General features: G+C 38.8%; 4 protein-coding genes across 4 annotated transcripts; all 4 read right to left on the bottom strand.

Moving 5' to 3' along the window:
- Nucleotides 1-25,652: 25,652 nt before the first annotated feature.
- Nucleotides 25,653-46,498, bottom strand: prozb (protein Z, vitamin K-dependent plasma glycoprotein b). Its single transcript, XM_052598789.1, has 8 exons — nucleotides 46,201-46,498; nucleotides 45,855-46,018; nucleotides 34,482-34,506; nucleotides 34,045-34,158; nucleotides 33,774-33,905; nucleotides 33,191-33,255; nucleotides 32,880-32,997; nucleotides 25,653-26,614 (listed from the first exon to the last, which is right to left on the bottom strand). The coding sequence occupies exons 1-8, from the start codon at nucleotides 46,274-46,276 to the stop codon at nucleotides 26,094-26,096; spliced, it is 1,215 nt and encodes a 404-aa protein (XP_052454749.1). The 5' UTR covers nucleotides 46,277-46,498; the 3' UTR covers nucleotides 25,653-26,093.
- A 567-nt stretch (nucleotides 46,499-47,065) lies between these two features.
- On the bottom strand, nucleotides 47,066-53,882 carry f10 (coagulation factor X). Its single transcript, XM_052598762.1, has 8 exons — nucleotides 53,715-53,882; nucleotides 53,337-53,497; nucleotides 49,858-49,882; nucleotides 49,662-49,775; nucleotides 49,441-49,572; nucleotides 49,080-49,366; nucleotides 48,836-48,953; nucleotides 47,066-48,325 (listed from the first exon to the last, which is right to left on the bottom strand). The coding sequence occupies exons 1-8, from the start codon at nucleotides 53,773-53,775 to the stop codon at nucleotides 47,706-47,708; spliced, it is 1,518 nt and encodes a 505-aa protein (XP_052454722.1). The 5' UTR covers nucleotides 53,776-53,882; the 3' UTR covers nucleotides 47,066-47,705.
- A 1,029-nt stretch (nucleotides 53,883-54,911) lies between these two features.
- Nucleotides 54,912-59,188, bottom strand: f7i (coagulation factor VIIi). Its single transcript, XM_052598779.1, has 8 exons — nucleotides 59,019-59,188; nucleotides 58,710-58,873; nucleotides 58,608-58,632; nucleotides 56,669-56,782; nucleotides 56,469-56,606; nucleotides 56,153-56,256; nucleotides 55,951-56,071; nucleotides 54,912-55,581 (listed from the first exon to the last, which is right to left on the bottom strand). Exons 1-8 carry the CDS (start codon nucleotides 59,077-59,079, stop codon nucleotides 54,965-54,967), a joined length of 1,344 nt encoding a protein of 447 aa, XP_052454739.1. The 5' UTR covers nucleotides 59,080-59,188; the 3' UTR covers nucleotides 54,912-54,964.
- A 975-nt stretch (nucleotides 59,189-60,163) lies between these two features.
- On the bottom strand, nucleotides 60,164-68,434 carry f7 (coagulation factor VII). Its single transcript, XM_052603826.1, is given in 15 exon segments — nucleotides 60,164-63,106; nucleotides 63,109-63,240; nucleotides 63,243-63,371; nucleotides 63,374-63,528; nucleotides 64,295-64,319; nucleotides 64,838-64,946; nucleotides 65,049-65,173; nucleotides 65,304-65,446; nucleotides 65,663-65,696; nucleotides 65,699-65,786; nucleotides 65,879-65,893; nucleotides 66,356-66,478; nucleotides 66,481-66,521; nucleotides 67,968-68,157; nucleotides 68,357-68,434. Coding segments are annotated over 15 exon segments (1,455 nt in total). The 3' UTR covers nucleotides 60,164-63,038.
- Nucleotides 68,435-68,661: the final 227 nt, after the last annotated feature.

The following is a 68,661-nucleotide window of genomic DNA, read 5'->3' as shown; positions in this document are numbered from 1 at the left end:
TGCAGTTATCCCTACAAAGGATACATTGTCATAGATGTTACCTTCCCTGTAACTCTCACTGGTGCTGAAGAGACCATATCCATCCTTGCATTGGTCTGCCCAGACCCCCAAGGACCGACACAATTCCCAGTAATCATTGGAACCAATGCCAGCTTCTTTCAACGACTCAATCAATCAATCACCTTTATTTATATAGTGCTTTAAACAAAATACATTGCGTCAAAGCACTGAACAACATTCATTTGGAAAACAGTGTCTCAATAATGCAAAATGATAGTTAAAGGCAGTTCATCATTGAATTCAGCTATGTCATCTCTGTTCAGTTTAAATAGTGTCTGTGCATTTATTTGCAATCAAATCAACGATATCGCTGTAGATGAAGTGACCCCAACTAAGCAAGCCAGAGGCGACAGCGGCAAGGAACCGAAACTCCATCGGTGACAGAATGGAGAAAAAAACCTTGGGAGAAACCAGGCTCAGTTGGGGGGCCAGTTCTCCTCTGACCAGACGAAACCAGTAGTTCAATTCCAGGCTGCAGCAAAGTCAGATTGTGCAGAAGAATCATCTGTTTCCTGTGGTCTTGTCCAGGTGCTCCTCTGAGACAAGGTCTTTACAGGGGATCTGTATCTGGGGCTCTAGTTGTCCTGGTCTCCGCTGTCTTTCAGGGCTGTAGAGGTCCTTTCTAGGTGCTGATCCACCATCTGGTCTGGATACGTACTGGATCCGGGTGACTGCAGTGACCCTCTGATCTGGATACAGACTGGATCTGGTGGCCACGGTGACCTCGGAACAAGAGAGAATCAGACAAATATTAGCGTAGATGCCATTCTTCTAATGATGTAGAAAGTACGGTGTTATGTGAAGTGTTTCCGGTTCCAGTTTACCTAATTAATGCAGCCTAAAAATCCTTTAACGGATTTGGATATTAAAAGCATATTAGTATGTTATGTGTATGCCAGGTTAAAGAGATGGGTCTTTAATCTAGATTTAAACTGCAAGAGTGTGTCTGCCTCCCGAACAATGTTAGGTAGGTTATTCCAGAGTTTAGGCGCCAAATAGGAAAAGGATCTGCCGCCCGCAGTTGATTTTGATATTCTAGGTATTATCAAATTGCCTGAGTTTTGAGAACGTAGCGGACGTAGAGGAGTATAATGTAAAAGGAGCTCATTCAAATACTGAGGTGCTAAACCATTCAGGGCTTTATAAGTAATAAGCAATATTTTAAAATCTATACGATGTTTGATAGGGAGCCAGTGCAGTGTTGACATGACCGGGCTAATATGGTCATACTTCCTGGTTCTAGTAAGAACTCTTGCTGCTGCATTTTGGACTAGCTGTAGTTTGTTTACCAAGCGTGCAGAACAACCACCCAATAAAGCATTACAATAGTCTAACCTTGAAGTCATAAATGCATGGATTAACGACTGACAGCATATAATGCGACTACTAGTGGAAAAAAACAGTGCCCATTCACTGAGAATTCAGACACCCCCAGTCCGTATTTTACCACAAAGTGGACAAACTTCTGCGGCAGATCGACCCGAAGGCAAAGTGATATGGGAGGGCCCTGGAACTTTCAAAGTCCCATCACGAGGGGAGCGGTATGCCTTATGCAAAGTTGAGTCTGACAAACCCTTGAGGAAAGATATCTTCCTCATTGAAGCCTCCCCTGTAGATCCACTTCCTTCAGGACTGTTTGTTTCCCCTGTAGTAATGCCTTCATCAGCTGTGGATGTGAATAACTTCAGAGTCCTGATTCACAATGAGACAAGCAAAGATCTCTCAATTCCAATGGGTACTGTAGTTGCCCATGTATTTCCTACAGACACTGTTACAGTGGCTCATGACATTGCAGAATCCAAAGGACCCCTTAATCCGGAGTTATTCAACTTTGGGTAGGCCCCAATACCTGCTGGCTGGGAGAAGAGATTATGTTTGAAGTTGGCGGAGCAGAGTAATGTGTTCTCCACTGAAGAATGGGATGTAGGCTCAGCCAAAGATGTCACTCACCAGATCAGATTGAGTGATCCTCGCCCCTTCCGAGATCGTTCACAGCGCATTGCCCCAGCCGACATTGATGACGTAAGACGTCACCTTAAAGATCTTCTAGCGGCAGGCATCATCCAAGAGTCCCGAAGTCCGTATGCATCACCGATTGTGATAGCTCGAAAAAAAATGGTGCTGTACGGATGTGCATCGATTATCGGACCTTAAACAGCCGCACTATACCCGACCAATACGTCACTCCAGGGTTGATGATGCCTTAGACTGTTTGACTGGTAGCCGATGGTTTTCAGTCCTAGACCTGCGAAGCGGCTATTATCAAATAGCTATGTCCACTGAGGACCGAGAAAAGACGGCCTTTATATGTCCACTGGGGTTCTACCAATTTCAATGAATGCCACAAGGTATCACTGGGGCCCCAGCGACATTTCAGAGGCTCATTGAGAGGGTGGTAGGTGACATGCACCTCCTACAGGTAATTGTCTACCTTGATGACCTTATAGTCTTCAGCAGAACACTCGAAGAACACGAGGAGCAACTAATGAAGGTTCTGGATCGCCTGGAGGAATGAGGGTTAAAAGTCTCTATCGACAAGTGTCAGTTTTGTCAGCAACAGGTCAAATATGTGGGGCATATTGTTTCAGCTGCAGGAATAGCTCCAGATCCAGAGAAAGTGTCAGCCGTAACTCAGTGAAAAGAACCTATAGACCTGAAATCCCTACGGTCTTTCCTAGGATTTTGCAGTTTCTATCGCCGTTTCATTAAGGGGTACTCAGTAGTAAGACCTTTGACGGAGCTCATGAAAGGCTACCCACCTGTAAAAGGATCAGGAAAGAGGAATGGAAAGAACTACTACAAGGAGACTGACCCCTTTGGAGCACGATGGGACAAGTCCTGTGGAGAAGCCTTCAAAGCCATTATACACTGCCTAACCAATGCACCAGTACTGGCCTTCGCTGATAACTCCCTGCCTTATGTACTCCACGTTGATGCTAGTCTGAGTGGCCTTGGTTCTGTTTTGAACCAGGAGCATCCTGAGGGACTTTAACTAGTCGCCTTTGCTAGCAGAAAGTTGAGTACTTCGGAGCAACGTTACCACATTCACCAGTTAGAATTCCTAGCATTGAAGTGGGCTGTCGTCGATAAGTTTCACGACTACCTATATGGAGCTCAATTTGTTGTGAGAACCGATAACAATCCACTTACCTACGTACTGACTAGTGCGAAGCTGAATGCAACAGGACATCGCTGGTTAGCCGCCCTAGCTGCCTACAACTTCAGCCTGCAATACAAGCCTGGAAAACATAACACTGACACGGATGTGCTATCCCGATATCCTACCAACCCTGCTGTGTCTGCCTCTTGGACTGAAATTCCACAGTCTGGGGTCAAAGCAATCTGCCAGTTGGCCAGTTCTTCTGGGAATGACGAATCCATCAGGATGGTGGACCATTTAGGAGTTTCACCTGATAGCATACCTACTGCTTACTCTTGCCCGATTTCACTTGAAATGTGTCATATGGAGCAGTTGTCCCATGAAGACCTGAAGATGTCACAAGAAAAGGACCCTGTTATCGGAGTGGTGAAACATGACATTGAAGTTGGCAAAGTGCTTACCCCTCAGTAGAGCTCTGATCCAGTGCTTAATCTCCTACAACGTCAAGGCCCAAAACTGGTCATTCGAAATCAGTTGCTATACAGAGTTTCCCAAAGCCCCTGTGGAAAAGAGAGATTTCAGTTGGTTCTGCCGGCCAAATATCACCAGGCCGTCCTGCACTCTCTACATGATGATTTTGGTCACCTTGGGGTGGATCGTCAAAAGTCTGCTCCCCTGAGCCACATTACCAGTACTGGTCCACTAGACTTGGTATGCATCGATTTCTTGTCTCTGGAGCCAGACACCAAGGGTATTGCCAATATACTAGTAATAACTGATCATTTTACTTGATACGCACAGGCGTTCCCTACCAAAGACCAGCGAGCAGTCACTGTGGCAAAAGTCCTGGTGGAAAGATTCTTTGTACACTATGGACTGCCGTCACACATTCACTCGGATCAGGGACGTGATTTTGAATGCTGACTGATAAGAGAACTTTTGGGAATGCTGGGAATCCGAAAATCGAGGACAACACCCTATCACCCCAAGGTGATCCTCAACCAGAACGCTTTAACCGTACCTTACTCTCCATGCTCGGTACTCTGGATCCGACTAATAAGAGTAAGTGGAGTCAATACATCTCTCAGCTTGTACATGCTTATAATTGTACAAAAAATGAGGCAACAGGCTATTCTCCTTATCATCTTCTCTTCGGGCGAGAGGCTCGACTGCCCGTCGATGTGTGTTTCGGTACCTCCCCTAGTAATCAGAAAGGAGTCAATCATTTGCAGTACGTAGAGAGAATGAAGAAAGCTCTTCAGCAGGCATATCAGTTAGCGGCTGAGACTTCCCTGAAGGTTCATCAGCGAAACAAGAGGCTTTATGATCAAAGAGTGAAACCACAAACCTTGGAAAGGGGAGACCGAGTCCTCATCAGAAACCTTGCCTGCACAGGAAAACATAAACTTCAAAACCGCTGGAACTCGTTACCCTATGTGGCCATTGAGAAGTTTAAAGACTTACCAGTCTATAAACTGGAGCCAGAGAGAGGAATGGGTGGAATAAGGACCCTTCACAGAGACCACCTGTTACCCATTGGAGACAAGGTGAGGTTCTCGAAGCCTGGGGACTTGAACCAACTGGTACAGCCACCTGTAACAAGAGCACAAATTGTTAAAAGAAGACAAAGAAAACAGAACGAAGATAATGTTAATCAGATCGACTGTGAAAGCCAAGAATCTTAGGAGAGTGAGGATGATGATCGCTGCTATTACAGCCCAGCAAGGATCAGCTACCATAGGCCGATATCACCTCAACGTGACTTGGAACCTGTAACTGAATCTCCTATAGTTGTACCAGAGCTTAATCAGGAGTGTGCGGGGAGAGAGGATCCCCCAGAAAATGAACCCCAGGAGATCCTAAATCTGTTTCCTGAAGTTGAGAATGCTCAGAGTTTAGAAGGGGGAGAAGAGGACACAATGAATGTACCCCCTGATGAACCAGTACCACCGGTGTGTCGTAAATCCCAGAGATAAGTAAGACCAGTGATTAAGCTGTGTTATGATGAACTAGGACATCCAGCGGATAGGCCATTAACTTTGGTCCATCGAGGGATGGTCGTTCACATTGAAGAGCTGTCCAAGACAAAGAAGGTCTGTCACACTGTATGGTGCCACCCAATGGCCCAATGCCCCCAGTGTGTTCCTACAAACCCCTGCCCTACTGTCCGAACAGTAATTCAGTCCTAAAATGTCTCATGAGGGCATGAGAAATTAGAAGGGGGAGGGTGTAACCTCCTTATCAGGGAGGGTTATATAAATATAAAACAGTTTTAATGTAAAGTGTGCATGTATAATGTCCAATTTATAATAGCCATATAGGTTATTAGTGAACGAAGTCAACATAACCATATTCTGTTAAGATTAGTCCTTTTAAATGTTTTACTATGCATCTTCTACAAAGAGCTTGTATAAGTGCGTTTCCCCTTTAAGGGAACGAGTACAACGTTAAGGGTTGGTTGATATGTACTTGAACAAAAACGTGGATTTCGCTATCAGGTTAGATCATTCCTGTTTGATTGGATTTTTATTAGTTAATACCCACCTCCAATATACGTGAGTCTCATGTGATTGGTTTATCCGGAGATCGGAGGAAAAAAAGACGAGAGGAGAGGCGATATTAGAATAGGTGTGCAAAAAGGTTGGTTCTAATCGAAATCTACCAGTTTAATTACCCAAAAAAACTTGAGTTAAGCCTTCATATTTCTTCAGATATGTCTTTTGTTTAGTTAAGTGTCTGATTGAACACAGGAAATGTGTTTGCCTGTTTTATTTTGATTCGTTTTCGAGTGAAAGACGTTGAGGCCTGTGTGAATATACAGCGATTTCAGTTAGAGAGATTGTAACGTTAGACTTATTTATACTATTCATCGTGCTGTTGTGAGTAAAACAGTCGACGTGGGAAGAGTAAAAGGAGATCAAATAGCCCTGTTGAGCCACCGGAAGCGCTCACAGGTCCTCTGATAACGCGGGACTGTACAGCCGCAACCGGATAGCACGCCCGGCCACCGGGAGTGTTGGGTGTTCCTCCGGCATCGAGGGAGCGACGGCTGTTAGTGGAGGTGGTGCGAGCCACGTTTGACGAAAATTGGGGCCGCGTATGGACTTACAGGTACTGCTTATTGGTCTTATTTTAGCTCACTGAAGAGTGAAGAGGCCATTTTGCATTTTAAAGGCCACTACGTACCCATGCAACGAATCAGGCCTGCATCGGGGTTGGGTTTGAGTGTGTTTATGGTGTGAGTGGGCCCACTTTTATCTATTGTTTTTTTTTGTATATTAAGTTTACGGTTACAGTTCATAAAACGCTGAAACGTGTTACTTGGATTACTAGTGTTATATAAGTGCCCTAAGTAGTAAGTGAATTAAGTGGATTTATTATTCACTGATAATTCTCAGTTTGTTCTGCAAAGAGTGTACATATAGTGCTAAATAAGAAACGAAAAGGTATTGAGACTTGTAAACTTGGGTATATTTCCCTAAGGGATTTTCTGAGTATTATAATCCATGTATTACTGATTTATCAGTATTGAATATTAATACCTGTACTTATTCATATTGAAATTACCTATTGGTTATTGCTAATATATATCATCTGAACATTTATATCTGATATTTATACCATCCTATTAATATATATCTATAAATATAATTATATATTGTATTTTCCTTATTATTATTATTATTTATTATTATTATATATATATATATATATATATATATATATATATATATATATATATATATATATATATATATTCTTTTTGTTTGTTTATTAAATAAGTTATTTATTTTGGATACGTGTTTCAGATTAGTTATTTAGAAAACTAATAACTCTCTTCAAAACGTGGTATCAGAGATGGGGGCTTAAATTATAGTGGAGAGACACCAATAAAAGGAACCCAGTGCTCCACCCATTAGAACTTAGGTCAGGACACACCTAGGAGGGCAGGGGGCGCTACATATATATTTTTATATATGTGTGTGTGTGTGTATGTGTAACTAGCTTGCTCTATTCTTTTTTTATTCTATCTGTTTTCTTTTTATTTATTATATTAAAATCCCATGCTACGTGTACTGTGTTAACCTAACTGAGACTTGTTATAGCAGCGAATAGAGCGTCTGGCACGAATGATTTCAATGTTAAGTCAATGCAAAGGCGCGTTTACGCGCGTCTGGAGGTCTCGCGGCGCGAATGGGGCGTTAAGCGCGGCGCGGAAGACGCGAATTCGCCTCATTCGCGCGTCTAGTTCGCGCGAATGACGCGCGAATAGAGCGCTTCGCGCGTTAGGCGCGAATGGTGCTTTTTGTGCATTTAGCGTTTGACGCGAATTCGTGTCTGCCGCTCGAGTTGAAAAATTTGAACTTTGGCGTCAATTCACGCCGCGTTAACCAATCAGGAGCCTGCTAGGAGTCACTCATTCAACAGTATGTTGAGCCTCCGGTTGTGCAGGAATACCCTTCTCCACTCATTCAACAAGGAGGAACGACTGATGTTGTCCGTGAGCAGTCAACCGGAGCTACATGACAAAAGTTCATATTTCTATAGAGACAGGAATAAAAATGACCTATTAATAGATAAATTGAATAAAGGCCAAAGATAAGAAACGTTTCATTTTACCCCAAACTAATTATATTTTATCTTGAACCACTAAAGACACATCAGAGCCAGCGGCAAATGTCAGAAGATCTAGCCGAGGTAAGGCTACTCTAGGCGGATACATGATGACGGAGCACCCGCTGATAGCATGGAGCTCATCTCCGAGATCGGCGAAACACATTTTTTTAAATAGACGCTGTCATTATAAATAAACCGCATATTTGAGTTTAAAACAACTACATTCTCGCCTGAAATACTTTTAAAACTACATTTCATGACACAAAAACAGTAATATTTTGAAAATGATCCGAATAAAAATGGCGGTTGAAAATGCTGCGTGAACTCAGCTGGCAGAAGCCCCCCCATGACGCGAATTCGCGTCTGTTGTGAAGTTAATTTCACGCGCGAATGAAGCGAATGATCTCAAAATGGTCAAGCGGCAAACTAGGCGCGGTAGACGCGAATTTGACGCTCTATTCGCGTTTGGTGTGAACACAGCATTAGACAGTATGCAAGAGACTGATTTGTTTGGAAAACTTTCTCAGTGCGCGCGAAGCGAGGGAACAATGAGACACAGGAGGAAAGAGGTAAAAATGGATTATCTATCTCAAGAAATGAAGCTTTAATGAAAGCACAGACTTTGAGATGATAAATAACTAATGTTACAGTGGTGTAGTCTACTACATGATACCTTAACAAAAAGCGTGAGGATAAGTAACAACTTCGTTATGTGTCAGAACTTTCACACTTTCATTCATAAATTCATCCCGTCTGTGTTTGCAGAGAGGATTAAATCGCGGAATTCAGTCACAAATGGAACTTGCTGTATAAAGCAGAACGTCACGGAATTCGGCCATTTTTGAATGAATAAATCAAAAGTAGAGCTGTACATTTAATCAAATCTCGATATGGACTAGTGTCTGTGAATATTAAATAAATATAGTCTGCGTAGGGCACCAACCCAGCTAACAAATTTATGTTGTGAGAACGTTTTCCTAACGTTCCCTTTTGGTTGTGGAAACGTTATTTTGAATGTTGCAAATAACGTTGAAATGTCCAGTTTGTTTAATGTTCCCAGAACGTTTTTTTATGGTTAGTATAACGTTCCTACAACGTTCTTGAAACTTACATTTCATAAAAAATATAACGTTCTATGAACGTTTATTTAGAATGTTCCAAAAACGTTGAAATGTCCAGTTTGCTTAATGTTCCCAGAACGTTTTTTTATGGTTAGTATAACGTTCCTACAACGTTCTTGAAACTTACATTTCATAAAAAATATAACGTTCTATGAACGTTTATTTAGAATGTTCCAAAAACGTTGAAATGTCCAGTTTGCTTAATGTTCCCAGAACGTTTTTTATGGTTAGTATAACGTTCCTACAACGTTCTTGAAACTTACATTTCATAAAAAATATAACGTTCTATGAACGTTTATTTAGAATGTTCCAAAAACGTTGAAATGTCCAGTTTGCTTAATGTTCCCAGAATGTTTTTTTATGGTTAGTATAACGTTCCTACAACGTTCTTGAAACTTACATTTCATAAAAAATATAACGTTTTATGAACGTTTATTTAGAATGTTCCAAAAACGTTGAAATGTCCAGTTTGCTTAATGTTCCCAGAACGTTTTTTATGGTTAGAATAACGTTCCTACAACGTTCTTGAAACTTACATTTCATAAAAAATATAACGTTCTATGAACGTTTATTTAGAATGTTCCCAAAACGTTGAAATGTCCAGTTTGTTTAATGTTCCCAGAACGTTTTTTTATGGTTAGTATAACATTCCTACAACGTTCTTGAAACTTACATTTCATAAAAAATATAACGTTTTATGAACGTTTATTTAGAATGTTCCAAAAACGTTGAAATGTCCAGTTTGCTTAATGTTCCCAGAACGTTTTTTATGGTTAGTATAACGTTCCTACAACGTTCTTGAAACTTACATTTCATAAAAAATATAACGTTCTATGAACATTTGTTTTGAACATTCTAATAACGTTAAAATGTCCAGTTTGCTTAACGTTGCTAGAACATTATTTTACAGTATGGTCAGCATAACGTTCCTGCAACCTAATTTTCATTTAAACACAATATTCTATTCACATTTATTTGGAAAATTACAAGAACATTAAAATGTTGGAACTTTATTTTATGGTCAGCATAATGTGCCTACAATGTTCTTTCCACTTAAATTTTATTAAGAATAAAACATTGTATAAACTTTAATTTGAACATTACAAAGTGTAGCTTAATAAAATTTTATTTTCAGGTTAGCACTGTTGCAACATTCTCTTTCGGCATAACATTTATTAACACAACATCCCAGATCCAAGCAAGCATTCAATTACATGTGCATTTCAACAGGTATCTAAATTATTAAAGATAATCACTTTCACTTTCAACACATTGAACAGACTGGTGAAAATTTCATATCTTGTAAAAAAAAATGTAAGTCCCCTGTAGTCAAATATTTAATCTAATTTTTTTGCTATAATTTGTCTTTAGCTTTGTGCTTGTGCGCTGGTATTGGCATGCTATAGGAAATTATTCTTAGATGTGATTGGTTATTGGATTGTGATGTAGCAATATTTAATGCCACAAAGACAAAAAAACAGCATAAAAACTTGATTTTCACTACAGAAGGACTTTAATATTTAGTTTAATATTTATGACAATAAACTATTGCTTCATAGCTAAATATAAACTATCATATGAACATTTTATTATTGAAAACTTCTATATGAATTTGTGTTTGGGGTGTGGGTGCTGAAAAACTAGCACTGTGGGAACTGTCCGGTCTCTCCGCGCTCCATCTGTAAAGTAAACAGATTAGCTGATGTTACAAACTGTGTTATTACAAAATTCCTATGAAATAATAAGTCTACTGCCTAGACTTTCAACGAAAAGACAAAAATGATGAAAGATTATTAAAAAAATAAAAATAATTGGCTAAATGGGTGTGAACAACATGAGGGTGACACAGTTAAACTTTCTACTTGGACAATGCAGCCACACTGCTCAGTTTAAATATGCAGTAAAATCAGTGCTGTTAAATGTTATTACCGTACCAGCGTAATGTTATGCTAAACATATTTCATATTAGAATTAGGGATGGGTAACGATTTTTGAATATTCGATTAGTTGATTTAATGACCGATTATCGATTAGGCTGTGCGATTATTTTCTAAGGATGTGAACCGTGCCCGAGCATCTCTTACCCCCAAAGCCCAGTTCGGGTGACTGTGATTGCTCTGTGCTGCGCTCGGACGCGGTTGGTTGGAAGAAGTGGGCCAGAACGCGGTTCATTTTAATTAGTGTGCTGTACACGTGCAGTGTGAGCAACCACACCAGGGAACTACTGACACGTGCAGCATGATTAATTGAAAGGGGCAATTTTGGAGGGGCAAACGCCATAGAATTATAAAGCAATATGTTGTGAGAGGGTCTTCTGTCTCACCGCATCCCAAACGACTCAAAATAATGAACCACAAAGTTAACAGAATGATGCAGTCCACTAGTGTTCTCAAAAGACCCGGTACTTCGGTACCAAATCGGTACTAAAAAATGTAAAAGTGACGGTACCAGGTTTCTTTAAGTACCCGTAGTCCCGAGGTCCCGTTCAAACCCGGTTCAGCGCTATGATTTCCGTGAAGCAGAAAACGAGGACGGAATCTCAAAATCCAGTCATGAAAATGAAACTTACATTTTAATATGGACAGTCATGGAATTTGTCGAAGTTAGCATAAATGAATCAAATCAAATCTCCATATGGACCAGTATCTGTAAATGTTAAAACGCAAATGTTGCTTGAAATATGAATCCGTGTTCTGCGCGTCTCTGTGTGTATTAATGAATGGCAGAGACGTGCGGGTTTGTTTACTACATAGACTGAAGCGCATAATTTCAGCATCTGAGCTTCAGAGTTCTCTCTCCATCAAGAGATCTTTTCAGTTTCTCACACATGCAAAAGAGAGAGAGCGAGAGTCTTACCACGCTGAATCGACACGCTATATGTAAACTATTCTTTATTGTCTTTTCCTGTAAGTTAATAAAGAATTATTCATATTCATTTTTGAACAAGCAGAAGACATAACGGTTTCTCCAGTAGTGGGCGGAGCTAATGCGCAAATGGCAATTTCATTGGCTGGCGCTGATCTAGTACCCTCCCCTGTTTTGATTTCAGCAAATCAGTTTGACCGAACGCAGACAACGTGATTAATATTCATGAACCCAGCAGCTCATCAATTCATAGTGCATTGTATATACATTAGTATGATAGTAGAATTACTACTAGTATTATCTTTTAATAATAATTAATATGATCTATTACTATTTTTTTTACAGAAACCATCAATGATCAAAAATATCATAAGCATCACCACCAGTCTTAAGTTCAGTTAAAATGACAAATATGCATTCATTAGGCCTAAAAGTTAATTTTTACATAAAGGCATTGTGCTAGAAATATTACTATTATTTAGTAAAATGTATGTGATACTACTACTATTGTTGAAATAATTTATAAAACTTTATTTTTTTAAAGAAATAAATCACAATATTTCTTCCACGTTTTAATTTTACTAGAAAATCCCCTTTATTTACCAGAAATAAAATGGTAAATTAAAAGACAAATTAAATTTGGGTGAAACGTGTGTACTGTTTTTCATAATTATATAAATTATATAAAAACTTTAAACCAAATTGTAAATAAGTACAAAGAATGGCATTGGTTTTATTTTTAGTGCTAAAAAGTTTTTTTTTTTTAATCAGAATATTTTTGTGTTTTGCTTTGGTACCGATAACCATGGATTTTCACTGGTATCTGTACCGAATACTGAAATTTTGGTACCGTGACAACACTCCACTGTGCAGAGCGAGAAACTTCCTGTCTCCCACGTAATTCGTGATTACGAGCTAGCTGCATTAAAATGAATTGTTATTTGTTGAAGGACTAAAATGTAATATTCCACTGGTTAGATAACCATAAAATGTGTTTAAACCATTAAAAAATTTGACTCTTGTTATGTTGATTTTTACATATGAACATGTTATGTTTTTATGTTCACATAACACGTTATGTGACTATTCGCAAGTTTTTAATTATGGTAAGCTTGGAAATAATATGTAACGTTTCAATCTAGGCCTGTAGCTATCGAATATTTAAGTAATCGAGTATTCTACCAAAAATTCCATCGATTAATCGAGTAAACAGTTAAAATGCGTTTTTGCTTAATTAAAGTGCAATATTAATTATGCAAGAGAAAATAAGACTCCTGGGCCTCTAAAATGAACAACTAAGTTTCCTTTTATAAAAAAATATATATTTTTATTTTTTAAATGCATAGAATGCAATGCATACATCAAAAATAAACATTTAATCACTACCCATTGTTTCTCTGTCTGTACTTGTCCTGTGAACAATGACAATAAAGTTATATATAAAGTTAAATTAAGTGCATTTAAGTGCCATTCAATTGGGGTTTTAAATAGATGCACATTAAACACATAAAACATTAATTTAATTAATCTTTTAATTATTGAAAATTAAGCAAACTTAACTTTTCAGTACTAACCCGCAATAACTTTAATAAACCAGACTTTTATTTTGACGGGTTGACATACCTTTACAGTTCTGTGTATGTGATGTGACGCTAGTTTTAATCAAATCAAATGGTCAAATGCTCATGAAGTGATTTTCAGTGCATTTCTTGAGATGTTCTTCATGTGTTCACGTCCTTATTTAGAGAGACAGCAGACGCTGAAATCACCGCTAGCGTCATGCGCGCTTCCGTGTGTTTAATGAATGAAGACGCGCTTCTGCTCCATTCATTAACAGAGACACGCAGAACATGCAGGATTCATATTTAAATAAACTCTTCCGGCTTAATATTTACAGATATTAGTCCATATCATGATTTGATGTAAGTGCAATGACTTTTCGATTATTTCATTCAAAATTTGGCAAATTCCGTGCCATTCCGCGTTAAACTGTAAAATCTGTTTTTATGACTGGATTCCGTGATTCCCTCCATGTTTTCTGCATCGGGGAAATCATAGGGCTCTAGTTGTGGTATGCCAGCTCTATCTTGCAATGGACACACGCCACGACGTTCTCTTTACGTTTGCCCGCGCCCTCAAATCAAAACACTGCTGACTCCTTGTGTCTCCTTTCGCTTTGTGGGTGACGTAAATGCGTTGTGTCACATAAAAGAGGCTTCGAGGCAGAGGAATTTGCTTCGATCATTTTTTTAATCGAGTTACTCGAGGAAACGACCAGCCATGTAAGGCTCTATGTTAGTTCTCTTGTTTCAATTAAAAGCTCCCCCTCGGTTTGTCGGGCCCATATAAGTTCTACCTACTTTTTTCATGGAAGGGGACAGAATCTGACAGGGTAACAGAGATGGACAGAGCAATGGCCCAGAGCGTGAAGCGCAGTCTACAGGCCAGCGGGAAAAGGGAGACATAATCAGAGGGTAGTGCTGCCAATAACTAGAACTGTGGACATGCTAATTTTTTTTTATAAAAATATAAAATAGGTTATTGTTATAAATACATACATTACATTTAATATTCAAATCAGTGCCTTCATTCAGGCTGTTCACAACATGTTTTAACGCGTACCGTGTTTTATGATATTCTGTTTAACACGTAATGTGTTTTAAGCCTAATAATTATGTCTGAATTCTGTTCTAATCTTAATCTGTAAACTTCATTTAAAAATGCTATGAATGTTCATGCTCATTTTAAAAAACGAAATGTCATAGGCTCCTACAACCTTGTGAGCAATTGATAATAGACGGACTGTTATGTTATTAATTGCCATCATTCGGATTTATATTAATATGCTTTAGCAATCATACAACCATCAATTGGCTTGGGTTAGGATAGACCTTTCTCTAATATATTCAACAGTTTACCATCATACAGACTGAAAGCCTGAATAGTCTCTCTCCCTCTCTCTCTTTTTATGTGTGTGTGTTTATGCGTGTGTGGGTGCATGCGCAGGAGGGGGGGGCGATTATTGACCACTAATCGAATAATACAAAGCGATTATCGATTATTACTTTTTCTTGAAATTTACATCCCTAAAAAGAATGCAAACTAAGTACATAATAAATATTATTTATTCAAATACATCGTGAATATGGAAACATTTTAATTTGTGTTGAATAAATACATTTAATTGAAATGATTTGTTGGGGAGTGAGAGGAACTAAAATAGCCTTTAGGCCTATTTCTGAAAAAATGAAATAATAAGTGACTTGTGTTTTTTCTCTCTCAAAAAATAAAAATAAAATAAAAATTATATGAGTAGCATATTTTAACTATGCAGCAAACCTTTTAAAATATTTTTATAAATTACTTTGTAATTTAATTTTGTCAAAATCCTTAACGGTTGGTTAACGGTTAACCGGTTAAAATGAACATCCCTAGATCAACTATTCAGTAATTTCTGCTGATTTCAGAAAAATGTTGCCAAGTAAATATAAAGTTGTCCTGAACTGTGTCCTACCTAGTGTGTCTTGAAAAGATCTGCTGAGTCTTCTTTTCAGGAAGTAGATCTGCCAGGATATCATAGCTTGAATGACTGATAATGTTCCTGAAGACAAAACACAAAATTAGAGAAATTTAACTCACAATTAAGTAACATTTATGGACAGCTTATTTTTATAATCATGTGTTAAAACATGGCAATGTGTAATTACTTATAGGAATTAAATGTATATTATCTATATATATATTATATAAAATATATAAAGATATATATTGAATATTATAAAAAATTTGCCAATATCAAGATTTTTTCATATATCGCCAAGCCCTAATCTGAATCAAACATGACTGGTTCTTAGATGTCATGATGTCATTCTTGTTGGACTTTAGTTGAGGTTTATTATTTTTCATCTGTGTATTAATGATTTGATTAATCTAATATTCAATTAGATTAGAAATATAGAACTTATAAAACAAAAGTATAGAATTGCTTCAGAAGACTTAACATTTGTGCTGCTGGTCATTTCTGGTCACCATTACATCTGCATTAATAGCAAATCATCAAAAAATAAAAACAAAACTACGATGTATTTAAATAACTGTTTTTAACGTGACAAATTTCATCTGGTACAACACTAAAGCCCATCAATTTGTTTAATGTGAATAGCACTTACCGGTACTTCATTTCAGACCCATATTATTGCAGCCTTCTTGCTGCCAATACCACCACACCTTCACTTTCTGCCTTTGCACTGAAAACATTGATGAAAACATTCAAAGTATGACAGCAATTTGTCAGTATGAATTTTAAGTAAGACAACGTGAGGAGCAAATAACTGTAAAATGTTAACTAACGTTAAACAACCATTATAAACGCTCTTCAGCCCCTTTGTTAAACATTCGGCGGATTTAGTAAACTTGATCAGCATCAGATGGGACATTCTAGATGAAACCTACAGATATTCAGTAACACTGAACACAAAGGATAAAGTGTTTTAATGCAGTGAATGTGTGTTCGCTTTACCTCGCTTCAGATCTGTGTAGGGAGTGACGGTTAGAGATCAGCGTCTCTCTAAAACGGTAACATTAGTTTGAAAATAACGTTACACTTTGCAGGACTCGTCTTACGCTGTGTTAATGTGATAAACCACAAAAATACTTCTTAATTTACCAATGACGAACTGTTGTCTATAACACTGCATATTTAACACTTTACACCGTTGATAACTTTGATATAACTTAATGGTGCGTTATCACCTTGCTCCTGTGCTAACCTTAGCTAGAGTTACACACATTTTGATAATTAAGCTTGTTAATTTTCAGATAAAGTTGACTTTAGAGTGCTTTAAATGGGATTAAAGAAGCTCGAAATGCTTAACGTTAACGTACCTGTATTTTTTACCATGACCGCATCGTGTCTCGCGAATAACGTTAATCCTGCTGTGATCCCATCAGCGAGTGAGTGAGCGCGGGCCAGTGTGGATGAGCGGAGTGCACGTGACGTGACTGACTGAAAAATGCGCGCGGTTTTTGAAAAACACGGATATTATTTTGTCGAGTAAAATAATTACTTTTTTACTCTGTTTGAAAACACGAATTATGTTCATTATTCTTTTAAATATTTTGTGGTCAGCCATTTATACTTAAAAAGAATAGATTGTATGGTAGATTCAATAAATTAATATGTATTTTTTTAGCTTGAGTTCTGCTTAACCTAAATAGCTTTTGAGTTCAAATCACAAATTAAGATGAAATAATCTTTTACATTTTTGAGTTAAATTAATTAACTTCAATTGGCAAATTTCACTTTTACAGTGTATGCCATTCACGTAATACCCCGAAGTGACTTCAATAAATTCAAAAAGATGTATAATTAATAATTATAAATTACATTCAGGCGATTAGCCACCACATACTCAAGGTTGTAGTTTCATATTTAAATACATTTATTTTTCTATCCTAATTTATTCCATTGTATTCTATTCATGTTTTATATAGCCTATTAGAAAGAAGTTTCTCTCAACATTATGATAACGTTCATAATAACCTGAAAATATAAGGACATGCTGTTATCATAATATTTAGAAATTACATTAATAAAATTGAAAGCTCTAAGAATATTGTTCTAAAATTGTTTTCTCTCAACATTGAGAAAATTAATTGAGTACAAATAAAGTCTTAAAGATGTTCAGATATCATTGTGCTAAGAACATTATCTATCAACCTTACAAGTACAGATAACGTGATAAAGACATTCAGAGAACGTTGTTCTAAGAACGTTTTCTAGTGACCCTATAAGAACATTCATCAAGTACAGATAATGTCCTAAAGACGTTCCGAGAATGTTGTTCTAAGAATGTTTACTGTCAACCTTCTAAGAACATTCATCAAGTACAGATAACGTCCTAAAGACGTTCCGGGAACATTGGTCTAAGAACGTTTTCTAGAGACCTTATAAGAACATCCATCAAGTACAGATAACGTCCTAAAGACATTCCGAGAACATTGTTCTAAGCACGTTTTCTGTCAACCTTAGAAGAACATTCATCAAGGACAGATAACGTCCTAAAGACGTTCCGGGAACATTGGTCTAAGAAAGTTTTCTGTCAACCTTAGAAGAACATCCATCAAGTACAGATAACGTCCAAAAGACGTTCCAAGAACGTTGTTCTAAGAACGTTTTCTAGCGACCTTATAAGAACATTCATCAAGTACAAATAACGTCCTAAAGACGTTCAGAGAACGTTGTTCTAAGAACGTTGTTCTAAGAACGTTTTCTGTCAACCTTAGAAGAACATTCGTCAAGGACAGATAACGTCCTAAAGACGTTCCAAGAATGTTGTTCTAAGCACGTTTTCTGTCAACCTTAGAAGAACATTCATCAAGTACAGATAACATCCTAAAGACGTTACAAGAACGTTGTTCTAAGAACGTTTTCTAGCGACCTTAGAAGAACATCCATCAAGTACAGATAACGTCCTAAAGACGTTACAAGAACGTTGTTCTAAGAACGTTTTCTAGCGACCTTATAAGAACATTCATCAAGTACAAATAACGTCCTAAAGACGTTCCGAGAACGCTGTTCTAAGAACGTTTTCTGTCAACCTTAGAAGAACATTCATCAAGGACAGATAACGTCCTAAAGACGTTCCGGGAACATTGGTCTAAGAACGTTTTCTAGAGACCTTATAAGAACATCCATCAAGTACAGATAACGTCCTAAAGACATTCCGAGAACATTGTTCTAAGCACGTTTTCTGTCAACCTTAGAAGAACATTCATCAAGGACAGATAACGTCCTAAAGACGTTCCGGGAACATTGGTCTAAGAACGTTTTCTGTCAACCTTAGAAGAACATTCGTCAAGGACAGATAACGTCCTGAAGACGTTCCAAGAACGTTGTTCTAAGAACGTTTTCTAGCGACCTTATAATAACATTCATCAAGTACAGATAACGTCCTAAAGACGTTCAGAGAACGTTGTTCTAAAAACGTTTTCTGTCAACCTTAGAAGAACATTAATCAAGTACAAATAACGTCCTAAAGACGTTACAAGAACGTTGTTCTAAGAACGTTTTCTAGCGACCTTATAAGAACATTCATCAAGTACAAATAACGTCCTAAAGACGTTCCGAGAACGCTGTTCTAAGAACGTTTTCTGTCAACCTTAGAAGAACATTCGTCAAGGACAGATAACGTCCTAAAGACGTTCCGAGAACGTTGTTCTAAGCACGTTTTCTGTCAACCTTAGAAGAACATTCATCAAGGACAGATAACGTCCTAAAGACGTTCCGGGAACATTGGTCTAAGAACGTTTTCTGTCAACCTTAGAAGAACATTCATCAAGTACAGATAACATCCTAAAGATGTTACAAGAACGTTGTTCTAAGAACGTTTTCTAGCGACCTTATAAGAACATCCATCAAGTACAAATAACGTCCTAAAGACGTTCCGAGAACACTGTTCTAAGAATGTTTTCTGTCAACCTTAGAAGAACATTCGTCAAGGACAGATAACGTCCTAAAGACGTTCCGGGAACATTGGTCTAAGAACGTTTTCTGTCAACCTTAGAAGAACATTCATCAAGGACAGATAACGTCCTAAAGACGTTCCGGGAACATTGGTCTAAGAATGTTTTCTGTCAACCTTAGAAGAACATTCATCAAGTACAGATAACATCCTGAAGACGCTACAAGAACGTTGTTCTAAGAACGTTTTCTAGCGACCTTATAAGAACATTCATCAAGAACAAATAACGTCCTAAAGACGTTCCGAGAACGTTGTTCTAAGAACGTTTTCTGTCAACCTTAGAAGAACATTCATCAAGTACAGATAACGTCCTAAAGACGTTACAAGAACGTTGTTCTAAGAACATTTTCTAGCGACCTTATAAGAACATTCATCAAGTACAAATAACGTCCTAAAGACGTTCCGAGAACGCTGTTCTAAGAACGTTTTCTGTCAACCTTAGAAGAACATTCGTCAAGGACAGATAACGTCCTAAAGACGTTACAAGAACGTTGTTCTAAGAACGTTTTCTAGCGACCTTATAAGAACATTCATCAAGTACAAATAACGTCCTAAAGACGTTCCGAGAACGTTGTTCTAAGAACGTTTTCTATTAACCTTACAAGAACATTACCAACGTTATAAGAACGTTCCAAAAACATTATTTTAATAACGTTTTGTACTAACATTTACACAACCTTTAAAGAACGTTAGTGAATGTTGTGGGAACGTTCCCTGTTAGCTGGGAACTCCCAGAGTGGGCACCATCGTCTACGGGCACCATCCCAGTTGCTAAAAAAAAAAAAAAAAACTTCCGCCATTCTTCCATCCGTGCTCGAGACGGCTCGCACCTCATGTTTGCGGCTGAATGTTCATAATTGATGGATGAACATCTTTGCCCGGTAAAGGACATCAGCAATCCGGCGCAGAGAAAAGAAAACTAAAGCCAGTTTAAAAAAACAAACAAACAGGCAAGTTGGCTTGACGTTGGACGTTCGAGAGTTTCAAATTTAGGGACCGTCTCTAAAGTTATATGCGATATTGGTATACACTTCTAACATCAGTAGCATTTGAGGAGAATGATTTACAGTCATAAAAACAACTGTAATTGTTCATTTAGGTGTCAGATATAATGCACAATTGAATTGAATGTTTGATATTTATTAAAAGAAATTGTAAATCATATGTAAATTATGCTACTTTTTCACATGGGCTCAAACGCAGATTTGAAGCTCAATAGCATTTGAGGAGAAAGACTTGCAGTCATAAAACAATTAAAATGTGTTCATTTAGTTGTCAGCTATAATGCACATTTTATACATTTTTAATATATATTAAAATAAATTATAAATCATTTAGGTTAAAACAAGGTCCGTTTATCACTTTCAGGCACATTCCTGTGAAATATATATATTTTTTCAGGTTCCCTTACGAAAATTACCCATGGTTTAACAATAACAACACAAATCATCACAATCAGGCAATAATGATTGGTTAATAATAACACTGTTAAAATACTGTACATGATGTAGTAGGAAAATACAAAACAAACAATTTATGTACATGTTATTACAAATGTCATGTAATTGCTGCTGTTACACTTACAGGACGATCAAATCCTTGTTTAGGCTACTGACCAAACATTTAATTCAAATATTCACTTAATCTTAAATTTTTGGCCACCTTGTTACTAAAGATGACATAGCCTTTATAATTTCTTCAACAAAAAATGTGCATATCACAATCCTTACAAAAATAAACAATGGTTTTATCATAGTAAAACTGCCTAATTTCCTTTTGCTTGCATGATTTTTTTATGCTTGAGACTATAAAATAAATTTTGAGTCATAATAAAGTTATAGCCATAGGTAAATAGTAATTTGTAAATAATAAAATGTATTAATTTCGTTTTTTATTTGATTAAAGTCATCATCATATTTGAGGAAGGGGGGGGGGGGGGGGGTACAACAATACAGTCCTGATTAGGGCACCCATTTGGCCAGCAGTGGCCCTGAAGGTGTTGTTATGCACATCTCTGGGATCTATGTGTGCTATAACTTATAAAACTTATTTATAAGAAATTTGAACAGAAATATAGTACTATTGCACAGTAGAGTATGCTATACGTCTAGTAGGCCTATTAGCTAATAATAATAGTTAATAAAAAAAAACACAGAAACTCTGTCTACAACTCACCAAAATAAAAGTTTTGTCTAACTCAAAGAAATTATGTAAGAAATTGCACAGTAAAATATACTTAAAAAAAGATAAAATAAAACGTTATTTTAAAGGGAATATTACACAAGTTTTCATAGATATAGTTTTAATTTAAACTTGCCAAAACAATAACACCAAATTTTCCAAAAACAATTTCTAAAAGTACATTTGTATTTGTGCCTATAATGTTTATTTATTTATTATTATTTTCAGCTTATAAAACCTTTGCTTCAGGGACCATACTCATATTACATCTAAGGCTAAATGTAGCTTTTGACTGGTTGAGTTAGATGGTGATTAACACAGTAAAAAATCAGTTGAGTCTCCCCATCTGTAAATGTCATTGGCTATTAAAGTCTTGGGTTTCTTATAATAAATTGACATATTGATAACACTGAACCTTTTATAATGCTCTTAATTACATGTCGATGCATACTGTATGCATTAGTGAGTGTGGTGGTGCTTATGGGGTATGGTCACTTATTCCTTATATGAACTGTTTCAAAAGCAAGACATTGATTGCATGAGATTAAGTTTGTAAATGATAGCCTGTGCCCTTTTGTAGTGTGCACATATACTATTTATCATCAAACTGTGATAACTGTGACTAAATTCAGTATATATACGTCTGCCATATGTTGCCACCCCTTAAAAATTCCTGCCCCCTTCTTGCCACCTCATCAATAATTTTCTAGATCCGCCCCTGACCACCATCAATTCATCGCAGTGAATGAAGAGGTATCATATCGATCACAAGTGCAGTATGGAGTACATCAAGGCTCAGTACTAGGGCCGTTACTCTTCACGCTTTACCCGTTACCCTTGGGAGATATCATCAAGAAACATGGTGTTAGCTTTCACTGTTATGCTGATGAGAATCATCATATCAGATGATACCCCTGCTCTACTCTCTCTACCCCTGCTCTTTCTACACACATAACTGCATGTCTTCCCACAGCTCCACATCTATAATCAAATTCGCTCATGATACTGTGGTTCTGGGCCTCATTCACAACAATAATGAGACTGCATACTTGGATGAGGTAGAGAAACTAACATCATGGTGCCAGGACAACTGTCTCTCTCTGAATGTGAGCAAAACTAAAGAACTGATTGTGGACTTCAGGAAAAGGCAGCAGCAGCCCATACTCCTCTTATGATCAGAGAGACCCCTGTGGAGAGGGTGAGCAGCTTCAAGTACCTCGGTGTAAACATCTCCGAGGACCTGACTTGGACTACAAACATTAAAACTCAGGTTAATAAAGCAAGGCAAAGACTGTACCATCTGCGACAGCTGAAGAAATTCAGGGTCTCACAGGCAATCCTGAAAACTTTCTATTCAGGGGCCATAGAAAGTGTATTGACTCAGTGTATCTCAGTGTGGTATGTGAACAGCTCCAGTCAAGACTGTAAAGCCCTGCAGAGAGTCTCACTGTTTGCTCTCCCCTCTCTGCAGAACATCTACATCAAACGCTGCAAAAGCAGAGCTGTTAAAAACACCAAAGACTCCATCCACCCCAGTAACCATCTTTTCACTTTGCTGCCATCTGGTAAATGCTTCCGTAGTCTGGTGGCAAAAACTGAAAGTCTCAGGAGGAGTTTCTTCCCCCAGGCCATCAGGGTACTAAACTCAAAACGAGTCTCTTAACATCTTCAGGTCTCCACTTAATATTCACTTTATCAGTAAGATATTCATCATTCACTACATCACATTGTGTTAAAAAGCTATGTGTCCTTAAGCTTCAAGGTGCCAAGCATGTGCCACACCCCTCTTGGCTTGTTAATTTACGATTAACTTCTAGCTCCACCCCCTCTGATCTCAAGCCAATTAGGACACTATAAATTGCACCTGTGCCCACAGCACCTTCATTCTGGTGCACATGGATGCACTGTGCAGAGGACTGAGTTCTTTTTCCTTTTGTTTTTCCCTGCGTGTGTGTATTTGACCATATAAGTGCTTTTGTTTGACACTTTATTATTCTGTATTTCTTAAGTTTGTCCTAAGTGTGTTTATTTTGTTGTATTCCCTGCTTAAGCATGTTCTTTAGATATGTATTTGAGCTTTATAGTATGAGTAGATGGCCTTATGCATTGTTTAAATTTCGTTTTCTCCTGTGAATTCAATGTTATGTTGTTATTGTTAACTAAATCACTGTAATTCTGTCCTTTTGTAGAAACCACACGCTTACACACATACACACCCATACCTAATACCTGCTGAAGAAGGAAAATAAAGACCTTAACATCAGAGTGACTAGACTGGATCTGTTCTTATTGACAGCCCCATTGGCTTCAAGCTAGCTACCTAAACATCTTCCTACTCCTTTTCACATTGACATACTGAAAGTGTCAAACTGTTTACTCATTTGCCTCTTGTACATTCCTGTGTATCTTAATATTTAAGACTACAGTATACTTTCATGCACATTATTTTCCATTCTACAGTATACATCTATTTTATTATTTTGTTTTTATTTTTTACTTTTATTTCATTCTTTCATAGCTATATTTATGTATATTTTCATCTGTGTTGTATTCTCTAATAATTGCACTGTCCATGGAGCGAACCTGACTTACATTTCACTGCTGGTTATATATGATCTATATAATTGAGCATGTGACAAATAAAAATCTTGAATCTTAAATCTCTATATTTCTTCACGGCTCTGTGAGACATACCAATTTGAAAAATGAACGGAATGCATAGTCGATATAAAAAAATGGCTGACAAGTAATTTCTTACTGCTAAAATTCTGGAAAAAACAGGTGTTAATTATAGGACCTAAAAACTCTGCATGTAATAACCTAGAATGCTGTCTAAGACTTGATGGCTGCTCTGTCAATTTTTCGTCATCAGTTAGAAACCTAGGTGTGCTATTTGATTGCAATCTTTCCTTAGAAAGCCATGTTTCTAAAATTTGTCAAATTTAATTTCTCCATCTCAAAAATATATCTAAATTATGGCCTATGCTCTCAGTGTCAATTGCAGAAATGTTAATCCGTGCCTTTATGACCTCAAGGTTAGATTATTGTAATGCTTTATTGGGTGGCTGTTCTGCATGCTTAATAAACAAAGTCCAGTTAGTCCAAAATGCAGCAGTAGAGTCCGCTGTGTTCTCAAAACTTGATAATACCTAGAATATCGAAATCAACTGCAGGCGGCAGATCCTTTTCCTATTTGGTGCCTAAACTCTGGAATAACCTACCTAACATTGTTCGAGAGGCAGAAACACTCTTGCAGTTTAAATCTAGATTAAAGACCCATCTCTTTAACCTGGCTTACACATAACACACTAATACGCTTCTAATATCCAAATCTGTTAAAGGATTTTTAGGCTGCATTAATTGGGTAAACCCGAACTGGGAACACTTCCCATAACACCTGATGTACTTGCTACATCATTAGAAGAATGGCATCTATGCTAATATTAGTTTGTTTCTCTCTTATTCCGAGGTCACCGTTGCCACCAGTTCCAATCTGTATCCAGATCAGAGGGTCACTGCGGTCACCCGGATCCAGTACGTGTCCAGACCAGATGGTGGATCAGCACCTAGAAAGGACCTCTACATCCCTGAAAGACAGAAGAGACCAGGACAACTAGAGCCCCAGATACAGATCCCCTGTAAAGACCTTGTCTCAGACGACCACCAGGACAAGACCACAGGAACAGATGATTCTTCTGCACAATCTGACTTTGCTGCAGCCTGGAATTGAACTGCTCATTTCATCTGGTCAGAGGAGAACTGGCCCCCCCGACTGAGTTATGTTTCTCCATTCAAGGGTTTTTCTCCATTCTGTCACCAATGGAGTATGGGTTCCTTGCTGCTGTTGCCTCTGGCTTGCTTAGTTGGGGACAGTTCATTTACAGCAATATCGCTGAATTTATTGCAAACAATTGCACAGATACTATTTAAACTGAACTGAGATGAGATCATGACATTAGTCATGAGTTAAATGATGAACTTCCTTTAACTCTCATTTTGCATTATTGACACACGGTTTTCCTAAATAATGTTGTTCAGTTGCTTTGACACAATCCTTTTTGTTTAAAGCGCTATATAAATAAAGGTTACTTGACTTGATGGGAAACAGGTGTGAATGTGTGACTGGTTCCTTGATAAGGGATCATGGAAAAAGGAGTCCAGAGAAAACAAAGACAAGACACATAATCATGAGTGTAATGTTTTCTTTTGTATTTCTTATGCTTGTCAGCTGTGTTTCTCATTAATATATATAGTTAAAAGTGGCATAATTAATATTTGCATTAACAATATAAATTGCAAAAATTATTATGTTTCCAAATGTTTCCTCCATTGGTCAGTGAGTCAGAAAGCCCTGTCACAAACACAGGTGATTGGTTAAGTCAGTTAACCAATTAAGTTAATTAAATTAAGTTAAGCTGGCATGTCACTCAAAGAGATCAATGTTGAAAAAGCATAAGTGTTTAACTCTTCAGGAATGAAACAGATTTACAGTGACTCAGAACTTGTAGCTGCTGTTAATATTTTCAACTGTAAATTCATTGTACATTCATTTTATTTTACATTATGGTAATTACTCATTTGTTTCTTCATACAGCCAGTGTTCTTTGTTTTTTTGTTGTTGCTTCATCATAGCTGTTGTTGTTGTTCTTTCTCAGATGCATGCAGCAGCGGTCGCAGCCAGTGCAGGTATCGGGACAGTTTGGTGAACACTAGTCCATGATGACAGTCTCCAGTGGACAGAGAAATGCCTGTCAGGAATGCAGTCTTTCCCTCCACTGTTGCGACGGGACTTCCAAACTTCAAGTTACACGGCATCGGCTTGGCCCTGACAGCGATGTCAGACTCCTGCTTCTGCATGCAAAACATCTTATTGGTCATTAGGAATGTGAGGTTGAGAGAGCTGTGACAATCATCCAGTGAGAGGTAAGAGTGCCTGGCTCCACCCATGACCACACCCTTTCGTCCAGCTCTCATTAGAATGTTCTCGCTGTAGTCTCTCTCTGGCAGACAGAGAGGGATGATGGACATGTTCTGTGGGAAGGGCTCCATCAGTTCCAAGAAGGCCAGGTCATCCTCCAGACCGGATACGTACCGCTTATGCGGTGTCCAGCTGGAGACAAGCACCACCACAGTTGAGTGATGTCCCACTGGAGGCAAGAAGAAGAGTCCACTTCATGTTTGAACGCATGCATATCACTGATTCTCAACTGATCAGAAAACAAACAAGACTCTCAGTTCAGTTTTGATGGGCCACTGACAGCAGGCTTACCGTTTTTCTCCGTTGCTTTGGTGCATTTCTCGAATCAGAATTTAATTTCTCAAAACTACTTCAATCTTCACATCATTATATTACTTTTGCACATCAAAAAAGCAGTTTCTCATTTCTTTGAACAAGTTGCAAATGCTTTGGTACATTCATGCAAATGATTATGTACAAATCTGCTGTTTCCTATATACTGTATTATCAATTGCTTACTGTATGTCATGTTGATCAAAATGTATATATATATATATATACACACACACACACAAACCCGATTCCAAAATAGTTGGGACACTACAAATTTTGAGTAAAAAATTAATTTTTAAATTTAATTTACAATTATCTCATAAACTTATATTTTATTCACAATTGAATATAGACAACATATCAAATGTTGAAAGTGAGACATTTTGAAATGTCATGCCAAATATTGGCTCATTTTGGATTTCATGAGAGCTACACATTCCAAAAAAGTTGGGACTGGTAGCAATAAGAGCCATATCTAAAGATTATACATAAGCGCAGGCATTTTCTCTGGGCCAAGGCTAATTTAAAATGGACTGTGGCAAAGTGGAAAACTGTTCTGTGGTCGGACGAATCAAAATGTAAAGTTCTTTTTGCCAAGAATATCAAAATCAACTGCGATCCTTTTCCTATTTGGCGCCCTTACTCTGGAATAGCCTACATAATATTGTTCGGGAGGCAGACACACTCACAGTTTAAATCTAGATTAAATATCGTTGACTTGATTGCAAATGATTGCGCAGATACTATTTAAACTGAACTGAGATGATAACTTCACTGAATTCAATGGTGAACTGCCTTTAACTGTCATTTTGCATTATTGACACACTGTTTTCCTAATTAATGTTGTTCAGTTGCTTTGACGCAATGTTTTTTGTTTAAAGCGCTATATAAATAAAGGTGACTTGACTTGACAAAGAAGACCTAAGACAGTTGAGCAACTAAAAGCCTGAATTAGACAAGAATGGGACAACATTCCTATTCCTAAATTGGAGCAACTTGTCTCCTCAGTCCCCAGACGTTTGCAGACTGTTAAAGAAGAGGGGATGCCACACAGTGGTAAACATGGCCTTGTCCCAACTCCCAACTTGTTGATGCCATGAAATTTAAAATCAACTTATTTAACAGTATCAACAGTATTTTCCCCTTAAAATAATAAATTTTTTCAATCAAAACTTTTGATATGTCATCTATGTTGTATTCTGAATTAAATATTAAAATGTGAAACTTCCACATCAGAGAAAGAGGAGTGAGGCTGCATGGTGGAGGAGTTGGGAGGCAAAACAGAAGAGGCAGAGGACATATGCATGTTCCTGATGAGACAACTTGCTACACTAGCCACACTTGTAGATCACAATGGCCGAGGCTGGTCAAAGGGTGCTGCCAAACGTTGGGAGTGCAACTGTGTCCTTAATCATTCAGACAGGTATGTAATCTAACAATAGGAACTGTACTGTAATAGTGTATACTTTCTGTAAAGACTAAGGGAGATAAAGTGTGCCATTATAGAGTACAACAACATCTTTGAAAACATTTAGCATCTCAACCATTGACAGGGTGCTGAAAAGACACCAAATGAATATGAAGCAGCTGTACACTGTTCCATTTGAAAGAAATGGTGAAAGAGTGAAGAAGCTGCACTACCAGTATGTACAGGTAAAACATGTATGAGTATGCAGCAACTGTATCTCACAGTAAACAGTACAACATTGTATAGTGATATACAGCACAATAAGTGTGACCAGTACACATTTGCCATGGCTTTACAAAAAATGGGTGCTGCTATCTCTGAGAATGGTGTGCTAACGCATATTCCCATTATCGGGCCATAGAATACAGAGTGTCTTGTCACCTTTTTAGACACTCTTTACGGGGATCTCATCCCTGAACAAGGGGTCAAATTGGAGATGACCTGCCAAAATACGTGATAGTTTGGAACAATGTTGGTTTCCATCACTCCAACATCATCAGGCAATGTTTGGAGCCCACAACAAGAGGCTGATGGAGTTCCTTTAACCCTACTCTCCATTCCTTAACCCCATTGAGGAATTCTTCTCAGCATAGAGATGGAAAATATATGATCGCCAGCCACATACACAGATGGCCCTTCTAGGTGCCATGGATGTAGCGTGTGATGACATCACAGCAGATGCCGGCAGAGGCTGGATAAGATTTCCATTCTGCATTGCAAGAGAAGATATTCATTGTGATGTGGATGAGAATTTGTGGCCCAATAGACCGGAACGTCAAGAGGTGTAGGAAGACTGCAGTGTAATTCCTACAGCACTGCATGTACAGTTTTCCATGAGGAGATTGTCCTATGTTCACCTTTCTACTTTTTTTTCCTTCTGCTGTGCAGTGCTGTTTTTTCCTTTCTGTATTGCAATGGCATGGTCTGTCAACAAATTACAGTCCAAACAGTAAAAATGTAAATGTGAATCTTGTCCAGTCTCTTGCAATCAAACTCCCACATACACTGTTTAACCCACAACTTACAATAATTGTCATCAAAAATGTAGCCATAGTTTAAATCACAACATCCCTCCAGATTTTTAGCAACATGACATAATGTAGGAAACTGCAGACAAATGTACATAATCAATTGCATGAATGTACCAAAGCAATCTTAAACTTGTTCGAAAGGATGAGAAACTGTTTTTATGATGTGCACAATTGACTAGATGTCGAGGTTGAACAAGTAGCTTTGTTCTAAGAAATGCACCAAAGCAACTGAGAAAAACTTTAAATATGTAATCATTCATATTACGGACAGTGTAATTAAAAGCAGAAGCACTTTCCATTTTTCACTGATGTCAATGGTTTTGTGTTCATTTGCAGGGTTATTGTTAATTAAAACTAAAAACATAAAAGTTACCTTAAAATTTTCAATACTTAAAAGAAAATAAACAAGAACTTTAAACAAACTATGAATAAAACTTAGTCATTTTATTTAACCCTTGTGGGTTGTTGGGGACGTTTTCGTCCATGAAATTTTTCAAAAACTCAACGGTACATTGTGGGCATATTCATTACCCTTTCAGGATGTTCGTGGATGAAAACATCCACTAAATTAAACTGCTGTAAAAATGTATCAGATAAATATATTTTTTTCAATTTTTTTTTTGCATAAATCTATTAATCAACCTCAGTCCTGATCAAAACTACAAAAAATATTTAAAAATTCCAAGATTTTAACTTTTTAATTACCAAGTTCATAAATGATGTCACTGATTTGGGAAAAAAACACACAAATTTACATATTTTCAATATAAAAAGTGATTGTGGACTGGATATTTTTTTACCTTTTATCACAGTCTTGGGCATGTCAAAGATTAGTAACAAGATTGGCTTTGATGCATTGTTAGTTTTTGTGCAGCTTTAGATTTAAATTTTTTCTCTCTAATTTGTTGTTGGTGGCTGTTTTTGCCCCATTGACTTCCATTATAAAGACATTTTTTGATTGCAAAGCCATGACACCATATAATCATGCATTCTTGATTGTTTGTGGTTTTCCCTTTTGGGAAGAGGTAAAAAAAATATTTTTACAGTTGATCACTAGGTGGGACCATTAACCCTTTAAATAGGTCTGAAAAAAGGCTTGGTTTCTGGCTTGTATATGGAGTTATATGGAGTATAACAGCAAATTATAGTGTTTGTGTGTGTGTGAGATTCTTGATTGTTGGTGGTTTTCCCTGTGGGGAAGAGGTAACATTTGTTATTTTTTACAGTTGATCACTAGGTGGGACCATTAACCCTTTAGATAGGCCTGTGCAAAAAAAGGCTTAGTTTCTGGCTTGTATGGAGTTACATGGAGTATAATAGCAAATTATAGTATGTGTGTGTGTGTGTGTGTGTGTGTGTGTGATAGAGAGAGAGAGAAAGAGAGGGTGTGAGAGATACCTTTGTGCACTTACCTTGATGTACAGTATCTGAAAAAATCAAAATATGCACCTCATGCTCTCAGAACTACATGGAGTAAACAATAAAAAAAGAAGTGTGTTTATGCACCTGCTGCCTTTTGATGGTGAAAAATACAGATGGCCTATATGTGAAATGCTCCTCTTTTCTTGATGGTAAAGCCAGTTTAAAACCTTAAAATCCTGTAAAAAAATTTACTTCACATCAAATTTATGAACATAATGTATTATGAACCAAAATGCAATACCAACTTCAAATAAGCTGCAGCTCGCTGGAGGGGTCACGCTACATAATCATTTCTAAAACTTTGGTACAAGTCAAGCCCTTTCTCGTGTTGCTTGCTGCTCTTCTCACCATTAAATATGCAGCACGATAGCATGCAAGTGTTTAAATCCACGTACTTTGCTTTTGTTTAGTCTATTCGCTTGTTAAGTCTGACGTCACGTAGCAGCTCTTCCGTGTCCAAATGCCCTATCAGTTACCACAAGAAAACAACAAAAGGTGCTATTATAAACTCAAAATGTTATAGAATACTATCAAAAAAGTTATAATATTAACCTTTAACTCCATACTGAAGTACCAGATAGCCAGACAATGAAAATATTAATATAAAAAATATATATATATATAAAAATTATTTGTGTTTGGGACGCTGTGAGCACGGAGACTGTAGTGTATATCGTAAGTTTAAAAGTGTTTAACTTAAATTATCAATATGAATAAACAGTGCTCATAAACGGCTGCTGAGGTCATATTCTCAAGTGAAGCGAGTTGAGGCCTGGACCCGGAAACAGCGCTTCTTACATCATCACTTAACAACCGAATACTTTCACCACCATTAAAAGGCAGCAGGTGCATAAATACACTTTTGTTTACTCCATGTAGTTCTAAGAGCTGAGGTGTACATTGTGATTTTCTGAAATACATTAAGGTAAGTGTGCAAAGGTCTCTCTCACACACACACTCTCTCTCTCTCTTTCTCACACACACACACATACACACTCAATATAATATGCTGTTATACTCCAAATAGCTTCATATACAAGTCAGAAACTAAGCTTTTTTTGCACAGGCCTATCTAAATGGTTAATGGTCCCACCTAGTGATCAACTGTAAAATTAACAAATGTTACCTCTACCCAAAAGGGAAAACCACAAACAATCAAGAATGCATGATTACATGGCTTTGCAATCAAAAAATGTCATTATAATGGAAGTCAATGGGGCAAAAACAGCCACCAACAACAAAATTAAATCTAATGCTGCACAAAAACTAAAAATGCATCAAAGCCAATGTTGATAGTAATCTTTGACATGCCCAAGACTGTTATAAAAAGTAAAAAAAATCCAGCAACAATTACTTTTATATTTAAAATAAGTCATTTTGTATGTTTTTTCCCCCCAAAATCAGTGACATAATTTATGAACTTGGCAATTAAAGAGTTAAAATCTTGAATTTTTTTTAAAACATTTGGTAGTTTTGATCAGGACTGAGGATGATTAACAGATTTATGCAAAAAAAAAAAAAAAGAAAATAAATATGAATCTGATAAATTTTTTTTTAGCAGTTTAATTGAGTGGACAAAACACAATATAATATAAATCAAAATAAATCTGAATATAAAATAAAATCTAATTAAAAACAGTGTATCAATTATGATAAAATAGCACTTCTGTCAAACTCTAAAATACTTTAATTCAAGTTTATTTGTCACTGCTTGAAGCTAGTTGTATGCATTAAAATTGTATTTTCATTTCAAAACCAGAAGCAATGTTGTAATTGTTAACTAAATGTAAGACTATTAAAAAACTATTTCAACAGTTGAAATATTGCAATAAATAAAATAACTTTGACTTTTTGAAACCTCACATGTAACTGGAATCAAATAGGTTTGTGTTGAAGAATTACTAAAACTAAAACTGAAAAATTTAAACTGATAAATTCAAAAAAGAAATATAAAAAATAGTATATTTTAAAAACAACTGTCTCGTCCTAAAAGTTGGACTGGTTTCTCATTTCAGTTTTATACCAAAATTACCAAAAATATTTCAAATACAATGTTTTCTGGGCAGTGTAGAAATACCATCTGATGCTAACAAGAGTGAATTCTACTGGACTGTGACTACTAAAACAATCTGAACTATAAAGTATAATTGTAGGACATATGGTCTAGAGTCTGTGATGTAAAGCTACAGTCACATGCTCACCGAGAGTGACATGGAGGTCCTTCAGCGCAGACATGCACGTGGCTGATGTCAGCACAGACTTGCTGCCTAGAACCACACCGTGACAGACGACATCACCGCTGGTGTTCACAAACTTCACCTATAGCACACAATAACATGATCATTGTCATCGGTTGCTGAAATACTGCTCAGCAGAGTGGAATATTCATCAGCGGCTCGTCTAATTGCAGTTTCAGTTTATTGATCAATGTGCATGAACTGATTAATGATCTGCAGAACCATTTCAGTGAAACTCCTGCTGTAGATATGATGGTAATCAGGTTGTTGCTCACCTCCCATGAGCAGTGTTCATCAGGACAGAAGCTGGACATCTCTGTTGTCCCACATGGATTCTGAACTGAGAGTGTGGATGATGTTTACATGTACATTTATGCATTTAACAAACAATTTTATCAACGTGACATTAAAGAGAGGGGAATATAAGCAATTCATCAAAGAACCAACAATATTTGTAATATACAAATACAGATTTATTTTTGAACTATTATGAAACAAGCTAGAGAAGAGGAGAAATGCATAAAAGAACTATGCAGTGAAGAGTCCAGTGAGTGATTAAATAGCCATAATGAGTGTAGTGAGTGTGTGAGCTTCAGTGATTTTGCAGCCTTCATGAGTGTGTGAGGTTCAATGATTTAGCAGCCGTCATGAGTGTTTGAGCTTCAATGATTTAGCAACCATCATGAGTACAGTGAGTGAGTTTCAGTGATTTAGCAGCTGTCTTGGGTGCAATGAGTGTGTGAGCTTCAGTGATTTTGCATCAGTCAAGAGTGCAGTGAGTCTTTGAGCTCCAGTGATTTAGCAGCTGTCAGTGATTGAGCAGGAGCAGTGAATGTCTGTGCAATGATTGTCAGGTACCGTGAGGTGAGCAGCTCCTGCTGTCACTGTTAAGTTTATATCCCCGTGCACAGAAGCAGCGGTATGAATCAGTCATCGTTTTGCAGAAGTGCTCACATGCTAAAGGCCCAGCTGATGGACACTGGGATTTATCTGCAAAACATCATCACAAAGCATCTGATAAACGTGATGCCCCTCAAACACAGTGAATGTGTCAAACACAGCACATCTCACATCACATCTCATGTTCATCACTATCACTTGTAAAAAAAAATATATATATCACATTCACCAGTTTGACAGTTGGTGCCACTGTACATCTCAGCACATGTGCATGTGTAACCACCGATCCCATCCTTGCATGTGCCGCCGTGTTTACATGGGTTTGATAGGCACTGATCTCCATCTGACAACAAAAATTAATATTCATATTTATTACAAGTACAATAATACAGCAGCTCCAGAAACATAGAAAAGAGAATGAAAAAATACATGTACAAATTAGTAAATTAAGAGCAGTAAAAGAAAAAAATGCAATGATACAGCCTACATGTACAAGTTAAAGATTAAACATTCAGAATAGTGTACAAAAAAGAAAAAAAAGTGATATATGAGCTTATAATAATAAATAATATGAAAATAATTTTAATTATTTATCATTTGATTTATAAAATGATAATTTCTTTAAATTCAGTCAAAGTATAATCAGTCTTTCTGAAGGTCACTTACCATAGTATTTGGCCCAGAACTCATTCTTTAAAGAAAAAAATTAATAAAATAAAATTAATGAGTGAGATCAGTCGCATTTAGTTAAATATATTTAAATGCTGAAAAGGTCAAATATTCACAGAAGAAACACATGTGATTCATTTATTAAAGATTTATTAATTTAGAAGATCTAACAGTGTTCATAAATACTCATTCATTATTGATGAGACAGAGGGGCTTTCTTTGGCATCATATTTTCCATGGCAGTGCCCCCAAATATTTCCTAATTATTTTTTATTTGTTTTTTAATCTAAATGTTGCTTTCATTACAAATAAAAAATAATTAAAAACTTAAAAAAATATGTTTTAATTTGTCTGTAATCATTTTAATGATTTGATTTGCGTATGTTTGCCATAATAGTCTTTGTATAAAGCTACTACAAGTGTTATTTATTTGTTTGCCTAGCAAGTAAGCAAGTAGTATATTTAATTCTGTTTATTTCAAAACCACATTGCTACATCTGTATCGCATTGTGAACCTGGCATATTGCCCATTCATGCCCCGTTTCCGCATTTGTAAGCCACAATTAATGTCTGAAGACTACTTTTGACAATCTGTGGTTATGAGATTTATCATATCTGTGTGAGCACTAAAGTATTCAGACAAACAAATCTGTCGCACTTCTTACTAGTGGTCGACTGATATTGTTTTTTTGACAGCCAATGCAATGCCGATATCTTGGAAAGCAGGAGGGCCGAAGGACGATATATTTTTTCTTTTTATTTTAATTAATATTTAAGAAATTTGAAATCATTTGACAATGGCTTAAAAAATAACTGTAAAATAAAATAACTAAAATAAACATACTTATACTTTAGATGACAAAGTATTTTTCACAAATAAATAAATATTTAAAAAATATATCATTAAAAAGGGAGTAATACTGTAACCAACAGGGCACTTGGTATTCTGGGAAGATTTGGGAATTTCGGAATCATATTTTTCATATAAAGCCAGGTTAACATTCATTGTACATACAGCACACAGAGAAAATGACATGAATATGACAGTGGACAAATGCATAAAGCACAGCATAATTTTAAATCACAAGTTTAAAGTTTACAAGCATTCAATTCACAGGGGCCGACCATCACACAGAGAACTTCAAAAGATCTCACATCTGGATTCAACTAAGTTTGCAAGGTTTGTGAAATTAAATGTTCATTAGTAATTCAAAGATTTGTTTGAATGATAAATGCATATTTACTTAATGCTGATAGGCAAACAATAAAGAATTATAATGTTTGCATTTCTATAAAAGGCACAAGTGCTGGATGATGTGGAATGAGCAATGCATGCTGCATTAGAAAGAGGAGGATCTGAATCAGTGAAAGTTAAAATTGAATGTACCACTGAATATATCAATTCTCAAATTAACCTTCAGAGTCACTCTTCCTCTCCACACTTATCAGCCTTACCAATCACTCCTCCAATTCATAATGACTCCCATAACAGCTTCGTATCATGGAGTCCAGCTGCGAAAAACACTTCACATACACATTTATAAACAAGCCAAAGTCTGAGAAAGCTGATAGTATGCACTTTCCTGCAACAAATCTATCTGATCTGTCTGCAGATGTGATTAGGTCTGAAGCTTGGAGGACCAGTCCCATCATGAATGCATCTGCTAAGCCTTACGCTATTCAATTCATTCATCCAGCTTGTTTGCCACCTCAGCCAGAGCCTTTATCACAGTATTTATTTATATTCAAAGCCTACGTAATTTTGGATGACCAGAGCAATCGTTCATTAGCCAGAACAGAATTCTTTGAGCTGTTCAATGTGGAGAGTGAACACTTCTCATACCATCTCAGAACTTACTCTGGAAACACAGAAACATCTGGCAAGAAAGCAGAAGGATTCCAGATCAAGTCCCTGGGCGAAAGAGTTATCATCTCCCTTCCACCACTCATTGAGTGTCATGAAATCATGAACAATCAATCTGAGATTCTAACGCCTAGTACAGTTCTTCACCAGCCACATCTCCATCACATTGTCAAGCACATTCCAGAACTAGAACCAGTAGCATAAACAATTTTTCTACTCGGAAGAGATGCTTTTAGGGCACACAATGTCAGGCAGCAGGTCAATGGACCAAACAATGCCCCCTTTGCTAGACCTGGGCTATAGTAGATGGAGAGGTGTGCCTAAGTAATGTACATAGGCCAACGGTCAACACATTCAAGACCAACATGCTGGAAAGTGGTTGTAAATTCCAGTGGCTGGAAATAAAAAATTTCAACCCTGTATGAGCTTTATGCAGGCCAAGGAGTAAAGTGGTAGCATGTCTGCCAGAGCAAATGAGAAGATGCTTGGACAGACAGTGTTCAGTAGAACTGAGCATAAATAAAATACATTGATTGCAGCCACTTAAAAAAGTAGTCAATTCAGTTAATCATTTTTCTTTTTCAGTTAGCTACTAGTTAAGTTACTAGTTAATATATTATTAATCACTTATAAATCATTGAATGTCAACATTGTACTACAACACTGTTTCTCAATGAATATTTATTAATCATAAACAAATTATGATTTAACTATTTGTAAATGATCTGTATATAATTTATGTTTCGTTAAAGTTGTAAGGTGGTCTGATAAAAAGCGCAAAAATGCAGTTATGCTAAAACTATTTTTTGCTTTTAAAAGAATAATACATTATTATTTATTATCAGAGAATACATCTGTCTACACCCTCACCAGTCGGCTTTTATATTGCAGTACACTCTACAAAGTATTCAAAACATGTTGTGTAAATGCATGAATAAATGTTTTACAAACCTGCTGGTTACAGGTTGTGTGCGTACACACTGGGGTGAAAGATCTATGAATAATGAGTAAAACATTTACAGCAGATGAGCAGTTTACACTTGCAGAATACAGAAAGCTTTGTAATTATTTATATGTTTACACAACATGTTTTGAATATTTTGTAGTGTACACCAGTGTAAGGGCTGACTGGTGAGGGTGCAGACAGATGTCTTCTCTGACACAAATGGAATATTTTAATGCTGTGAAATAATAGTATAATTTTTACATTTTCATGATTTATAAGTAATAAATAATATATTAACTAGTAACTTATTAACCATCTACTAATGATCTGTTTGATTATTTCTTGATTTGCTATTTTTTAAGATTACTTACGACAGATTTGTAAATCATTGGCATATTCCTTAATAATTTTTGAACATTAAGTCATGTTTTTTCAAATGATTAGTTCAACATTATCTAATCACTTGTAAATAACATACAAATATGAACATATGACTTTTTAATCATCCATGAACACAGCTATGTTTAGTAAATTATTAGTTCATCATTAACTAATCACTTATAAATTACTTACAACTGAACTTTATTATTAAGTGATAGTCATGAAATTGAAGAAGAAAGCCTGGATAGAGATAAATCTATCCAAAGAGACACATGTAGCCATCAACGCTTTGCATCAAAATGGCCTCACATGAAAGGAAATTGATACAAAATTTATTTGCAATTAAAAGAACCATTTACCGGCTCATCAAAGAACTTCAAAGATTCTACGTCTTCAGGACGTCCCAGAGTGTCCAGCAAGTGCCAGGACAGTCTCCTCCAGAGGAGTCAGCAATGGAATCATGTCACCACCAGTGTAGAGCTTGCTCAGGAATTGCAGCAGATTGGTTTGGGAGCATCTGCATGCACTGTGAGGCCAAGACTTTTGGACTATGGCCTGGTGTCAAGAAGAGCAGCAAAGAAGCCACTTATCTCCAAGAAAAACATCAAGGACAGACTGAAATTTTACAGGAAGTACAAGGAATGGACTGCAGAAAACTGGTGCAAAGTTATTTCTCTGATGAAGTTCCCTTCCGACTGTTTGGGACATCTGGAAAATGGATTGTTCAGAGAAGAAAAGGTGAAATCTACCATGAGTCCAGTGACATGCCAACGGTTAAGCATCCTGAGACCATACATCTGTGGGGTTCCTTTTCAACCAAGGGAGTGGGCTCTATCATAACTCTCCCCAAAAACACTGCCATAAATAAAGTGTTATCAAAATGTCCTTTAAGAGCGATTTCTTGAGCCGATTGGTGGTGATCCGTGCATTTTCCAGAATGATGGAGCACCATGTCACAAAGCAAGAGTGATAAAGAAATGGCTCGAAGATCATTACATTAAATTTTTGGATCCATCTCAATCCCATAAAGAACCTGTGGTCAGTTTTCAAAAGGTGAGTGGACAAGCAGAAGCCCACATGATCAACTTGGCCCAATTTGGCCCAGAAGCTAATGTCCAGCATCCCAGAGTGAATAGCAGAGGTTATGAAGAACAAGGGCCAACACTGTAAATAGTGACTCATTATATATATATATATATATATACAGTATTGTTCAAAATAATAGCAGTACAATGTGACTAACCAGAATAATCAAGGTTTTTAGTATATTTTTTTATTGCTACGTGGCAAACAAGTTACCAGTAGGTTCAGTAGATTGTCAGAAAACAAACAAGACCCAGCATTCATGATATGCCAGCTCTTAAGGCTGTGCAATTGGGCAATTAGTTGAAAGGGGTGTGTTCAAAAAAATAGCAGTGTCTACCTTTGACTGTACAAACTCAAAACTATTTTGTACAAACATTTTTTTTTTTCTGGGATTTAGCAATCCTGTGAATCACTAAACTAATATTTAGTTGTATGACCACAGTTTTTTAAAACTGCTTGACATCTGTGTGGCATGGAGTCAACCAACTTGTGGCACCTATCAGCTGTTATTCCACTCCATGATTCTTTAACAACATTCCACAATTCATTCACATTTCTTGGTTTTGCTTCAGAAACAGCATTTTTGATATCACCCCACAAGTTCTCAATTGGATTAAGGTCTGGAGATTGGGCTGGCCACTCCATAACATTAATTTTGTTGGTTTGGAACCAAGACTTTGCCCGTTTACTAGTGTGTTTTGGGTCATTGTCTTGTTGAAACAACCATTTCAAGGGCATGTCCTCTTCAGCATAGGGCAACATGACCTCTTCAAGTATTTTAACATATGCAAACTGATCCATGATCCCTGGTATGCGATAAATAGGCCCAACACCATAGTAGGAGAAACATGCCCATATCATGATGCTTGCACCTCCATGCTTCACTGTCTTCACTGTGTACTGTGGCTTGAATTCAGAGTTTGGGGGTCGTCTCACAAACTGCCTGTGGCCCTTGGACCCAAAAAGAACAATTTTACTCTCATCAGTCCACAAAAATGTTCCTCCATTTCTCTTTAGGCCAGTTGATGTGTTCTTTGGCAAATTGTAACCTCTTCTGCACATGCCTTTTTTTTAACAGAGGGACTTTGCGGGGGATTCTTGAAAATAGATTAGCTTCACACAGACGTCTTCTAACTGTCACAGTACTTACAGGTAACTCCAGACTGTCTTTGATCATCCTGGAGGTGATCATTGGCTGAGCCTTTGCCATTCTGGTTATTCTTCTATCCATTTTGATGGTTGTCTTCCGTTTTCTTCCACGTCTCTCTGGTTTTGCTCTCCATTTTAAGGCATTGGAGATCATTTTAGCTGAACAGCCTATCATTTTTTGCACCTCTTTATAGGTTTTCCCCTCTCTAATCAACTTTTTAATCAAAGTACGCTGTTCTTCTGAACAATGTCTTGAACGACCCATTTTCCTCAGCTTTCAAATGCATGTTCAACAAGTGTTGGCTTCATCCTTAAATAGGGGCCACCTGATTTACACATGTTTCTTCACAAAATTGATGACCTCAGTGATTGAATGCCACACTGCTATTTTTTTGAACACACCCCTTTCAACTAATTCAACTAATTGCCCAATTGCACAGCCTTAAGAGCGTGCATATCATGAATGCTGGGTCTCATTTGTTTTCTGAGAATCTACTGAACCTACTGGTAACTTGTTTGCCACGTAGCAATAAAAAAATATACGAAAAACCTTGATTATTCTGGTTAGTCACATTGTACTGCTATTATTTTGAACAATACTGTATATATATATATATATATATATATATATATATATATATATATATATATATATATATATATATATATATATATTGTTACAAACACGCCAGGTTCCACCTCCACACAATCACAGCGCACACCCTCACCTGAGTACTGAACCATCACCACCTGATCCTCATCATCAGTCATCCACCACAGCACCATAAAAGCCACACACACGCACACATTCATTGTCCGGTCACGTTCGCGACAAGATTACTCATCTGCGCTAACCATAAGGACTAACTCCTCTTTACCTTCTCTCCAAGGATATTCTCCGAAGTCTACTCCTCCTTCTCCTCTCTAAGGATTGCTCCCGAGGACTCCTCCGGGACCTCACGGTGCGTGTGTGTGTGCGTTCACCTCCATCCCAGCACGGATCCCAATCCCTCATCCACTCCTCACTACTTGCTCCTCTGCTTGTGTCTTTAAATAAACATCTTACTCATCTTTTACTCCTCTGTCTCCGAGTGATCCGTAACAGATGACCGGACCAGCACCGAGAGACACAAGCATGAGCCTCACGGACCCCTTCCAGGAACTGGTTGATGCACTCCGCCGAATACTCATGTCAGCACCCGCATCACCACCACCAGCGAGCACTTCCGCAAACCCCGTCATCTCTCCTTCACCTGCCGTGCACGCCAGTCCCATGGCCCGGCCAGCGCCCTACTCTGGTTCGGCGGAGGAATGCAGAGGTTTCCTTCTTCAGTGTTCACTGGTCCTGGAGATGTAACCGCTCTCTTACCCCATGGATCGATCGAAGATAGCATTTATCATTTCACAGTTACAAGGCAAGGCATTGCAGTGGGCAGACTCTCTCTGGACCCAGAATAACCCCGTAACCCAGTCATATTCTAGCTTCATCGAACACTTCCGGGAAGTATTCGGCAAACCAGCCTGGGACTCATCGATCGGTGAGAGACTCTATAACTTGAAACAAGGAACTATGTCTGTCAATGATTATGCCTTGCAGTTCAGGCCTCCAGTGGGTGGAACGAACAGGCCCTGCTCACTACCTATCGTCAAGGACTGGATCCCAGAGTGCGGTTGCATCTCGCTGCATACGAGGACCTTCATCGGCCTTGAGCGATTCATCCAACTGTCCATCCGCTTCGCCACTCGTATGCAGTCGTGCTTAGAAGAGCACCAGGGCCAGGCGCATTCCTCCACACCGCTCTGCCGACCAGAGAACGTCAGCTCCCCAGAACCAGCCAGCGAGCCCATGTTCGTGGACTCCTACCGCCTCACTCCGGCGGAGCGTCATAGACGGCTGGCCCAGAATCTCTGTCTGTACTGTGCAGCTTCGGGGCATACCATAGCTGGGTGCCCCGTTCGTCCTCCTCGTCCCATGGTGAGTGCCATCCTTCCCTCACGATATCAGATGAAACCACTCACCACTGTTGTGACACTTACTGCGGCTGATGTCTCTCTTCCAGTTTCCGCCCTCCTTGATTCTGGGTCAGCTGGCAACTTCATCTACGGCGCCCTCTGCCGTCAGCTCGAGCTCCCAACCACGGGCACGCCGGCCGCTTACCAAATCCACACCATCACCGGCAGGCCGCTAAGTAAGAAATATGTACGCCACTGCGTGGGCCCTATCTCTCTTCAAACTGGACTCCTTCACCACGAGGATATCCATCTGCTGGTTCTGGAGGATTCCACCGCTGACGTCATCCTAGGGCGCCCATGGTTGGAGCAGCACAACCCCGTCATCTCCTGGCGGACCGGAGAAATCCTGAAGTGGGGCGAAGCTTGCCTTCAATCATGTATCTTCGGCTGTCCTGTTCCAGTGGAACGTCCCCCTGAACCACTACCAGTCTACTCCACATCCATTGAAAGCCCTGTCGAGAATCAATCCATCTCCATTCCCAAGTGCTACGCCCCCTTCAGCGATGTTTTCTGCCCAAAGCGGGCCTCCAAGCTGCCTCCACACCGGCCATGGGACTGTGCCATAGATCTGCTGCCGGGTGAACCAGTGCCAAAGGGACGATCTATCCCTTATCCGTCCCCGAGGAGAAGGCCATGGAGGAATACATCAGGGAGGCGCTGGCTCAAGTTTACATCCGCCCATCTACCTCCCCTGCTGCTTCCATCTTCTTTGTGGCCAAGAAGGATGGAGGGTTACGGCCATGTATTGATTACAGAGCTCTCAACAAAATCACTCGGAAGTTTTGTTATCCTCTTCCCCTCGTCCCAGCGGCCCTGGAACATCTCCATGGTGCCACTGTGTTCACCAAGTTGGACCTCCGCAGCGCGTATAACCTCATCCGGATACGTGAGGGGGACGAGTGGAAGACCGCCTTCATCACCCCTACTGGCCATTATGAAAATTTAGTCATGCCGTATGGACTTGTTAATGCCCCCTCCGTATTCCAGGACTTCATACATGAGGTGCTCCGGGAGTTCCTCCATCAGTTCGTCCTAGTCTACATCGATGACATCTTGATTTACTCCCGGAGCCAGGCTGAACATCAACGCCACATTGCGGAGGTCCTGCAACGCCTGAAGGACTACCAACTCTACCTCAAAGCAGAGAAATGTACATTCCATCAACCCTCAGTGCAGTTCCTTGGATACACCATCGACCGCAGTGGCATCCGGATGGACGAGGGGAAGGTAAGCGCCGTCAGGGACTGGCCCATTCCTAACACCATAAAGGAGCTGTAGCGATTCCTTGGCTTCGCCAACTTCTACAGACGTTTCATTAAAAACTTTAGTACCATCACCAGGCCACTTACCAACCTCCTTCGCCAGAAGCCCAAGTCCCTGTCATGGACTCCTGCCGCCACCAAAGCCTTCCAAACACTGAAGCAGGCTTTCAGGACCGCCCCACTCCTTGTGCATCCGGATCCAGAATTACCATTCGTCGTGGAAGTGGATGCCTCTACCACCGGAGTGGGAGCAGTCTTATTCCAGCAGCAGGGGACACCCAGCTGCCTCCATCCATGTGCCTTCTTCTCCCGGAAACTCAACCCGGCAGAGGTCAATTATGACATTGGCAATAGGGAGCTAGTAGCCATCAAGCTCGCCCTGGAGGAGTGGAGACATTGGCTGGAGGGAGCCAAACACCCTTTTCAAGTACTCACAGACCACAAGAATCTGGAATACCTCAGAGCAGCCAAGAGACTCAACCCAAGACAAGCCCGCTGGGCGCTATTCTTCACCCGCTTCCAGTTTACCATCACCTACCGCCCTGGAGCTAAGAATGTCAAGGCCGATGCTCTGTCCAGATGTTATGCGCCCAAAGAAAAGTCGGAAGACCCCGAATCCGTCCTTCCGGACAAGGTTATAGTCGCCCCTATCTCCTGGTCTGCAGAAACTCTCCCTCCAGCCGAGGCCCGCAACAACGCTCCGCCGGGTTGCCCACCAGGTCTCCGATATATCCCCAGGACAAAGCGCACTCCTCTCATTCACTCTACCCATACGTCACCTGGCACTGGTCACCCGGGGGTCAATGGAACCCTCTCGTTGCTACGGGAACGCTGCTGGTGGCCCAACATGGCCTCGGATGTCAGAAGGTACGTGAGTGGATGTACCAGCTGCGCCATGTCTAAAAGTCCTCGCCATCTACCATCTGGCAAACTTCATTCTCTGCCCGTTCCCAACTGCCCGTGGTCACACCTAGGGGTGGATTTCATAACGGACCTTCCACCTTCTGACAACTATACCTGTATTCTGATAATTGTGGATAGATTTTCTAAAGCTTGTCGTCTTCTTCCTCTGAAGGGTCTCCCCACTGCCATGGAAACGGCAGAACTGATGTTTAACCATGTCTTCAGGTACTTCGGCATTCCAGAGGACATAGTGTCAGATCGGGGCCCCCAGTTCATCTCCCGGGTATTGAGAGCGTTTCACTCCCTCCTAGGTGTGGCCATCAGCCTGTCCTCCGGCTACCACCCGCAGTCCAACGGGCAGACAGAAAAAAAGGTCCAGGAGATCGGACGCTTCCTCCGTACCTTCTGTCATGGCCACCAGAACTCCTGGAACCAATTCCTGGGGTGGGCCGAGTACGCACAGAACTCCCTCCGTCAACCCACCACCGGTCTCACACCCTTCCAGTGCGTACTCGGCTACCAACCACCTCTATTCCCCTGGTCTGGAGAGCCCTCTGATGTTCCGGCGGTCGACTATTGGTTCCAGGAGAGCGAGAGGGTCTGGGACGCGGCCCATCACCAACTGCAACGGGCGCTCCGTAGACGCAGGATGACGGCCGACCTTCGCCGTTCCGAGGCTCCCCAGGACCAACCCGGTCAGAAGGTCTGGCTGTCTACCCGGGACATCCGCCTGCATCTGCCCTGCCGCAAGCTCAGTCCCAGATTCATTGGCCCATTCACCATCACCCAGCAGATCAATCCGGTCACCTACAAACTTCAACTCCCCCCTGAGTACCGGATTCACCCAACCTTCCATGTATCACTCCTTAAACCTCACCATCCTCCTGTTCTTCCCTCCACAGAACCTGGCGAGACAGAAGCCCCCCCTCCTCTCCTCCTAGATGACGGTGCAGCCTACTCGGTCAAGGACATCCTGGACTCCCGGCGGCGTGGTGGTCAGCTGGAATATTTAGTGGACTGGGAAGGACAGTCACACAGTCATTGTCCGGTCATGTTCGCGACAAGATTACTCATCTGCGCTAACCATAATGACTAACTCCTCTTTACCCTCTCTCCAAAGATATTCTCCGAAGTCTACTCCTTCTCCTCTCTAAGGGTTGCTTCCGAGGATTCCTTCTGGGACCTCACGGTGAGTGTGTGTGTGCGTTCACCTCCATCCTAGCACGGATCCCAATCCCTCATCCACTCCTCACTACCTGCTCCTCTGCTTGTGTCTTTAAATAAACATCTTACTCATCTGTTACTCCTCTGTCTCCGAGTGATCCGTAACATATATATGATATGCTTTTCATTTTTTTTCAGTATACCATAGAAAGGAGAAATACAAATACTGAAATACAAATACCGAAGCAGCAAACTTTCTAAAAAATAAAATTTATGTCACTGCTAAAACTTTTGGCTATGTAGGGTACATAAATTTACTATCTTTATATTTATTTACACAATGGGTCGGCCCACATTGTACAGTGGCTCATGGGAAAATTCCTGTTGCTCCAAATGCTCAGTCTGCCAAATCATGCAAGTGATAAAAACCCGTATGATGTGCTGTTGGCCTAAAACAATTTATCAAAAGAAAATAATAATAATAATAAATACAAAAATTTAATGATATTAATAATAAAAATTGCCAGATGGCCAATCCCCCATGCCCTGATTATATATACACTGATCAGTGATGTGTGTGTGATGATCATCAGATGCCATACTGTCTTCTGGTCATTCTCAAAGTATTCTCTGGCCTCTTCTTTATTGCATCTCTCCTCAAAGCATTCGCGCTCCAGATTCCCCTGCAGAATTTCCTCCAGCAGAAATGCATTTGCCCGTCTAGAGCGCAGCAGTAGCACATTGGCCAGCTGTCGGGACCGAAACACTGAAACACACCATGGACTTCAACAAACATCACATTGTGCACACTGGAAAAATATTTACACTTATCTCTGTGGTTTGAGGAACACTAGCAGTGAATGTCCAAATAAAACTAGTATAACAGAGCAAAACTAGGACAGGAACAATAAGTCCAGTGTGACATTCAGTTGACAATCGATCACTCACCTGTGTGTTGATCTGCAGATAATACATGATGAGCGATCAGCGTGGAGAACAGCAGCCGACAAATGAGTGATTCCATCGCGATCAATCAGCAGAAGATCCCAATGCCAGTCAGTCTCTGATCACAATGATCAGCTGCTTGTCTCTAGCCCCACCCACAATCAACATGGTAAATAAGATAAACTCCTATTAAAAGAGCATCTCCCTCAGGATACATGTCTCTCTCTCCTGTACATAACTACAACATTTAACACACGCCGGATGTTTCAGAATATGATGTCGGCACATTGATGCTTTCAGCCCATTAACATGCTGTGATTAAACACTGTTAAATAAGCGAGTCCAATTTAATAATTAATATTTAATCGTGTTTCTATTTGATGTCTAAATGGTAAATTGTGAAATTTTCTGTGTTTGAGAGACTCCGTGTGCTTAGCACTGTGTATCTGGACTCTTGTATCTGGTATGTCAACACGACCTCTGAACTCTCCATCCGTGTTTGTGAAAACCACATACAGCTGTCAGCTTATTGAGCTCAATTTCTCATCAGGAAACACATTTTACTTTATATGATACGAATATGATAGAAACAGCTTATCAAAGCAAGCGTTGTATTATTTAAAACTGTGAAACATATAAATTGTATTATAGTCTTCATGAAACAGCATTGACAAACAAGTTTGGTTAGACTGGTGTATAAAGCAGTTTGAAAGATGAATAATTAACAAGAATTACGACATAAAATAGTGTTGGTTTACACTGATGTCAGACTCTTCTGAACAAGCTTTAGCCTTTTTCTGAGTTTTATAGACACTTATGTCTTGTACATTTGACTTTATATGATACAAATACAATAGGCTAAAAACAGTTTATAAAATCAAGTGTCATCTTTATTAAAACTGAAATCTCATCAGGTGATAACATTTCTTCATCAATGAGGATTTTAGTGTGTTCGAGTTATGGTGCGTTCAAGTCCTGGAAAATTTGTATAAATGATTTGGAAAGTCGTAATTATGTCATCAGCTGCATTCATTTCACTTTGGTCAAAGAAAAATGGTGATGTATCATATAAAATTCATATTTGTTTAGCTTCTAAAACATTATGAATGTTTTTCTTTTGTAAGCTGTTATCTGATTTATGAAGGCTCTTTAAATTAAAATAGTAATATATTTTCTATTGTCGTTTTACAAGACAATGGTATTTTAACTTAGTTTAATTGAAAACATATATAAAATTTAATTAATTTTAACAAAATTTCCATTAATACAGATGCTGCATCCAATGCATCCTACAAATTTTCTCACTGACGACCCAACTCAGATCAAAGAAAGTTTTGAGTTTTCCACTCATAATTATAATTTTTGAGTGCAATCAACTGATAAATACAAACTCTTCAACATGACTTGAATGCACCATCAATACATGCATATAAAAGATTAAGACAAACAGAATAATGACATTGATTAATCAAAATGAATTAGGATAGTAAACAGTGTTGATTTTTACTTCAGACTCTTCGTATTGGTGTCTTCTGAAGCAGCTCTCGCTTTGCTTTGGGTTTTAGAGAAGCTTCCATCTGTGGCATCACTTTGGACATGGCGTTATGGATCCATGTGATGTACTTGGAGACTTGCGTGTAGACGCCATACTTGCCCTTCCGTGCACATCCTTCACCCCAGCTCACCACGCCTGTGACGAACCATGTGTTTTGGTAGCGTGTCACATGCGGCCCACCGCTATCACCCTGACATGCATCTTTCTCTTCTTGGTCGTATCCGGCACAAAACATGCGGACGGAGATTTTAAATTTACTGGACTCTATACACTTGCTGCGGTCGACGTATGGCACCGTTAACTTCTGGAGCACAGTGGACTGAAGGCCACCCTCACGCACACGACCAAAACCACTCACCATGCCATCCTCCTGATTCATCAGTATGCGCTCAGCAAATTCGCGCTCTGGCAGGCAGGCAGGGATGATGAATTTGGTGAATTTGATGGGCTTGCTGAGCTTGATGAGAGCGATGTCATTGTGGTAGGTGTCAGCCATGTAGTTCTTGTGAATCAGAATCTCGTCTACATCGTGTGTGACCTCTCGACCCTCGTTTACCAGCGTGTCAAACTCACCTGATAGGAAACACACAAAGAGGAATATCTCATTTGTTTATCCTAGATAGATGTAAGGGTAGACTTTCACTGCATTCTGCATTATGTTTCTCCTGAGAAAAAAAGAACCCAGAAATATCAATAATACCTCTAGAGTTTGAGGAGAGATTAATTTATGGCTCTACACTTTTACTGGATAATGTTTTGTGACTCATTTGGGTCTTTCTTTCTTTCTTTCTTTCTTTCTTTCTTTTTCTTTATACATAGATAAATAAAAAACAACAACTTTGATTTCATATCATTGAGATGCTAATAGTAGTATTTAAAGGAGTCATGAACTGAGAAATCAAATTTCCTTTGATCTTTTGACACATAACAGGTCAATATACCATAAAAACATCCTGTAAGTTTCAGAACTCAAGACTTTCTAGTTAGTTTCACAGCTTTATCGAAACCAAGATGGAAAAACAATTCATTTTGGAATTTGTCAAAAATTTTGAAGTTTTAAGGACATGTTCATAAAAGTCGTACCTACAACCACGCGGGTGGAGAGTGACTGATTCATGCAATGAGCGGCTGACAAGACAAAGTACTCATTTAAGATGGTGCCACCACAGAAGCCAATGTTGTCTTCATTAATAAGAAGTGCCTAAGAGAAAGTTAGATGTCAAGGATAACATACACGAACTGGCATATTTCATATTTCTGAAAAATCAAGTAAACTTTCAAGCAAAAGAAGAATAAACCCAAGACGAACCCAATTATAAGTATCTACCTGCCATGGACATTCTCCAGGAAGACAGTCCACACCATTCACGATTCGCGTGTCCCCCCCAGATGATACAGGTAGAATTGGTTCCTCCTCTACTTGATTCACAATCTCCTGGTCAAAGAGGCCGAACATGCTGTTTGTCTCGTTGCTGGGAGGGTTTGTGAAATCTACGACAGGCTCAACGGTGGTCTCTATATGCATCTGCTTTTCATTCTCAGTGTTGTTTATGTGTACGTTGTATAAGATGCTTCTGGTCTTCTGAAGATGGACGGTGCCACATTTGAAAGGATCTAAAACATAATTTTTTTTTGAACTGAGGATAATTAGTGGATAAACATCTGTCCTACATCATAACATCATTTACCATTAGAAAGACAAGACTTCGCGTTAGAGTCCAACTGGTAGCCTTCAGCACATGAACAGGCGACATTATTCTGCTTCACCTTGCAGAAATGATCACAGCCTCCATTTTTATTCTCACAGAGTGCAAGAATAGCTGCAACAAGAAACACCGGAGATAAACTCAACAGCATTAATGGTTTGATGGTCTGTTGTGTGATTACTGAACAACATTAGTGTCTTTACCAGTTTCACAATTGTAGCCCTTAAACCCTTGTTGACAGAAACAAGTGTATCCCCCGATCGTATCTTTACACTCGCCACCATTGTGACATGGGTGGGACAAACACGCATCTCCATCTGAAAAAACACACAAGCACTCATATCAAGACTGGCTTTACCATTAAAACAGAACTGAACCGAAGGTTTGTTACAGACTCACCAACATACACATGCCAGAACTCATCCTGTGATAAAACGGAAGAACACATCCATCAGATAAAATAAGCACACTAAAACATACTTATGCACTTTAATTTATTTGAATTGCATTTATTTATTAATTTTTAAATTGGAGTAGACCTTAGTAAGCTTAGATAACATTTTGAATTTTACAGATGAAAATGAGGCTGTTAGGGATAGATTTGCAGTACTTATAATGGTACACGCTGTATAAAGGTCATAGATCATGTGACTTTCAAAACTGTTTTCAAGAGTGTTTTTCGGAAAATTAACCACATCACTAGCTATGTTTCCATCCAAAGTTGCAAATTAACTTATATGTGCAAAATTAAAATACTGTATAAAACATTTGCGAATAAAGCACTGTTTCCATCCCATGTGTTCAAGGTAACAAAATTGTCACTTCCTAGGAAACTAGCACAAAGTATCAATAACAAAAATTAAAGTTGCTGTAACTGGTGAAGCACATGTTTTTTATTTCCTATATAAATTACGTTCTCCAGACAAAACACATTAATAAACTCTGTCATGTTCCCTTTCGAAAGTTCACTTCACGTTGTGTATGGGGGGCAACTCCTGTTTACCCTAGTACTGAAGCCTGATTTATTCAAGTTTGTGTAGCTGCAAAAACCAATGGGGGAGTCGACCTCTATTTAAGTCTACTCAGAGCGTCATTTCATCAGAATCTTTTCCTTCAGCGATGAGACCATCTCTTCACTGACGTTATGCCAATGAAGAAGGAAAGCGCTCACCTGAAGAGGCCTGCTATCTTCCCCTGCAGCCATCCGGCAACCCCCGGAGCAAGAGCTAATTTCCAAAAGAGTATATTCAAATGTCATGTCATGAGTGCAGTTTTTGTAAGGACCTCTTGCGCCAGTCACGTGGGCAGCACCCATGTAGAGGCTGTGCTTGCAGGCTTTGCTCATGGATCACCTTCTTTGACAAAGGTGGTCCTCCCCGCTCTGCTCTCCGATTTCCTATCTTCCTGAAGAGAAAGAAACCACAGAACCCGGCAGATCTCATCCATTGGGCTCGAGTGAACTCACATCAACTCGGTGCCCATGTGCTTGGCTCTCCCTAAAACACCTCGTCTCGCAGTTGTGCTTCATACAGGATGCTCCTTGCATGCTCAGTATGTGTCGCAAAAAAACTACCGCTGTGATTACAGACCCACATACTTAAAAGAGCATTTCTCCTCTCGCAAAAATCTCCATGTCCACACAGAGCAATCAGCCAGTAGTAAAAATAGAACCGCCTGCCACCCAGCTTATGGCTTAGAAAGCCATTCCCGAATGTCAAGTAGGATTCTAAAAGTCGTAGAATGAGGGTACTCACTTCAGTTCACTGGCAGGCCACCTCACTTCAGAGGCATCGTTGGAACTTCGGTACTGGATAATGAAGCAAATGTTCTTAATCCGAAAGTCTGAAGTAAACACATTGATTGTCAAGGGCGCCATAAAATGGGAGGACTGGTTTCTGACTCTGGATTTGATATACAGGACTTTCATGTCTAGATAGCCCCTACCGTCACAGACTGTTCTTGAAATTTGCATTCAAGGGAATGGCCTATCAATATATAGTCCCATATTTCTAAGTATGTGGAAACAGCTCTTTCCACAATAAGACAGATGGGAATCTGCATTTTGAACTACTTCAACGACTGGTTAATACTAGCCAGTCAGAACAGGAACTTATTGCTTACAGGTTGTTGTTCCTCAACCATCTGCAGCATCTTGGGTTGAGAATCAATTTAACCAAAGTTTTTCTGACTCCCAGACAACTATTCATGACAGATGTCTCTAGTGTGGGGATGGGGAGTTTTGTATTGCCCATTTCACACTGCACATCAGAATCGGCAAATTACCAGAACATTGCCGGGGTTGCGGGACGAAAGCAAACACGTCCTTGGATTGATTCCAGCATTGAACCCGGGTCAGAGACCTAGTAACATTGCCGGGTTCAGTCCCAGAATGAGCACTATGTGAACAAAGCCAGATCTAATGCCTTGTCATAGTGATGACTCACGTTATCGCACGACTCTTTTACCGGCTGTTTTGAAGCAAGATCAAGGTTCGCGACGAAAAAATATGTGCAAACTGTAATGAAGCAGAGATAAGTTAGTTCCTCACTTTCCACGCTGACGCTGAGATCGTTCACCAGCTTCAGTGAAAGTATAACGTGCCTAACGTTTTTGAATCGTACATTACACCTCACACCCTGATGTCATGTGTCGTTGCGGGACCTTTACGGGTTGTGTGTGAAAGCACGCACATATCCAGGGTAATCACTGACAGTGTAAAAAGTGCAAAATCTAGTGACCAGGGAACAATTGCCGGAACACTTTACCCATGTATTTGCTGGAAAGGCAGTGTGAAAGGGTTTTATGAGGGCAATCTGGTTTTGGCTCCTGGTCGATCCACAAGCAATGCCTACGCATCAGCTGCCTCAAAATGATGGTTGTTTGTCTGGCCCTAAACACCTTCCGGCCAGCCTTAAAGGGGCACCACATCCTGGTTGTTCGGACAACACGAAAGTGGTAGCCTATATCAATTGCCAAGGCACCCTCAGGTCACTTCCCCTTTACAGGATGACTTTTGGGCACATAGCAAACTCCTCTCACTAAAGAGGAACCAAGCCAAGAAGATACCTTCTCTCGCAAGCGCAGGGCAAAATTTAGCATCCCCAGGGAGGACTGTGGAGCTTCCAAGTCTAGACAGCTCCCTGCGAGAGTTACCAATACCGTTTTAGAGGCTCGGGCTCCATCTACAAGATGTCCATACGCCCTCTGATGGTCAGTCTATGACTGGTGTTCAGCACGAAGGCATCGCAACATGATGTGAACATTCAAAAGGGAATGCTTCATCTACTAAGTTCAGTTCCTTGAGATAAGGGAATGATCATTGCATAACTTGTCATGCTGCATGAGAAACGATGACTGTCGCTTCAGTTGAGCGATTCTATTGATATGTCGCTCCGAGACGACTTATAAAGGGGTCTGTTCTGCCCATTCTGGTGGGCTAGAGTGTTATCTTGCATTTAGATCATGCGATACAGTTCTTGAGCTGATTATACCAAATCATTTTGATGACCAACTCTCTCTCAACCTTTGCTCTGCTTAGTCCAATTATCCAATCACATGATCTGTTTCATCAAAGTCACATGAGTTCTTTGATGCACATCAAGGAATTTATTAGATAAATCTGTTTCCATCAGTTTATGCACAACTTCTTACTGGATACATTTTTTTAAACTAATTACTATTTTACTATAACTTTTTTTTTTCGGCATTTCAATCCACTTTATATATATCTCAAAATTTGCATTAAAATAGGTGGATGGCAACAGCTAATGTCTGTGAACATTTTGACTGGTATTTGGGTCCTAAAGTGGTATATATATAATTTATATACCACTTATTTTTTTCTATAAAATATAATACTGAATAAGCAAACCACTGACCGTCTTTTTAACATCCTCAAAGATTTCTCTGGCTTCCTCATAACTGCAGCGCTCCTCGACACACTCACGCTCCATGTTTCCCTTTTTCAACTCCTCGAACATGGTGTTGGCACGCCTGCGCCGGCTCAGGACCTGACTGGCATCTCGAGTGTGGAGGAAGACTAGAGAAAAACGACATCATCATTATCATCAAAGCCTTCCTCTACCAGAGACTGATAGCAGCAGAAGAGCCGAGTGTTGAAAAATAAACCAAACCCATTAATACAGTTGAACTCAGTCTGACATCGATTAAACCATAAATAACAAACCTTTGGGTCAGAAACAAAGAACTCTGAGTCATTCTGAATCTGCAGTCTGTACATTTAAGACAACACTCACCTTCTGAGTTCACACATTGTATTACAAACAAGAAAAGAATATTCCAGAAGACCCAAGACATTGTCGTTTGTCAGCGTTCAGCTCTTTCACATTAGAAAATCGTTCAGAAAACAAACAGAAGGTCAATGAACTGAATGCTGGGAAAGAGAGAAACAGGAACAGGGGGAGGAGAAACTGACAAGAGGACAAAGTAAAAAGCACCAACATTTACTCAAATAAAGAGGCATATGTGACAATGTTTACACTCATGACACATGTGATATTACAGTTTAGAGCTCATTAAACTGCATGAAACCTCTTTGATGAAATCAAGAAGGTTCTCTACACAAACACAGAGATTTGAGAAGCACAGCCAAGCAGAAGCTTATCAGGGAATAAATTTGACTCAGTTTTCTTACACAAAACATTTGACGTCAGAAGATATTATTACAGTACAGAAGACAGAAGATGTGAGTGCAGTCCTCATGAAAACGTTTCAGTAATGTCAGTGATTCATAAAGTGTCTAATGGTAATGGGTTTACATTTATTTATTCACTAGATACTTTTATGCAAAATAACTAACTTACAAATTAAGAATACAACTGCCTCTTTGTCGGCAGTTTAATCATCTAAAGATTTTCTTTCCTCTTTAAAATGAGTTGTTAATTTTCTTTTATTGTAATATCTGAACTTATTTGTCAGTGCAGAAGTAAGCTGTTTTCTGTCAGACTTCCGCTTCATTAGCCATGGGAAATAACGAGACAAATAAAAAAGTGCAATAAATGGTCTACCTGTTTGTGCTAGAATAAAGTGTGTTTATAATTAAGACAACACATTAAAATGATATGGTAAGACACACCAGTTTGTAATATTAAGCACCAAAATGGGATGTTTTGTAATGCTTAAAATAGCTGGAAGCAGATTACACTGGTAGGCAGACACATTTAATTTACAAATGGCTGTGTGCAATCTTACAGGTAAAATAAGTTGGATATAGACTAATATAAAATACACAAAATGTGCAGAACATCTCACATCTGACCCTACACAGGGTCACGTCTGATGTATGATTAGACCAGAGCAACGTCTGCACAAGAAAATCAATAAGGTTTTAGTTAATGACTGCCTAACTTTCCTTCAAACATGCCTGAATGATCCCTAAAACCTAAACACATGAAGATCAGATGCATGTATGACAAAACCACACATAAACAAACTCAGAGTGATGATTTTATTTCAAAGCTCATCACATTAACCTCTGGTAGAGACATTATTTGTGAGTGGATGGAAATCCACTGATATTCAGTGGCTCAGTGTTTGTTTTCTTAACCATCTCAAGCCATTTCAAAAAGTTGGCCACTTTGGTGTAAATCCCATAGTTCCCAGGCTGACTGCAGCCTTTACCCCATGACATGATGCCCGTCAGGAAGTACGTTCCCTCGTAGCGTGTGACGAGCGGACTGCCATCATGTCCTCTACAAGACTCTTGGCTGCCCTCAGTGTAACCCGCACAGAACATGTTTGCAGTGATGTTAACACCACTCTTCACTTCACACTGTGCTGTGGGAAACAGAGGTACAGCCAGCCGCTGTAGTGTGGCAGATGATGGGGTTTTTAGGCCTTTGGTTGGATAGATGTTGTCCCCTGGAGTTCGCTTGCCCCATCCGCTAAGCATGTGGAAGCGGATGGCTGCAAGCTCGCTCTCTGCCAGATGTGGTGTGGGCAGGCAAACAGGCACGGTGTACACTGAACGCTTGGGCTGTTCATGGAGCTGTAGAAGGGCCAAGTCGCTATCCATTGACACAGGGTCATAGTTCTCATGGACAACCACACGAGTGACATTATACACCTCTTCCGAGCCATCCATAACATCCAGGTCATGATCACCTGAGGACAAACCAGCTTTACATTTTTACAACTGAAAATGTATTTGTTTCACTGTTATTTTCCTGTTTATTTCTGTAAAGTGCTTTGAAACAATGGTATTGTATTAAGCACTGGTTCTGAATTCCAATCCTCTGGACCCCCTTCTATGCACATTTTGCATGTCTCCCTTGTTAAACACATCTGATTAAGAACATCAGCTAATTAGAAAAGAGATCCATGAACTGAACTTAGTGTATCAGATAAGAGAAATAAAAAATGTGTAGAGCAGTAGGTCCACAGGACCGGAATTGAGAACCACTGGTATAAAACACAACAAAAATAAATGTGCCTTGACTTTACAACCCACAATGACAGAAACACTTTATATACCTGTAATAACCTTCAAACGATCCGTGTCTTTCTGATGAACACAGTGAGCAGCAGTTATGACCCAGTTATCATCCAGAAGAGCCGCTCCACACAGACTCTCACCATTATAATCTATCAACACCTGAGACAAATAATACACTCATCAATCATTCAGTAATTCATTGTCATGACACAGTGATGTGCTGTGCACGTTAACATTTACCTGCCAAGGACAATGACCTCTGGGACACTGAATTCCACCCACAAACTGTTTTTGGGAATAACTGTTGTTGTTCTGAAGTGGAACCTTTCCACATGGATATTCAACTGCAGATGATAACACAACATATTTCAAATAGAAATAGAATGTTTGGCAAGAGAAACGTTGAATGTTCCCAGGACAAATGATTGACTGTTGGAGTGCCTGCTGACATTTCTATACGCCAATTTGAATACTTTGAAAGTTTGGAGAGATCTGAAAGTCTGTAAAGTTTTTGTCATTTTTATTCTTCACCTCATAAACACAGGACTTTTCCCACCTTCGGCAACACAAGACATCTCATCAGTTCCCAGAGCATATCCTGCGGTGCATCTGCATGCACGTCTGGGTCCGGAAGCATCACAGAACTGCTCACAGCCTCCATTCACATACTGACACTTAAGCGTCTCCTCAAATCCTATTCAAAACAGCAACGTTGTATGAACTGCTGCTTATTTCACACGTTTCATGTTCACTTACCCTTTTCACAGTATTTGCCCTCAAAGCTCTCCAGACACAGGCAGTAGTAGGTGTTGGCTAGATAGATGCATGTGCCATTGTTCTTGCATGGATTGGTCAAGCAGGGCTCCTTAGCTTATTTAAACATAATGACAAGCATAAAATCAAGCAAACACTTTTGACATGGAAACAACTACATTTTGAAAATGTTTTGAAGATACAGAAACTTTGACTCCAGGTCAATAAATGTTTTCATGTCAATACATGTTAGGTACAGTGTTGGGCAAGTTACTTTTAAAAAGTAATTAGTTACAGTTACTAGTTACTTCTTCCAAAAAGTAACTAAATTAGTAACTCAGTTACAAATTTTTAAAGTAACTAGTTACTTAAGAAAGTAACTATTGCGTTACTTTCAAGTAAAATTAAATTTTAAATGCTCAAACGTGACCCCACCTCTACCCCTCTTTAAAGGAACTTAAAATACATGTGCATGTTCAATTATTTATGATAAATCTGAATATTATAATGAAATGGACACTTAATACAATACATTATTAACAGAAACATGAAACATTGTACACACATCTAAAAAAAAAAGTTGCTGTGGGACAAAGTGAGACTAGCCTCCAATCAAATGGCATGTATGTAGATATTATGTTTATATAGTGGATCAATGCAAATAACACGATAGATTTTTGGGAACTTTTGATATTTCCTTTTATTGTTTCTTTAATTTCTTGAAGGAAAAAGTAATGTATATACTTCTATTTAGAGAAGGCTACTTTTGGATTATTTGGGCTCGTCGCCATACCTGTCTCTCGTTGACTGACTGGCTTGTGTTGTTCGTTGTGTGTCCTGTCCTGTCCGATGATGGGTCGTTCGCGAATGAGCGTTAGTGATGATGGATCGACTCGTTCGCGAATGAGCTTTTGATGAGTCGTTCGCGATTCGCGAATGAGCCGACTCTAAGAGCCGGCTTTTTTAGTTGAACTTCGGGAGCTGGCTTGCATATCTGAAGAGCCAACTCTATTTTTTCAAATTTAGCCTATAGAAATTAAATAATTATGTAATAAAAATTGAAATATTATAGTCAAAGTCATTTAAAGAGCCGTTTGTGAGCCAAAGAGCCGGCTCTTTTCAGTGAGCTGAGTCAAAAGAGCCGAATTCCCAACACTACTATGCGTGCTTTCGAAAACCCGCCCAACTCTAACTCTGATTGGCTTACAATGAAATTTTACTCTACCTCAGCCAATCGTCAGCATTTATGCGCTTGTCTCGTGCTCTGCCCACTAACCAAGGAAGAACAGTAAAAAAGAGTATTTGCCTCTCGCTCAGAGATCTAGTTGGTCTGATGAAAAAAAAAAAAAACAGCTTCATCATCAGTTATAGTAACGCGCCGCATTTTTTGGCAGTAACGGTAACGGCGTTATTAAGATGAGAAGAGTAATCAATTAGATTACTCGTTACTGGAAAAAGTAATGCCGTTAGTAACGCCGTTATTTATAACGCCGTTATTCCCATCACTGGTTAGGTAGTACCTGTACCTGCAATGAAATCAAAACACTCTTATATAAGAGTGTCACTGTTACAGGACCATATTTGCCATAGTCACTGTTACAATAAAAGCAAGTAAAAAAAAACTGACATCAGAATCTGAGCTTTAGCATGTCGACAGACGAGAGCACTTTTATTAAACAGAATATAACCAACACAATATATATGTGTTGGTGTCATTAGCCTACAGTCAGTGGCTCCACGTTCTACAGAGGGGGACCCGCCTGCCCTTGGAATGTGCATCCAAGCACAGCACTGATTACATATTGTTCTAAGTGTGAAAGGGTTTTAATACTATATTAATTTAATATCGTCGCCACTGTCATGAAAACAGTAATAAGAAAAATACAATGTCAGAAATACATATGACTATTGGGGTAACATTTAATTTGACACATAAACTCACCGGAGTAACTCAGCCAAAACTGTTTCTGCAAAAGAGAAATGGAACATATTCAACGTTTAAAAATAAAATATCAAATGAATAATAAGATTGAGAATGTCGTACCGCCTTCGTGTCATCCTCGAACACCTCACGCGCTTCCTCATAGTCGCAGATTTCTTCGAGGCACTCGCGCTCGAGATTCCCGCTCTTCAACTCCTCAAAGAAGCCGGAGTTTGCGCGCTTGGCGCGCTGCAGCACAGAGCTGGCGTCATCTTTATCAAGAAACACTGAAAACAACCAGAGCCAAAGATAGTTTGACACGCACATTATTTAGCAGGCTGTCAGCAGTGCTCTCAAGCGAGTTGGTTATAACAGGAGCATTTTAGTTTGTGTCGCGTAGCTCTAAGTTCTTATATTGTTTTGTCTTCTTACCGCCGCTTGATCCGTGAAATATCAGGACACACACCACCAGCACAACAGCACGAGTCTTCATGTTCACCCGTGGACGCGCGAGTGTTAAAAAGTTTTCTCAAACATTTAAGAGAATGATAGGCGTTTGCAGTGAGGGGAGGAGTGAAATAAGCGCAGTCAAGACGGGTCCTGACCTCTCAAAGTAGAACAGACCCCTACGAGATCAAAGGTAACGTTAGATATCACGTTATTCACACCCCTGTGCCGTTAATGAACGTTATTATTGCCAGGCATGACAAAATTAACGTTTTGTATTGTATAATGCACACTTGGCACCTAGTCTATAGTAAAACGCGCATTCAAACGCGATTTTAATATCCCACGCTTTGAGAGCAACTCCCTGATGCGTGGCGCACAAATTAACATATAGAGGATGTTATTGGTTTTGTAGCTGTCTATAGCTCTGCATCTTGCATGTGACATTAGAGGGTCAGTTAGAATTTGTTGAAGCATTGAAAATACATTTTGGTCCAAAAATAACAAAAACGACTTTATTCAGCATTGTCTTCTCTTCCGGGTCTGTTGTGAGGGAGTTCACTGCAGTTTTGTGATATCCGGTTCGCGAACGAATCATTCGATGTAACCGAAGACATTTGGTTTGGAAGAGAAGACAATGCTGAGTCATAACTTTTGCTATTTTTGGACCAAAATGTATTTTCAATGCTTCAAAAAATTCGAACTGACCCTCTGATGTCACAAGGACTATTTTGAGGATGTTTTTATTACCTTTCTAACCATGGACAGTATACCGTACATACATTTTCAATGGAGGGACAGAAAGCTCTTGGACTAAATCTAAAATATCTTAAACTGTGTTCTGAAGATGAACGGAGGTCTTACGAGTTTGGAACGACAAGAGGGGGAGTCATAAATGACATAATTTTCATTTTTGGGTGAACTATCCCTTTAAGTGTCAGCAATAATGATAATTAAACAACAAAAGATGAGGAGAAAAATCACTCCCTCTTGACAGAACGGCATTTGTAGATTTTTATTAGAATTCCTATAGTGTAAATTGTTCCAAATTGTTGTTGAATTTTTTAAATGGTAACGATTCACATATATATTTTTTAACTATTGAAAATAAATAACTTGCACTTAGGGCAAGTTATTTATTTTTCATTGGCTCAAGTTAAAGAGAATCATTACCCTAATTTTTTTTTTATTGGATGAATGAAACACTTTTTTCAGTGCACATTCACATCTATGCAAATAATAAATAAATTCAATCAACCAATCAATCACCTTTATTTATATAGTGCTTTAAACAAAATACATTGGGTCAAAGCACTGAACAACATTCATTTGGAAAACAGTGTCTCAATAATGCAAAATGATAGTTAAAGGCAGTTCATCATTGAATTCAGTTATGTCATCTCTGTTCAGTTTAAATAGTGTCTGTTTTTATTTGCAATCAAGTCAATGATATCGCTGTAGATGAAGTGACCCCAACTAAGCAAGCCAGAGGCAACAGCGGCAAGGAACCGAAACTCCATCGGTGACAGAATGGAGAAAAAAACCTTGGGAGAAACCAGGCTCAGTTGGGGGGCCAGTTCTCCTCTGACCAGACGAAACCAGTAGTTCAATTCCAGGCTGCAGCAAAGTCAGATTGTGCATAAGAATCATCTGTTTCCTGTGGTCTTGTCCTGGTGCTCCTCTGAGACAAGGTCTTTACAGGGGATCTGTATCTGGGGCTCTAGTTGTCCTGGTCTCCGCTGTCTTTCAGGGCAGTAGAGGTCCTTTCTAGGTGCTGATCCACCATCTGGTCTGGATATGTACTGGATCCGGGTGACTGCAGTGACCCTCTGATCTGGACACAGACTGGATCTGGTGGCCACGGTGACCTCGGAACAAGAGAGAAACAGACAAAAATTAGCGTAGATGCCATTCTTTTAATGATGTAGAAAGTACGGTCTTATGTGAAGTGTTTCCGGTTCCGGTTTACCTAATTAATGCAGCCTAAAAATCCTTTAACGGATTTGGATATTAAAAGTATATTAGTATGTTATGTGTATGCCAGGTTAAAGAGATGGGTCTTTAATCTAGATTTAAACTGCAAGAGTGTGTCTGCCTCCCGAACAATGTTAGGTAGGTTATTCCAGAGTTTAGGCGCCAAATAGGAAAAGGATCTGCCGCCCGCAGTTGATTTTGATATTCTAGGTATTATCAAATTGCCTGAGTTTTGAGAACGTAGCGGACGTAGAGGAGTATAATGTAAAAGGAGCTCATTCAAATACTGAGGTGCTAAAACATTCAGGTCTTTATAAGTAATAAGCAATATTTTAAAATCTATACGATGTTTGATAGGGAGCCAGTGCAGTGTGGACAGGACCGGGCTAATATGGTCATACTTCCTGGTTCTAGTAAGAACTCTTGCTGCTGCATTTTGGACTAGCTGTAGTTTGTTTACCAAACGTGCAGAACAACCACCCAATAAAGCATTACAACAGTCTAACCTTGAAGTCATAAATGCATGGATTAACATTTCTGCATTTGACATTGAGAGCATAGGCCGTAATTTAGATATATTTTTGAGATGGAAAAATGCAGTTTTACAAATGCTAGAAACGTGGCTTTCTGAGAAAAGATTGCGATCAAGTAGCACACCTAGGTTCCTAACTGATGACGAAGAATTGACAGAGCAACCATCAAGTCTTAGACAGTGTTCTAGGTTATTACAAGCAGAGTTTTTAGGCCCTATGATTAACACCTATGTTTTTTCTGAATTTAGCAGTAAGAAATTACTCGTCATCCAATTTTTTATATCGACTATGCATTCCATTAGTTTTTCAAATTGGTGTGTTTCACCGGGCTGCGAGGAAATATAGAGCTGCGTATCATCAGCATAACAGTGAAAGCTAACACCATGTTTCCTGATGATATCTCCCAAGGGTAACATATAAAGCGTGAAGAGTAGCGGCCCTTGTACTGAGCCTTGAGGTACTCCATACTGCACTTGTGATCGATATGATACATCTTCATTCACTGCTACGAACTGATGGCGGTCATATAAGTACGATTTAAACCATGCTAATGCACTTCCACTGATGCCAACAAAGTGTTCAAGTCTATGCAAAAGAATGTTGTGGTCAATTGTGTCAAACGCAGCACTAAGATCCAATAAAACTAATAGAGAGATACACCCACGATCAGATGATAAGAGCAGATCATTTGTAACTCTAAGGAGAGCAGTTTCAGTACTATGATACGGTCTAAATCCTGACTGGAAATCCTCACATATACCATTTTTCTCTAAGAAGGAATATAATTGTGAGGATACCACCTTTTCTAGTATCTTGGACAGAAAAGGGATGTCCAGATACTAGATTACAATTACTAATATTAAGAAAGAGTACATATTTCTTCATTGATCAATCACTTGATTCTGCTCTCATAATGCAACAGATTTATGCATTTAATTTTAAAATGAACAAAATGTTCTTATACCCACAGAATCCCCTAGACTAGAGGAACCAATGTACACCCATCCCAGTCTCACAAAATCCTGTGGGGACACTGGGAATGAGGAAACACTTTTGTAATGGCTGTCTTAATGTTTGTGTGTATGCCAGTCCACACCGTACTATTTGCGTGTGGACCATGTACGGCACTAAATACATTTCTCCAGTAAAGCATAATGATTGGGTGGGGGGGGGGGGGGATTAGCATGACCAACATGAACATGAGCGAAATATGCATGGGAAACATTTCTGCCATAATGCAAAACTTATTTCATAGATTCCTATTTGAATCTGAATTTCAGCTAAACAATTTTGTAGAGCAGGAGTATACAGTTGCACCATTAAACACAAGAATATAAACCAAATAAGCATATTTCAATTAATACGGAATTATTTATTTGTTAATGAGTAAATGATGGATAAAAATATCAGACATAAATAGAGGATTTGATGTGCTTTGACACTTCATTGTGTTGCAGCTGTAGAATTGGCCGTTAGTTCATAGATCCATTGATTGCAGTTAGTTTGAGACATGTGTGTAGATGCCATAGGATCCCAGGCGGGCACAGCCTTTCCCCCAGTTCACAATAGCAGGAAGGTGATGTCCCAGTAACGGGTGACCACCGGCCCACCGCTGTCACCTTTAAATGAGTCCTGCTTACCCTCGATGTAACCGGCACAGAACATGTTGCTGGTGAGTGTCACGTTGCACTCCTGTATGCGGGTGGGGGGCATTGTTGCAGTAAGCGTGATGTAGGCCTGTCATCGATGTGTTTGCTCCAACCACTCACCGTGTGCTTGTTAACGGCCCGCAGCTCGTGCTCAGCCATGTCTCGCAGTGGCAAACAAACATGACGATGGGCTTGCGAAGATACAGTAGGGCAATGTCATTGTCTGAAGTCTCAGAGACGTAGCCGGCATGCATGAGTATCTGTTCCACCTGGATGACCTGTGCCTTCATGCACCTCGATATCGTTAATCCATATGGACCAGGTAACAGGCAGGTGATTCTCAGATTAATTGCAAAGTTTAACCATCATACAATGAAGGTTCATCTTTTGCATGTGTTTTAGGTCCTGTCGGTTTAAACATTTAAGTGATATTAATCCACTTGAGCAAGAAAAGGTGCAAAATGGAGCTCAGTTATGAACATGTGCTGTTTTCTGTGCTCACACTCAGAGCCAAGCAGATGCACATGAACAACAAATTCTTTACTCTGTCTGTTTGTGCCTGAGATGACACTTACGAACAAAATTATGTCAGAATGCAAGATTTATTAGATTTAATTTATACAGTGCAGAATCGGTTCTCAATTTGCACATCTGTAACTGTTTTTGCTGCTATTGTTATCATGTAGTTGCATTCAATTTGCACGTTATTGCACTATTTGTTGAACATAAGTTAATACCGTACATTTGCACATATAGATATCATGTACATAATCTATATTTCTATTTTTCACATTTTACTGTATATTCCTATTCTATCCTCGCATATATAGATATACATAGTCTATATTTTCTATTTTCATAAGTCTATATTCCCACTACTGCAGCATAGTTTTATTATTATGTTTCTTACATTGTATGTAAGTATGTATGTGTGTGTGTGTATAGTTTGTGTATGTGTGTGTATAGTTTTTGCACTTGGCATATATTGTGGACAGCAAAATAAGAATCTTATTGCTCAAGGAAACTTGTTTTCCTCACCTGGTACAGTATGCCAATAAACTTGAATATGCAGAGTTATTTTAAATGAATTGTTACAGTACTGTACCTGAATTGAATACTCTTAGACTTACCTGGAAAATATAAAGCACTGTTTAATCATTTGTATTTTTGTTTTATTATATTTGTCCATGATTTTAATTTGTTTGTTATTTTCTATGCTGATTTAGTCACCTACAAAATCCCCCTTATCATTTGTTATTTTTCAAATAGAGCTATTTAAGTAATCTGGTGATTTTCATTATTATTATTTTTTACATTTTAATATTGCAGAAGATATTAAATATACTGCAATATATATTGCAGAACAACAAAAAAAATCACAATGTCTGAGTTTTTTTTCCCAATGTCATGAAGCCCTAATTTGGTTACAATTCATTTTGATAGTCCAATTTAGACATGCTACTTATTACAATTAACTAACTGTCAACTAACTCTCATCAGAGTATTAGACCATTAGGTTATGGTTAATGCTAGTAGAATAAGCTGATGCACTTGCATAGTTACATATAGTTAGTAGAACTTCTAAAGTAGACTATCAAAATTATTACAAGTATTACAATGAATTCTGTTCACATTAAATTTGGCACACCTTGAAGCTGCAGTTGTTGTGATCTCATGTTGTTTGCATATGTGAGAAACCAGGTGGGTTTGTAGATCACAACTCCACAGAAACCCTTCTGACCATACTTCAACAACAACTGTCCATCAACACACACACACACCCACACAAACACAGATAATTGACAGTAAAGTCCAGAATAACCCGGGAACATGGATTCTGTGATGGTGACTGCTAATACCTGCCAGGGACAGTGTCCTTTAGGACATTCGGCTCCACCAACGATATAAGATCTAACATCAACCTGAGGGTTCGTAGCAGCACCTCCACCCTGAAGAAGAGGAACCTTCCCACATGGAAAAGCCTCTATAACAGAGAGCTGGAATCACTTAGCATACAGAATAAAAGCCGAAGACATTATCTGAATACATTACCAATGGTAAACAGAAATTTTGCCTATATTAATGTTGAATTACTGTGACTAGCTAGCTTTCACCAATTGTCAGGCAGCTCTGACCATTTGACTCTAAGAAATAGCCATCAACACAGGAAAGGTTATGCTGACCATCCTCCTCCATGCAGAAGTGCTTACACTGACCGTTATCATCCAAGCAGGAGTCAGGAATGTCTTTAATCGTTGAGGAGTAAAAGCCAAGAATGTTCTTGATCCTTTGTTCTTTAATTAAATGACCTGGTTATCATGATACTCTTTCTGAATGTTAAACTTTGTTCATGGTAGGCACTACTTTGAAAAATTTAATTAATAAAAAAATAAATATAGCTGAATTTACTAAATTGCAGTACTATTTTGTGTAAAGCTCCAGAAATGCTGCATTTGCACTGATGCTCTTACCCTGCTCACAGTTGCGTCTGCTGAAGCCGGGCACAACACAGACACGTAGGATTCTGCGTTCTAGGTTCTGCAGAGCCCGTTATTCTCACATGAATTTGATTCGCAGTGATCTTTAACTGCATACAAACACAAAGATTCATCTTAATGCAGAATGAAGGACAACGTCATGAAGATGTTGCTTTTTCAAAAACAATTTCAAAATCTCACCATCGTAGTCTCTTCCAGAACTCATTCTGTATGGAGACATTAGTTAGACGTCTGACATAACTAGTTGCTTGTATTACCTTAATAAAATATTTGTGCTGTCAAATCGATCACCATTAATTGCATCCAAAATAAAGGTTTGTTTACATAATGTGTGTGTGTTATGCATATTTATAAATAAATACACACACACACATTCATGAATATATATATATATATATATATATATATATATATATATATATATATATATATATATATATATATATATATACACTGTAAACACAAACTTTTATCTTGGATGTGATTAATTGTGATTAATCGGTTTGACAGCACAATAAAATACAAAGACTTGTGCAGTTTAAGGTCAAGTTTACCACTGCATTCAAACAGAGAATGATGTTTTCTAGACATCATTTACTATATATCAGACCTAGTACAATACTGTCAGTCACTGAATGTGTGTTTTTCACATGTAATACTGACTGCACTGTAGCTTCTGTGTGTTCAAACACCTTCCGCACCTCCTCATATGAACATTCCTCCTCAAGACACTCCCTTTCCAGATTACCCATCTTCAGCTCTTCGAACCAGCCAGAGTTTGCCCGTTTGGTGCAGAAACAAAAACCCTATGAGCCTTGTCCTTCCCCATGAATACTGATAACAACACACTTGGGGCATTACAGCCAAACTTATTTCCCTATTATAAAGACAAAGCCTTTCAATGTAAAAAAAAAAAAAAAAAGGAATGGCAGATATTTAGGCCAAAAAGGAGGATGATAAAAATCATTTAATAACAAAGATAAAAGATTGACAAATAGTCAAATTTAACAGGAGCATTCAAGAAATTGAATGAACAAATATAAAAATAAAACACTAAATAAACTGATTCCTAAAGCAACTGTGTTAAATTTCTTCAGTCAAGAGCAGTGAGTGATTTTTCTCGGTTTGTCTCTTTTGTTTTATTAAAGTTAAAGGAATAGTTCACTCAAAAGTAAAAAATTATGTTGTGTTTTATTTTTATACCACCATCTACTCACTCAAAAGTGGTTTTAAACTTGAATGAGTTTCTTTCTTATTCTTTCTTCAAAAATGCTATTTTGAGGAATGTGGAAAACCAACAGTCCACAGTGGTTCCACAGTATTTTTTGCTACTATCAAATTCAATGTGGACCAGCAACTGTTTCGTTACCCACATTCTTCAAAATATCTTCTTTTGTGTTTAGCACAAGAAAGAAATACAGGGTTGGGACAATGTGACAGTGAGTAAATAATGACAGAAATTAAAGTTTAGGGTGATCCCTTGACAGTAATGACAGTATGCTGCATGTTTAATAGGCCTACTGTCACTTTAAGACCTACACGCATCTAATATACAGGCGCAAATACGTTTTTTTCTAAACTGTTTACTTTCATTTTAGACATAACCAACTGAGTCTACATGTAAACCATGTGTGTTTTGACAGTATTAGTGAAAAAGATTACTTAGTTCAGTAATCAGGAACTGTTTGACAGGCTTTAGCGCATGCTTCGGCTGTATGCGGCACTCAGAAAAAGCACAGGTCAGACCAGCACGCGAATGAAACATTTCAAAACATATCCAAATAATGAGAGAGTATCTCTACCGCTGAGTTAACTCTGCTGTGAATGCATGTGACGTTGTAAAGTATACGACAGAGGTGCCAGAACTGTAGCTGATAGATGCGCTGTAGCACGATACTACGATATTTCTTCAAAGCAGATCGTGGAGATAAAATTATCGTCCACGATAAAAAATCGTCATATCACACACTACTACAACACAGACACACACATTAGACTGCATTATAACCCACAACACCATTATACATATTACTGGATTTGGTTGTATAATGAGGATTAGTAGTTGGTTTAGTTAGAGTACCTACAGCTGAATGACAGCAGTAATGACCCAAGGAGATAAAAAATACTGAAAGGAGATGCATGTTGACCAGCAGTTTTGTTTATCTGACCATGTCTTCTGCTGCAGGTTCAAAGGTCTAATGTCTAAATATTCTCCACCCCCTACCCATTGTAGGCTACTCTGCAGGGTCAGGAAACTGTCCTTCATAAAATGTGTCACACAGTGCGGGTTGAGCAAGGAATGGCCAGCAGATTTGAAGAACAGAAGGAGTGGCTGGTGGGCTTGCGGCAACCACATGTGACGACACTGGGCTGTACTCCACCGGGCTCTTCCATGGTGAAAGCCGATCCGGCGATCCACAATGTGAAGTATTTCCTCAGCGACCAGCTTCAGTGAGAATCCATTGGGAATCTAGAATAACACCACTGCATTTATATTATTCATAAAGTTATTGTAAAGCCTGTGGAGGATTCACACAGAGATGTCTGAGAAACCACCAAACAGAGATCTCTGAAAGTTTCTTTGGGAGAAGAAACAATATTGTTCTCCTGTGACATAACTGCAAAAAAACAAACAAAAAAAAATGATTCTGATCATGGAATCAACATACTGTTAATCTGATTTCCTCATGAACCCTCAACTGCCATGGACACTGTCCTTTAGGGCACACGTCACCCTTCACTATCATTGGACCCACACCCTTCTCTACCAGCCTTCCATATTAAAAAAAATCTAAGCATAAGATGTGAAATACAACATGACTTTACATGAACAATAGAGTGGCCTTACAGCACAAAACACAATTATTTATTTGTGTTATACTACATTAAAGCAAACCTGAAGTTCAATCAGTAGATTGTTCTATTATTAATGGCAAGATAAACTGAGATAAACCTGAATGAAGTGTTGCTTTAG

This window comes from Carassius gibelio, chromosome A1, assembly GCF_023724105.1.
Source record: "Carassius gibelio isolate Cgi1373 ecotype wild population from Czech Republic chromosome A1, carGib1.2-hapl.c, whole genome shotgun sequence".
In the NCBI taxonomy this organism is placed as follows: domain Eukaryota; kingdom Metazoa; phylum Chordata; class Actinopteri; order Cypriniformes; family Cyprinidae; genus Carassius; species Carassius gibelio.
This window is presented reverse-complemented; position numbering and strand designations above follow the sequence as displayed.

Excerpts from the sequence above, each read along its gene's own strand:
- f10 (XM_052598762.1), bottom strand. The coding sequence starts at position 53,775 with ATGTCTTGGGTCTTCTGGAATATTCTTTTCTTGTTTGTAATACAATGT. Across the intron at positions 53,498-53,714 it reads ACAATGTGTGAACTCAGAAG|TCTTCCTCCACACTCGAGAT; the intron begins GTGAGTGTTGTC and ends GTTTTTCTCTAG. Across the intron at positions 49,573-49,661 it reads GGGCTACAATTGTGAAACTG|CTATTCTTGCACTCTGTGAG; the intron begins GTAAAGACACTA and ends TTCTTGTTGCAG.
- prozb (XM_052598789.1), bottom strand. The coding sequence starts at position 46,276 with ATGGAATCACTCATTTGTCGGCTGCTGTTCTCCACGCTGATCGCTCAT. Across the intron at positions 34,507-45,854 it reads TTGAGAATGACCAGAAGACA|AATGAGTTCTGGGCCAAATA; the intron begins GTATGGCATCTG and ends TTTTCTTTAAAG. Across the intron at positions 33,906-34,044 it reads TGGCACCAACTGTCAAACTG|ATAAATCCCAGTGTCCATCA; the intron begins GTGAATGTGATA and ends GATGTTTTGCAG.
- f7i (XM_052598779.1), bottom strand. The coding sequence starts at position 59,079 with ATGAAGACTCGTGCTGTTGTGCTGGTGGTGTGTGTCCTGATATTTCAC. Across the intron at positions 56,072-56,152 it reads GAGGTCATTGTCCTTGGCAG|GTGTTGATAGATTATAATGG; the intron begins GTAAATGTTAAC and ends TATTTGTCTCAG. Across the intron at positions 55,582-55,950 it reads TCGTTTGAAGGTTATTACAG|GTGATCATGACCTGGATGTT; the intron begins GTATATAAAGTG and ends GTTTGTCCTCAG.